This window comes from Sceloporus occidentalis, unplaced genomic scaffold (genome assembly GCF_023333645.1).
Source record: "Sceloporus occidentalis isolate IW3139 unplaced genomic scaffold, rSceOcc1.0.p SCAF_15, whole genome shotgun sequence".
In the NCBI taxonomy this organism is placed as follows: Eukaryota; Metazoa; Chordata; class Lepidosauria; order Squamata; family Phrynosomatidae; genus Sceloporus; species Sceloporus occidentalis.
In genome coordinates, this window is record NW_028316995.1 from 2,386,180 (window position 1) to 2,458,268 (window position 72,089).

At 40.5% G+C, this 72,089-nt stretch overlaps 1 pseudogene; it reads right to left on the reverse strand.

Annotated features, from left to right (window-relative positions):
- Nucleotides 1-41,660: 41,660 nt before the first annotated feature.
- LOC149303136 (U2 spliceosomal RNA) lies at nt 41,661-41,841 on the reverse strand (annotated as a pseudogene).
- Nucleotides 41,842-72,089: the final 30,248 nt, after the last annotated feature.

A 72,089-nucleotide genomic window follows, 5' to 3' on the forward strand; every position in this document is an offset into this window, starting at 1 on the left:
GAAATAAATGGGGGCGTAATGAAAATTAGAGACTGCTCATACAATAGTTCAAGAATGTTGAGCCTTTATGGACAGCAGTGGGGGGTAATCTTAGGAAATTTGAAGATTAATTTAATCCACCCGTGGAATTGTGGGATATCATAAGCAAATACTGAATACGAAAAGCTAACTGGTTCCAAGCAACTGCTTTCTTTCATGATCTTTCATCTGTAATATAAAGGTTGTTGTTGGAAATCCTTCATTGGACCAATACGGGGGCCATGATATGGGATGACTTTACAATTATAATCTTTTGTTTTTATAGCCCCAACAATCTACACAGTGCTAAGACTTTTGGTTTGGAGGAACATTGGAATAATTTTGATGAGAACTACTCTGTGACACTGTGGTACTGAGGATTATTGGATTGAAGAGATTACTTTCATCAAAGCCAGTTTTATTGTCAAAATACAATGGGTGTAGCCACAATACTACAACTATGACATAAAGCTTTCATCATATGCCGACACATAATGGAAAACAAAAGTCAATGAGAAAGTTCTTCTTGGCTACATGTCAGTAACCAACAGCCAATGAAAAAGCAGATGCGATTGCTAAGACAGTAGTGTGCTGCTCATTCTTTCAATAATATATTATAAAATATATTATAAAAGGTTTGACTTATGGGATGTGGTTGTTCTGATGTCACAAGAATGGGGTTCCTGAAAGGTTAAATGTTAAATTTTGGGAAGGGCTAGGGAGGTCTGTAAAGTCTTTTCACTCGTTCCTCACATCCCTTATTTTAAAAGACCCTGTGGGTTTTTAGCAGTTAAGATGGAAATGCTAGGGAATTGGTTGTCTTCATACAACTTCATGAGAAATCCTTTCTTTTAAATTATTATTATTTAATGGAAAGTTTAGGATTTTGATAGCTAGGAATGATAATGTTAGTATAAGTGTTTTTTACTAAGCAGAATAAGCAGGGGTCGTGGTGTCAGTGCCACATAATGTACGGCAAGGACTAGGGCTCTGGAATCACCTGCACAATGTAAAAAGACCAGCAAGAAATGTTTCCAGGGCAGAACAGGTTGCCCTAATATGATGATGGCACTTGTGATGGGAGTAAAGGGATGAAAGTGTATAAAAAATAGATTGGGAGAACTCAGCTCAGGACACATACTGTGAACAGAACAGAAGAAAAGACCATGCATGGAGTTCTGTCTTCAGTTGGGAGGTTAATGTGATAACAGATCACTTTTTCTCCTAGTTGATCTTTAGAAATAACAGGCATTTATATAGTCAATGTTGGGTGCTATATATTATGTTTCTTTTCCAGTCTACAGCAGATAGTGAATGTGGGATCATGGCTGTTTCCAGCATAAATATGGCCGTATTTCCATAATTTTATTCAAGAAATGACCTACCAACGACCAAGAGTACAATGGGGAAGAAAATTCCAAAGAGGCAGGAGTCTTAGAGTGCTAACTGCTTACTGCATTCCTTGGTTGGCAGTAACCTTAGACATATGTATGGGTTATGAGTATTGTCCTAATGCAGGGGTGTCCAAACTGCGGCCCTCCAGCTGCTGCAGGGCTACATCTCCCATACTCCTCAGCCAGCCCCTTAGCTGAAAGAGCATTGTGGGAGATGTAGTCCTGCAGTAGCTGGAGGGCCGCAGTTTGGACACCCCTGTCCTAATGTATTAAAAATGTACTGGGCCCATACAGACAGCCGCTACCTTAAAATTCACTCTATATTTTTTTTTCAGTATGTTGGCTAGTCTAGATTTTATTTGTTAAACTCTCCTGTACCCCGACTCATACAAGACTATTAGAGGTGTGGACCTTCTCTTTAACCTAGACCATGTGCACTATTTAAGGTCATTCTTTACTCTTTAATCAATAGAGTGCTAGCAGATTTTGCAATGCTATAAAACTGATAACCTGGGACAGTTATGCTTTTGCCTAGTGATATATGAAATTTAAACCCAGTACTGGAAGTAAATATTGCCAGTTTTATAGTAGGTTATAGTGAAGTCACTCAGGTATGACCTCATTGTATCCATTAAAGTTTATTTGTGTTGTCTGGTTTTATCTAGTAAAGCACAAGAAAAAATTGCATCATCTGCACTTAAATAACTGTCTATACTAAATCATGTGTCAATAGGAATAAATACAAACAGGAATACATCTGGGTAGAATTTGACAGCGGTTCTGCCCATTTTTCCTGATGTAGGGACCCAATCCTTAATCAGTCCCTGGTCTTCTCTGAGATTCAGGTTAGCTAAATGCCTACCCCATGCATGTTTAAAATACAATAAAAGGAAGAACACATTTGACCAACGGCTTCGAACATTTGCATAGAAAAACATTACAAAGTATTTGGCTATTAAGTTCCCTATTATGTTAAGAAAATAATATTGACACATTAATGACACCTTTGTTTGCATTTAATTTAATATCTGCCTCTGGCAGGCTGAAAACAAAATAAAACTTACATATGATTCATAGGATCTTTGGACTTTTCACTAAAGAGCTTCAAGTATAGTTTGGATTCCCCTGCATAAAGCATACTGAAATCAGCCAGATTTCTTGAAAGCATGCATTATACAGGGAACGCTCAGACGTTCTGCGGAGAAAGTTGCCGGCCTTCCATAATGCATAGTGAAGTGAGTGAGATGAAACCACAACTCTCCTGCAAAGTCCTACCAACTCCTCCTTTAGTCCCCTGGTTTCTTTCTGTCATTGTCTATCAATGTTTATGTCAACAGCAGGGCTGTATTTCTACAGAATTCATTAATTACAACCCCCTGCCAGCCTAATCTGTTTTTAATCTCTTTCTATTGTAAAAATAGACTAAATATACCAAAATAAGCACAAATGAAGCAGCAATATAAATATTCTAAGCTATTTTGCAAAGTCACATAAAAACACTGGTTATTCGCACAGTGGAAACCTATTTGCACTTTGTAATTAGCGAAGGATAATAGGTCACTTCCATAGCAAGTTGCCCTAGGCCCACGCCGTGCCTGTTTGCAGGAACTATTTATTTACTGTAACACCTGAAGAAGGGAGATGAGTAGCTTCTGAAACATGGTTGCTCTTGTCGGATTTCACACTTCTGCTCACTAACAAAAAAGTTCTAACGCATCTCTAAAGACACGCTACTTACTATTGCTTCCTAGGTGTAGCTCGGCTGACAGAGATCCAGTCTCCCTGGGGCCAAAATGCATGCAGGCAGTGATGCCCACCTGGAATAAAAATGATAGCACAACCATATTCCGTTACTAGTGTTATATTTTATTCACATAACGTCAACAGATTCCACAACACTTTAAAAATGGAGGCCATTCACATGTTAATGATAAATTCAAGCAATGAAGGACCCTGCTCACTTGAGCTTACAGTCTAAAAAGGCTACATGGTATGGAAAATACAGGGATATATAGAATGTTAATATGTAATTTGAAGTGTGTTGCACTGTTTAGTAGGTTAATGTATTCATGCATTATCTGGTTAATCATTTAGTGACAAATAGGTGACCAACTCCTTGGTCATCAACACACTGCTTATGCTGCTGGCACTAAGCGAGTTACGTTAAAGTTCACTTTAATTTCCAAGCCATGTTGTATGTGGGTGTTCAGCTATTTTTTTCCCTGAAGGTTCCAATTAGTATTCTTTAGAGTTATAACCCTGTTGAATGGAGCGACCACTGAACCCATGACATCGAAGCCAACATTCATTTGTTGCCAGATCTGCAAACCGTTCATTTGAATGAAGCTAAAACTTCCTTTCAACATTTGGAATTAGATTCAAAGCATACAGAAGAAGGGCACTCCAAAAGAACACTCAGAAAAAAAGACAATACCACCACCTCATATAGATTCCAGCTGGCCTACTAGCAGGGGGGACAAATTCACTTCGGGACGGCTTTTGAGATTTTAATGATTCAGAGCACGGTGGGGGGTCACTTGTCCATCACAAATGCGAATGCACCAAAGCTCGTGAGATTTACCTATTTTTTTTTGGAGAGCAGATATGCCAACCACACTACTGTTGGGGTTATAGGTATGGGACAACCTGTCTTGTTAGTTCAAACAAAAGGCTTTTGGAAAATTTTCTTGTAAATTCTCATGAAAACAAACCCTCTATCTACACGACAATAGCTGTAGTGTCTGAAAGGGTGTGGGATCCAAAACCTACTTAGAAACTAGACAACATCCCTCAAAGGCCATGTATAGCATTGGTTCGGTTTTAATTGGAGTTTGTGACTGACAACTCACATTTTAAGAAATGTCTACAAATTGGAACTTTTCCTTGCGCCTCCATGTATGATTTCTTAGAGTTTGTTTTAAAATGATATAAACAAGTCAATATGAATACTTTTTTTCCAATAAAGTATCATATTAGTGCTAATTTTGGTAAGATTGTTCTGTGCCTGCCCGTGGAATACAGATTATTCTGTCTGTTTATACTTTTTTGTTGGCAGAGCCGTTTCTGGAATGAAGTAAAATGTTACAAAAAGGGTAACATTCAATGTACCCGCATGTTTATCAAGACAGATGGTAACATGGCATGAACTTTGTTTTGAAATCCAGATATTCTCTGTACACACTTTGCTACACCTTTGCAAAGAATTTGCAACAGAAGATATTTTTGGTGAGAAACAAATGTACTGTTGAAATCTCTAGGGGCCGATTTAGTCAAACTAAAACCAGCTAGGCCTGTTCTGAAGACCCAGAAGAAATATATTTCTAAAATCTGCTCTCTTGAAAGTTTCGGCTTCATTTTTTTGGTCTTTGGAAGGGGAAGTGAAAAATTAGATTTGTTGGCTAAAAAAAAAAAAACAATCGCTTTCACTTTGTCTTGTAGGAAAGAATGTACAGTTTGGGTGGGTAGAGTGTGGTCCGCAAACCTTTCTATTTTAGGTGATGGTATATTGTTTTTGTCAAATGGTTGAGTCAAATGACAACTCTAAGTGGAAGGGCCACCGAGTGCTTCCTGCAAATGCCTGAACATAAACCCCTAGCTCACAGCGGCAGAGGATTTACAAGGCAGTGGGCAATACAATCTGGTGCTCTGTATTCTGACCATTGTTTATTTATTTATTTAGATTTCATTTTTTTCTCGCTGATGCCATAATATATCTAATGGAGTACACAACAACACCTTTCCCCAGTGGTGTCCGAAAGGTGTCGTCGTGTACGCTATGGAGCTACTAGAATATATACTGAAATCATTCTTTCCCAGTGTCCCCTGCTATAGACCCTTTGCTCGAGGTCTTTGCTCGATTGTCTTACTGTTGGTTAAGCAGAGTACCCTATTGTCCCACAGAGCACCTAGAGAGCTCTTCTGTTTTAACAAATAAGTCATTAGCAGAACTTGGATTTACTTGTTCTGTATCCATTCTCCATTCAAAGACATCCGGGGAAGCTTCTGAATAGACTACCTTTAATTTGTAAATCTCTTGTTTAGCCTTTGAGGGATTAGGAGTATTAATCACATAAAATCTAAAAAAATATCATGCTAAATTTAGGGTAAATCAATGTTTATTAAGCATTTTTTTAAGAAATCCAACAAAAAGGGGGGGGGTACAGAAATATGGAAGGGGGGGGGACACGGATGAGGGCACAGTCCAAGTCCAGCACAACATATGCAGTAAGAAGGAAAAAAAATAAAATAAAATAAAAAAAAAATATATATATATATATATATATATACATATATGTGCAGCATGAAGGGTATACATTCGGAGAACAACACATCTGGGTCAGCAGTATGACAACGGAAACATGATGGACCAATCAAAGTTGGTAACCAGAGAAGTGACACCGTCGTGGCCCGTGACACAACAGGATGTAGAATGTGTAAAAGGCTCCGAGTGGAGCGGGGCCGACGAGTCTGGTAAACTATAGAGGCGGGGACAGCCAGGGGCCAGCCCCACCTGGGAGGCGAAAAGCGACTGACATCGGAGGGAAGTCGGGGCTTGGGTACAGCACAGTGGATGAGGCACCTCAAGCAACCGGGAGGAGGTACCCACGCGGTATCGTGACGGACCGGAAAGAGGACAGTAAGACAAAGGATCCAGGAAGGGGAAAGGCAGACAGGAAGCCGAGGGAAGAAACGAAAGGAGCGAGAAGGAAGAGGAGGAAAGAAAAAAAAAAAAAAGGGGGGGGGCAAGGTGGGACTACAGAGCAGGTGTGGCCGCCAAGTGAGGGCGGACCTCAGGGCTCGATAGGTATTGCACCCAATGATACCAGAGACGAAGATGTTTTTCAGACCTGTCATCTACCGAGCACATCAGTTCCTCAAGGATACGTCTCCGTTCCACCCGCAGGATCCACTCCCGAATCGAGGGCGGAGTAGGGTCACCCCAATGCAGGGGAATTATAGATTTGGCCGCCACCAGGAGATGACGGAGTATCGTAGACTTGTACCAAGAGACAGGATAGGGCATATGCAGCAATAGGAGAAACTCGGGGGTGAACGGCAGCTGTCTGTCAGTAAGAGCTTGGGCAGTGGAATGGACTGTAGTCCAAAAAGAGAGCATCCGAGGGCAAGACCACCATAAGTGAAGGATCGAACACGGGGAAGCCCCGCATCTCCAGCATTCATCCCGTATATCGGGATTGTATCGGGCTAACGTGGACGGAGGACGGTACCAGCCGGCCAAGAGCTTATAGGACATCTCCTGGTCCCTGTTATTGATGGAGCACTGGTGAGAGGATCGATATCTTATGCCATTGCCCCTCCGTAAGGGACAGATTCAGGGAACTCTCCCATCTCCCTACATGGGGCGGAGTAGCCGGGTAAACAGCGGGTAGAAGAAGTCCATAAAGCAAAGACACACCGTGCGCCGGAGGCTCGTCTCGCACACAAAGATTCTCGAAAACAGTGAGGTCCCGGAAGATCTCATGCTTGCGGACCAGAGTCCGAAAGAAGTTGCCCAGCTGGGCATAGTGGAACCGGTCAAGAGGGGCCGGCGGATCAGCAGCCACCAGGTCCCCCAGCGGCTTCAAGCCACGGGAGGACAGGAAGGCCCGAATCCCGGACACCCCCCTAGCCGCCACCACAGGGAAGAGGTCCACTCCCAACCCCGGGGGGAAGGCAGGGTTGTCACGAATCAGTGTAAGGGGGAAGGAATGGTGGAGACGGTGGTAGCGCGGAGCAAGGAGTGCCACACCCAGAGCGTCGCAGAGACAAAAGGGTGAGAAGCAGCAACACGACGGGCACAGGCAGTGGTGAGCCAGGGCAAAGAACTCGTCGGAACAGAAAGCGAAGCACTCTCAGCCCCCACCCAGAGCTTATGCCGCACCCCACATGACCATTCAAGGACACGCAGAAGGTGACAGGCCCGATAGTATGTGCGGGGGCAGGGCAGAGCCAGGCCACCCCTGTCCTTCGGTAGGACGAGCACACTATGTTTAATCCGCGGGGAGCCATGACCCCAAACGAAGCGAAGGAAGAGAGTGCGAAGTGTGGAGAAAAAGGAAGGTGGTACGCGAATGGGAAGGGTCTGAAACAAATAGAGAAGCCGGGGCATAGCATTCATTTTGATTGAGTTAATCCGTCCCACCCAGGAGATAGTGAGCCGAGACCATCGAGCAAGGTCAGTGCGCAACGCAGAAAGAATAGGCAGGAAGTTTATAGGGAAAAGTTGGGAGAAGTCCGCAGACAGCCAAACACCGAGATAACGCAGTTTCGCATCACACCAACGGAACGGGAATGCGGCCGCGAGCGAAACGCTCTCCGGCTCGGGAACATCTACCCCCAGAATTTCAGATTTTGCCATATTGATTTTGAAATTAGAGAGGGAACCATAGAGATCCAGTTCCTTCAAGATGGATGGCAGAGACAACCGGGGCCGCGAGATGGAAAAAAGAAGGTCGTCGGCATAGCCCAGGATCTTATGATGAGTGTTGCCAACCGGTATGCCAGTGATGTCAGGATTCAGCCGGATGGCTTGTAGAAGAGGCTCGAGGGTGAGCACAAACAGTAACGGAGACAGGGGGCAGCCCTGCCGGGTGCCATTACGAATGGGAAAAGAGTCCGACAGGAGCCCATTTATCCGGAGCCGTGCCGAAGGAGCAGAGTACAGCGAGCGGACCCAAGAGAGGTAGCCTGCCCCAAAGCCCATGTGCTCGAGAGTGGTCAACAGAAAGGTCCAATCCACGCGATCGAACGCCTTCTCGGCGTCCGTGGAGAGGAAGGCCGAGGGTATGGAAGAGGACCTTGCCAAATGCCTCGCGGCCAGGGACAAAGCCCGATTGGTCCGGGTGTACCAAGGCGGGAAGAAAAGGCTTCAATCTGTTCGCCAAGATTTTAGCGAACAGCTTGACATCCGCGTTAAGCAGGGAGATTGGGCGGTAGCTGCCACAATGTTCCGGATCCTTGCCCTCCTTTGGGATAAGAGTAATGGATGCCAAAATGGAGTGCGGATGTATCTGGCCGCCATCCAGAATAGAATTAAAGGCATCCACAAAATGCTGGCCAAGCTGTTCGCGGAAACGGGAATAATATTTCAGGGGGAATCCGTCAGGACCGGGACATCTCCCAGACCGAGAGGATTTGATAGCAAGGGAAAAGTCTGCGAGAGAGATAGGAGCATCCAGGCCTGCCGCAGCCTCAGTCGGTAGACGCCGAGTCAGGGTGCGCGAGAGGTAGTTGCGGATGCGCGGGACCCGAGAGGGTGAATCCCCCCTAGGAGTTGGGAGGTTATAGAGGTCAGTAAAATATTTGAGGAAGCCGGCCGAGATGTCCGAGTGGAGGAGACGCACCACCCCATCTGAGGAACGAATCTTGGGGATATAGGTGAGGCGGCGGGAGTGCTGAAGAGCCCGCGCCAGAAATTTACCCGACTTATCCCCGTGCTCATGAAAAAGCGCCCTGTTCCGTAAATAGGATCTATGGTATCTGGCGTTCAAAAGAGAGGCCAGCTCCTTCCGAAGCAACAATAAACGTTGCAGGTGCTCCCCCGACAGAGATTCCTTATGGGCGCAGAGAGACGAGGCCGACAGGCCTTCCGCCTTTTTACGGTGTGAGCAGAGACTGATAAGGCGCCCCCTCAAAACACATTTATGGGCCTCCCATACAGTGAGGCGGGGGGTGTCATCCGCGAGATTCTCGCGGAAATATTGGGAGATCGCGTCGGCCGTGTCCGCGCAGACACCGGCATCTGCCAGGAGGGACTCGTTGAAGCGCCAAGTGCGCTCGGAAGAATGAAGGAGAGGAGAGCCAATGGAAACAGTCAGAGGGGCGTGATCAGACCACGTGGTCAAGCCTATGCGGGCTCTGCGTAACAGGGCGACATAACGGTACGGGAGGAAGAAATAGTCGATTCGGGAGTAGGAGCCATGCGGCGCAGAGAAGAACGTGTAGTCCCGGTCAGCCGGGTGGAGGGCCCTCCAGCAATCAACGAGACGATACTGGGAGAGGAGGGAGAGGATCTTGCGCAATACATGTGTAGGGGACCGGGAGGAGCCAATGGAGGTGTCAAAAGACGGGTGGAGGGCGATATTGAAATCGCCGCCCAGCACCAGGACACCGTCACTAAAGTCGTGGAGACGACCAAGGGCGGTCCGCAGGGCAACATGTTGGCCCCGGTTGGGCAGGTAGAGGTTAGCGAAGGTATAAGTCTGGGTAGCAATGAGACACTTAAGAAACAGGAAGTGGCCACCGGGGTCCGCCAACACGGCCAGCTCCTGGAAAGGTACAGATTTTGATAACAGGATGGCGACACCCTTCGTTTTGGAGCCCGAGGTATTGCTAAAGAAGCCTGTGGGGTAATAATGGTTGGACAGACGGGGCGCAGAACCCTCTCGAAAGTGTGTCTCCTGAATAAAGGCCACATTCGGGCTCTCCCGGGCGGGGGGAGGCATAGTGGGCACGGGAGGCAAAGGGAAGGAGGGGAGAGGGAGAGAAGAAAAGAAAAGAAAAAAAAAAAAAAAGAAGGGGGGGAGAGGGGGAGAAGAGGAGGAACAGACACAAAGACGGAAGGGGGAAGGGAGTAGAAGAAAGAAGGACAAGAGGGAGAGGGGAAGGAGGGGAGACAGGGAAGAACGTGGAGGGAAAAAAGGCACTAAGTGCGCCGGGAAGGGTGAAAAAAAAAACCAGACCTCGCTACACCGCGGCGAGCGAGGGATCACCCAGCCCCTACAAAAGAGGGAGCAAAGTGACAGGGCCGACGCAGCCCCAAGGGAAAAAATGGCACAAGGAGTTAGTAATACGTAACAATAACTACAGCGAGGGCATCCGCCATCGCCCAGTGGCTGTGAGAGCAACAGGAGAACACGTGAAGGTGCAACTGGAATGGCTAGTAGAGGGTCTAGACAATGTACTAGAGGAGTTATGGGTGTGTGTGGAGAGAGAAATCGTGCTGCGTCAACGGTACGCGGCCAAGTGGCATAGATAACTATAAAAAAAAAAAAAAAAAAAAAGAGAACAGCCAGATAGGCAGTACAATACAGATCAAATACATTGAAATAACAGTAGCATCATAAGGCACAATAAAGTGGTAAACAAGCCGCCACACCGGACGAAGGTACCGGCATAATCATGAGTGATGAGCAGTACAGTAAAACCGAAATACGGGGAATACCCCAGAACTATCGCAAGCGGGCTGAGGAAGCGGTACAATACAGATCAAATGCATTGGAATAGCAGAACCATAAGGCATGAACAGGCGGTTAATAAGTAACTACAGTAGGTCAGAGCGCTGACAAACCCATGAGGGAGGAGCAGCGCAGCATAATAGAACCCCGGGAAAAAATAAAATGGACCGGAGGAGAACCCCAGAGGGGCCGCAACCGGGCTAGAGCGAGGGCAGGTGCGCAGCCCGAAGGCAAGCGCATCCCCCAGCCAAGAGTCAGTGGGGTGTGGTGTGTGTCAGGAAAGTCAGTACAGGTAAGCGTGTCTGGGTGTGTCAGTGTATGTGAGTGTGTCAGCGTATGTGAGTGTGGCCAGGGAGCGGGTGCACAGAGGCAGGTCAGCAGCCACCAGCACAAAGACGGTGTGGACAAGAGGGACCTGTGGTGTGAGTACCGCAACCCGGCATGTTCGGAGAGCAAAAAACGCAAGCAGACCGTGAGAAGGGCATATGCACACAAAAAAAAAAAAAAAAGTTCTAAAAATGAATCTGGTGCAGGCGACATGCCGTAGCATGCCCTTGACGGGACAGCCCCTTAAAAAACACAAATACTAAATACTAAAGTAAATAGTGCAAAATGAACAAATCCAACAGGCAGTATTAATATACACAATTGCACAGTGTGAGTTTACAGGCAGAAATATCTGACTCTTAAATGAAATCTAATCATAGGCTGCCTGAACTGTTATCACACCACCTCGATCATTGTCAGCAGCCAGATAAGTAGCGCGTATGGAGTTCACAAACTACTACAGCATTGCATAGCTGTACAGAATACATGTTTGCCATAAAAATGTATTTCTTTAAATGGTTATTAAGACTATCCTTGTTGGATGCAGTTCCTAAAGCAAAGTGTATCCAGTCACATGATATCACATTTCTCAAAATGTCAACGGAGTAGAGCAAATTGCATATTGGTGGATCATGAAGTAAGTAACGGAAAGGATACCGTGGCACGCACATGTGTAATAACAAAATAAAATAAAACTGAAAAGAAGAAAAAACAACAAAAAAAAAATAAAAAAAAAAAAAACAACCCCAAGGGCGTGTGGAGCCGGATACACGAATGTAGGCGCTCGTGTCCGGACGTATCAGAGCATGGAAATGTTTTCCAGTGAGATTATAGAAGGGACGGAACCTGCTCCGTCACCCGTCCTATATGCAAAGGAGGTATGTGGTATACCGTGAAGACGTCCACAGTGCGATTTGGACCAGTGTCCAGCGTAGGCTCCGCGAGGGGCCAATCGCCGCCGACAGAATTACGGCGCAAGTAAAAAAGAAAGAAAAAAAGAAAAAAATAAAAAATAAAAAAATAAAAAAATAAGGTCATAACAAATAAACTAATAAAAAGGCCATCAAACCGAAAACACAGCAACCGGCCAACCCCCGGCACACACACAAGCGCACAGGGGGGGGCACACATCAATAAGGATATCGAAAACTCCGCGCAGCAGCGAAAACAGGTCCTCTATTCTTCGGCATCCCGAGGCTGCGGTGGCGGGCGCTGAGAGGGAGCAGCCGCTGCGCGGTCAGGAAGCCGACGGGGGCGTTCAGAGCGCCTGGGCTGACGGGACGGCACTGGCCTGGAAGGTTCCGCATCAGGGTCGAGGCCCAGAAGGGACCAGTCCGGTATGGTGAGGTCCGAAAGTCCCAGGGCGGATAAGACCGCAGGAAGGTCACGGTAGTAGCGCACATGATGGGAGGTAGCGCCATGCCTGATAGTAAGCATAAAGGGGTGACCCCAGCGATACGGGATGCGCAGCCTGCTCAGCTCTGATGTGAGAGGGCGTAGAATCCGCCGCGCCTGGAGAGTGAGATCCGAGAGATCCTGGTAGAAGGTGATAGTGCTGCCCTGATAGGGCCAGGAGCTGACCTCACGCGCCCTTGCCATAATGGCTTCTTTCAGAGAGAAATCCACGAAGTGGCAGATGATATCTCGGGGCGGGCTTGCTGCGTTACCTCGGGGCCTTAGGGCCCGATGCGCTCTGTCCACCTCCCTCGATGAATCCACTCGGCGGCCCATGAGGTCAGTGAGGAGGGCCGTGAGCAGGTCAGGTAGGCCCTCCGCAGATTCGCCCTCAGGCACTCCGCGTATGCGGATGTTGTGGCGGCGACCCCTGTTCTCGAGGTCCTCGAGGCGACGTCGGAGGGAGATCAAGAGCCGGTGATGGTGGTCAGTAGTACGCTGGGTAAGTAGAGTGGCCTGATGTTCAGAGGTCGTAGTATCCTCCAGGGTTGTCACCCGACGCTCCAACATGGAGAGGTCGGTGCGTAAGGCCGCAACTTCGTCGCGGACGACCTGCCGCAGCTCCACGATAAGGTTCGAGAAGTCTGTTCTCCACGGCGCAGAGGAAAAAATTTGTAGGGCCTCAGGCGTGGGAGGAGGGCGAGGTAGCGGAGGAGCAGGCAGAGGATCGTCAGCCGAAGACATACTGGCAGGGGAACCTGCCTCGTGGTCCTCAGAGGCCTGTGAGGCCAGATCTGCCAGAGTGTGGAAATAGTCTCGCAGGGAGGCAGAGACCGGCCGAGACCGACCACCCAGGGTGGAGGGGTCCGAGGTAGGCTTCTTAGTGCGACCCATGACAGCACGTGTAGTCGTTCTCTGTAAAAAACCGGCGAGCGATGGCGGAGCTAGTCAGTTAAGCAGCCATCTTCCCTGAAGGTCGGGCACGCCCCCCTCATGCTAAATTTAAATATCCAAATAGATGCATAATTATACTTTTTTTTTCAGTATTCATAGAAGCATTTCATTCTTCATCTGTAATTTATGTACTGTATTTTATTCTGTAACCTCATCTTGACTGAAATCATACATTTCATAGTAATAAACATCATGTTAATATCTATAAAATATAGATATCTAAAATATAGATATTATAGATATCACTAATATATGTTAGTTCTCATGAAAAAGTAGACAGGTTTCCTTTAGTAGCAGGCATTGTTCTTATGATGTTTTTCAGTACTTTGGGTGCCTTGGAACAGCCACCACTCATAACTCTGCTTCATTTCTGATTTTACGCAAAGCTGCGTCCTGTCTAATCCAGGGTTTTGAATGTTGCTAAAAGTGGAAACTAACTTTATTTCAGGGAATGAGATTGTTTACAAGGACAGAAGTGAAATGTTGAAAGATGTTTACATTTAAACATGCTTATACAGAAAAATGTAGATGATGGGAAATGGTAATGACGTGTTATGTAAGTATATCAGTATACAACATGTCATTTCACGGGGTGGCAATTACTTTTATCAAGATGTTCATATGACCCTTACATTAGCTGGGTGGATTCACATGGTCTCCAGGCTGGGGAGTGTTTTCAGCTCTCAGAATTGGTCTTCAGGTGCAGGTGGACGTGGGTCTGGATTCTGGGTTAAACTCACTCAATCTAAGAGATTCCCTGTCCTAACGAATGGTGTGGACATCTTAAAAAGGTGCAACATTAACAAATTCCAGTTAAGATGAATAAGAGGCTTTCTAAGGCCGTTCATTTTCAATTCTGCTGCAATTTTGGGAATCTTTTCGTCCATCGTTTTTATAACGTTTTCCATAACAAAGTTCTACAGATTACAGCTTTCTAATTGACTCATGGGCTCTCATCTCACACTAGTTTCCTAATTACTAAAGTAATATCAGTTTACAGTTGACAATGCCAAGGAACGGGGGCTGGAGACTGAACCTGGTCCCGGCATGACGTTTCCCTTCCTGGAAATATTTAAGGACAGGCTTTACATTCCTATATTTATTCATTTTTTTGGAACGGTGGGAAAAATTGAATGCAAAGCTGGAATGAGAAAAATCAAGTTTACCCGCTGTGAATAGAGAGCCTCGGAGAAGATGTGATCTACTGTTATAAACAACTGAAAGGTTGTTGAAACAGAAATGGAAACTGACCTTTTGAGTTGCCAGACAAAGACAGTGGGGCTGCAGAACACTTTTGTTGGTCTCAATAGGATGTAAAAGCTGAAGAGATATGTATGCGAGTTGGAACCTGAGAGGCATACTAAGCATGAATTGTAAATAGAACATTTGTCAGCATTCAGGGCTTAGAACAATGTGTGTTCCCCAAGAGAACATTGTAATTCAGTAGCCTCTCTACCGGTGATCCGTGTGCATACCAGCACTTAAATGGTTAAAAATAACACAAAGGGGATGCCCAACACATGGCCTTGCATGTGATATACTCACCTTTAGTGTTTTGCCTTTGATTTCAATGAGAGTACTTTCCTGCTGCTGATTGTCTTCTGAAAGTGGCCAATCAGTGACAGAAATAGTAATGGAGGGAGAGGGCAGCCTCTGCTGCAGGGCTGAATCTTCTGCGTCAAGTAAGTGATTTATGGGTTTTTTTTGGAAGAATGTATATTAAACCAGAGGGTTAGGGTTACTCTCAGAGTACTTTAATATGTATCCTTCTATAGTAGGGGTGTCAGGGACATTAGACTGTCCCTTTAAAGCAGGTGTGGTGTTTTTTTGTAATTTTTTTACATTTCGGATTTCTTTACAGATTTATGTATGTATTATAAATGGGAGCAGCCATCGTAACGGTGACTGAAGTGTCCCTCTAACTTCACGCCCCCGTTTGTTCAGTTTTTTGCTGTTGTTCATTAGTTTATGTAACCTTTGTAAGGGTGGTATGAGAAGAAGGGAGACTGGGACGGGAAACTCATTAGATATGCTAGTTTGCCACGTTTTGCCACAATTAGTGGATCCCCAAGTCTGAAATAGTCCATTATCTTTAAACAAAAAGTACAAGCTAAAAGTAAGTAATAATAAATACATTTTACTTATGCTAAGAGCAACAGTTCCCTTTTTTAATTGGTAAAGTAAGTTCATTATTTTTTTCTTGTTTTTATCTCTTATAGAATAGCAGTTTTTTGTAATTATGCATCTATTTTGTCAGTACACGGGTCAATCCGCCAGGTGTATTCTGCCTTCCATCATTTTTTTTTTCTTACACAACCATCAGCTTAATTCAGTTGTCAAACATGTACATTACCTTAAGTGCAATGAAAAACGTGCGGGGATTCATCCTGGCTGCAATCCAGCACACTATTATTAGTAGGGGCTGTTACCATGCCAACGTGACAAACAAATACGCAGGCCGTGCATGGCCCATTCCTGAGATGTAAGACATTTTTTATCATTAGAATAAATATTTGTAAATCTTAGAAGTATTCAGTCACGGGATTCTTTCTGGCTGTCAGCTCACAGGAGCAAACCATCTAAAACATGACATTGTGCTGGATACTGGAAACAGAGTTATCTCGAGGAGATAACAACATCAAGCAGCTGCTTCTGCTCACACCTATTGGGTTCAACATCAGTAACTGCTTCACAAACCAACGTGGACAAGCATTCGGTGTTACAGTGTTTCACGTACATTAATGGGGTTCTACATGATTTATTAGGGTTGCCAATGTTCATAATAGTGATAGCACCGGAACTGATTTTAAGGTCATCAGTAAAAAATCTGGTGCCTACGAGGTAGTGTTACATGTGATGTAAAAGTTAGTGCACCACTTTTCAGATTGTTGCTTCTCACCCGCCGGGATCTCAGGTTTTTCTCCCCAAAAGCATACCTCTTAACATTTCTGGTGTTCCAACAGGGTCACTTATGTTGGGGGTGTGGCAAGAGGCAGGGAGGGTGGGGTTGACCCTTAAAGCAGGTTGGTCCTGGTAGTGTTTGGCCAAGAAGCCCTTGGGACCTAGCGTAGCTTATTGGCCAGACGAGGTGAGTTCGGTGTGATTCATTATTTTTGTATGGGGGACGTTTTGTGTAGGGTGTCTGTTCAGTGCTACTTAGGTTGTACAGCTAATATCAGCTTCCCTCCAGCTTCTTTTTTCTCATCACAGCCGGCAGGTGTCTTGTTCTTGCCAGTTAGGATAATAAGCAGAGGAGAAAGAACTCGGGTGGTACGGAAGTCGAGCTGGGTCTCAATCTTTCCTTGAACCTCTAATGTGTTGAGGTGGGTCATCAGTGGACGTGCCCATTGAGATTTAAGGCTGCCTGATGGTTAGCAGTCGGTTGGACGGCGTTTGAAAGTATGTTGGAGAACTTTGATAAACACTGTGGCCTGTTTAAATCCAGATACCTTTTTCTGTGTTTATTAGCACTATTACAAATAGGGGCAGTGAAAATTAACGTATAGTTGGCCAGGCCCGGACTGGAACAAAATATAGGCCCGGGCATTTAAGCCAGAGCAGCCCATTTTTATTTATTTATTGTTAATGCCCACCCTTCATGTACCATCTTTGCATTTACTTACTCATTCACACAAATCATTAACACATTCATTAATGCAGTCTCACAAATCATTCAAGCAATTCATCCACACATGAATTCATTAATTGTCATACGCATTCACACAATTCATCCACACATTTATTCATTCATTAATTCTCATACGTATTCACACTACCCCTTCTCCCTATCTTATCTGCCCCTTCTATGTTCCCCCTTTTCACTATGTACCCCCTTCCCCACTTCTCAATATGTATCCCCTCTCCCCATTTCTCAGTATCTAACCCCCCTCTGCCCCTTCTCACTGCACCCCCCTCCCTCACCCTACTTGCCTTGTTGCCGGAGCAAGCAGCAACTGCGACCGGGCCTGCGGCAGGGCCGGATTGATTTAGGGGCTGATGGAGCTGCAGCTCCAGGCCCCTACCTTAAAATAGGCCCAGTCAGAACTGGGCCTATGCGGCCTCTACAGTCGCATTAACGCAGGGCCCCTTAAGCCTGCCGCAACTGCGACCGGGTCCGCCACTCTAAGGGGCCGGGAAGCCCCCACCAGGGCCAGCCTTAGGGGTCTGCGGCCGCACAGGGCTTAAATTAAAACATCTGGGGTTTTTTTTTACTTTATTTAACATCCTCCATGTTAAATAAAGTTAACAAAAACTTTATTTAACATGGAGGATGTTAAATAAAGTAAAAAAAAAAAAAAACCCGATGTTTTAACTTAAACCCTGTGCGGCTGCACACCCGTAAGGGTGGACCTGCTGGGGGCTTCCCGACCCCTTAGAGTGGCGGACCCGCAGGTGCCCCTTATGCCCTGCGTTAATGCGGCCGTAGAGGCCGCATAGGCCCAGTCAGTCCGGTCCTGGGGCTATTTTAAGGTAGGAGCCTGGAGCTGCACCTCCATCAGCCCCTAAATCAATCCGGCCCTGCCGCGGCCCGGCCCACCGGGCAAATGCCCGGTGTGCCCGATGGCCAGTCCGGGCCTGTAGTTGGCCACCAAGCCCAATGGTGAATCGATTAGAAACTGCCACCAACTAAGTTTTTGGCACACACGCCATCATAAACCAGTTCACCTCATTTAATGTCAATTAGGTCTCCTTTCAAGACCTGCTATTTTGAAAACTCAGTTTTTAGTCAATAAACATGAAATTTGATTATTCTTGCCAAATGTATCTGCTGTCAGTCTATGTATACATGCATATTGCACGAAACCCCTGTAGTATTTGTAAGTAAGTGCTTTTGTAATGAGGATCTTCAATTCTCAGAGAAAAATAAAGTTTTAATACAAAATTGTAGGAAGAAAATTCTATTATCAGATTCATATTTTTAGCGATTTACCATGCAACATTCTGACATTTACCAGAAACCCCAGTTAATAATAACAGTAGTTAGGGTGGCCAGTAAACACAGATTCTAAATAACAGTTAAATTTAGGTCTAAATTTCTAGATTAAAAAAAAAGCTCTATTTTATACCACAAAGTTTGAACGTCCATTTAATATGAATATTGTCGTATGTCTAACCATTGCACATTGATAACAACTTGGAAAAACTAACTATAACAAAGCAGATGAGATTAACCTAATATGCATTGCGCAATTAGTTAAAGACTAGATTATTGACATTACATCCCCAGATTTCATCCTTGGGAGTTATAATAATCTTACCCATCCACCCATACGATTAGTGAGACCTCCATGGTCCTGCTTCATCACCAATGATGAGTTGCTCAAAGCAGCCAATCAGCGACAGGAATGGTTCCCATCGTAAACCAGGATTATACTACATGGGAGCAGCAGAAGATGTCCTCGTCAGATCCCATGTCCGGCAAGCCAAGTATTTTAGGAGCAGAGAAAGAGGCAAATTCTTGTGGGAGAATTCAGCAGAATCCCCCCATGCATTGGCAAGAGGGAACAGATGGACATTTAAAGGGACCACTCAGCTATCATACCCATTGAAGTCCATATGATGGCTGGAGCATCTCTTTAAGTATATTTACAGTTCTGGTTTTCAAAATATATATTTAAAGCCCCTGACATAGGCAGCAATAGCTCCAGGATCCTGACTAGCTGGATAAGCTGGCGTTCATCTTGCGTTGAGGTCAAAGTTTTATTCATTGAAACTTTCACAAACAGCCGCATGACCACTGAGGATTAGCATGACCTGGGGTCATTGTTCTGAATCACATTAGATTATCCTAGGATCAGGCCATAATGATGTCTTAATTTAGTTCGGAAATCTGATCAAAACCACAATGGGGTTTTTACTAGTATTTCAAGTGAAGTGGTTTACAGTATTCTAGCCAGTTCACCAAGTTGTAATAAAATATATAAATAAAATATGAAATGTGTACACGGGTAAAAAAAAAACTTAAACATTCATTTCCATTTTATATTTTGGATAAAGCCAAGCAAAATGTTCGGTTATATGTATAGGTGATAAACTGCTTTGAGTCAGGAAGACATTCAAACAAGTTTGTTAGTTTTGGGAACGCACACGATTTAATACAAGAAGGTTGCCTGTACTGGGTTCTAGTTATGCATGTTGACAATAGAAGAGCAAGGGTAGTGTTGTAGGCGCTTAGAATGGGAGAGATGAAACAATAGTGTGTTTTATTTTACAATTTAATAAACCAAGTAGGGCAAAAAAAAGGCTCCCGTACACCCAGTGGTGTATTTACCTTGAGCGCTAACCTCTGCAGAGCGTCGGGATTTAATACCATATCTTCTGTGTCTTATAGGCATGCAAATGTCTTTTAATGGATCTTCCATTGTGTAAAAAGGGTCATTGGTGAGATCAGAGATCTCCTTTGTACCCGGCCCATTGAGCAGCAGCAGAGTGGAGGGACAGATCGCCCAAACAGGTAGCCACTGTTATTGCCACCCTAGTCTGTTCTTAAAGGGACATTGCAGTGAAGAATGTACATGAAAGTACTTTACATTATTATGAATTGTAAGAAACCAAAAATAGGCTTACTGCTGAAAGCATCTTCCAAAAGCCAAGGAGCTAGGGGGACACAGTCCAAATTCATAGTGGGGATTATGTTACTCTCTGTAGGGAACAAGGATATCATATGCATCATATGCCTGCTATATTTGATTTATACCCCTGCATATTGCCCTGTAAATATATATGTAAAGCACTAAACCATTCGCTGAATCTACTTCCAGATTTAGATATAAAAGAGGGAATTCTGTAGCAAGGTGTTCCAAACACAGATTTATGGTGGGTCGTAATTTCTTACAGGTGACAGACATCAGTAAGTCATTTTGGTATAGGCTTTCAGGGATTACATCTATAGCACTGGAATTAAAATAAAAAGGCTTTTATTTCCAACTCTGGAGTTCCTATAACCTCATTCTAAACACATGAGTGATGTTGAAAGTCATGAGTTCGAGTTAAATCCAATTGGATATTTCCTTCAAAATAAACTTAAAAGGAAAAAATGTTACTATGTAACTGAGAATGTTGTAAGCCAACGCAAACATTTGCCACAGAAATATACTATGTAGCAAGAGAAACCAGCGAAAACTGGTAAGGAGACGGCTATGATTATTTATCTTATTTCCTTAAAGGGGAAAGTGTTTTTTGTCCTCGGCATTGACAAAAAAACTGATTTTATGTCATTAAATTCCAATAAACTTAATTTGTCTGCAGACCTAGGAGCTGCCATCATCGTGATATTTTAGATGACTCTCCCTGTTCAAATACAACACTGAGATGATTCTTTATGGTAGTGCTAATGAAGTCTGTTCCTCCATAGACTTTTATTAGTCAGAGTGTCTCTCTGGGTGATTAAGACTGAGCTATTCTATTGTTTACCACAGACAGTATGATAAGGAGTCAGTGTTTGTCTATTAGATTAGGCTAAGATACAGAAGAACTAGAACACATGCAAATGGATAATATGCAGCTGTCTATAAACAATATAATATGGAAAAACTAGAACTGTTTCAAAAAAAGAAAACAGCACAATATGTTTGAAAAGGTATTTTTAACCTGATAATAATAATAATAATAATAATAATAATAATAAAAGCATTTAGTGGAAACTCCCCTTTAAAGGCACATGTAGCACACATATTTTAATGCTACATTTACATTCAAGAAAACATTCACAAATATGTATAATGTCTCTAATGTCTCTGTTGTCTCTAAAGAGAAAATATAAACTTTGGCCATATTTCACCTGGGCTACACAGACTAGAACTTCATATATCTGTGCTTGAACACAAGGGGTTTAACCAATTTCAATCATTTTGACTGAGCTGTGTGTACTCAAGACATTCAAAAATGTTGGGCACTAAGAGGCCGTCAATGCTTGGGGTTCAGCACTTCACTCCAACTCCATAGTCTAGTTTTCAACTTGACCCACTTTTGAGGTTTAGGAGCCATAAAGGAACACCCACACTTTGGCTGGAGACTTTGGAGGAGACCAAACTTCTCAATATATTATGTAGTGAAGTTCTCCTGCAAGGAGGGCTTGACTGCCTGGAATAATATAGTTAAATATGTGACATTTCTTTGAGATTTTAGGAGATATCCTGTACCGTGTGTCTCTGCCTTCTTGCCCAAGTAAAAGTCTCTATAACTAAAATCCATTGATAGCAGTCTGGCCCACCCGATTAGCCCTTCATTTAATATACTCTCCATGCAATCAGCAGGGTCACCTGTAATATATGTAAAAAATTCATTATAGACTATAAACTTCACAAGATTAATAAAAGAAAAATAATTATTATATAACTATATATTTGCAGTTGTATATATATTTTCAAATATTTTAATCGCACAAAAAAGGATTTAATGCATGGTTGTTATGGAGTTATATTTTTATTATTATAGCCATGAATTGATTTACTGTCTAGATGCATATTTTCTGAATATATTTTTCTGTTTGGATGGATAAAAAATTATAATTCTAAGCCATTCTACAGCATAACATTTTCCGCTGAAATCGCACAGATATCACATACAAGAAGGATGATGTTAAAAGGGGAAAATATGTGTTTCCATTATAGTGCTGTATAGAGTAATGTAGGTCGGCAGTGACAAAAACCTGGTTTTATCTCTATTTGGTTCAATAAATTGACTTTATCTACAGACCTGGAGGCGGCCATTGTTGCCAGTTGTGATATTTTGGGTGACTCTCCCTCCTGAAACGCCTCACTGAGCTTTTACCGGTTACTCCTTTCAATAGTCAGAACGACTGACTTGGTTATTAAGACTGAGCCATTCTGGTGTTTACCACAGGCAGTATAGTAAGGCATCAAGCTATCTGTCTAGTAGATTGAGTTAAGATAACAGAGCTAAAACATATACAAATGACAATAGATTGTAAGCTCGTCCGAGGGGGGCCCTTCTCATCTGTTGTCTTTGTAAGTCAATTTGTTATGTTACATACTACTAATTATGTCCTGTCTACCCATTGTACAGCGCTACGGAATTTGATGGCGCTATATAAAACAATAAATAATAATAATAATAATTCCTAATACGCGCCTGTCTGTAAAAACTAGAATTGGTTCAGAAAAGAAAACACCACAGTATTTTTGAAACCCTATTTCTCATCTAGTAATAAATATTAGGTGGGAGATACTCTTTCATACGCTGGTAATTCTTTCTGTTGCATATCCCACGGGTTTATCAGTCCCAAATATTCATAATAGATAATTTTACTTATGTAAGATGGGGCGGCTGATGGCCCCCTGCCAGTCTTGGCCCTAAGAGTGGAAAAAGAAATGAGTGGGGCTGTATTAGAAAAACACGATAATACTCCACCTACGTATATTCCCTGAAATCCCTCCTTTCAGAAACCTAAGAAAATCATCATTTACCATATGGGAGCCATCCGCTGAAAACACTTATCAAATTACTGTTAGCGTCTGCTTTGCAGTATAAATTTTTATGCTCTATGAAGCCTTGCATGGGTTGTACCCATTTTCATAGGGACCTGATCTGTTTGACATAAAAACGCTAGCAGGTGTTTTCTATTAGACCCTTGCGTCCATGTAAATTTCTTCTGATGAGCTTTGATCTAATATGATCAGCATCCGGTTGCATAATCTGGATAATTATCACATGTGACATATTTAAATATAGATCATTGTGCAATGTATCTTTTTTGGCTTTGATAAATCGTAGATTTTTTTTTTTAAGACTTTTTAGCCAGGATTTTAAAATGAAAATACTAAAAAGTATAGAAAAAAAGTGATCAGCACCACTAAGGCCTTCTACTTCCACAGGCAGAAGATATTTACATATAACATGGTTGCGTACCATTAAAAATAACACCCATTAATATTATAAGTAGAAGATATAAATGATTATGTTGTGTAGGAAGCCATAGACATGTCCATCTAGTTGGACGTGAAGAAGCCCTGAAATTCTTGTTATCCCGGGTTGCAGGAATTACTGTATCCAGAACACGTAGACATCTGTAGGCATGTTTGCTTCAATTCAGAACCTTCCTTTGTGCTCCTCTTTTCTCAGAGCAACGTTATCCTTTTTATGTTGGGATTTTCATGCACAGAGAGACTTCGTTTTAACACCTACACACCACACAAACGGTTCACTTTATTCACAACTTTTTTTTTTTGTGCGTATTTTCTTTCTTCTTCTTGTGCACCGATTCTGTGAAATGTTCTACTTGAGTACAGAACATTCATTGCCTACATAATTAAAGTTCTATGGCGCGCTCTACATTTCAAAAGCGATACTTGACAAAAGCAAAAAAAAAAAAGTGGTCACACAGAGTAAAGTCTTTGTTAGAAGTTTCACGTTTCAGGAGAGGATATGTAATTATACCGCTGGATACAGCGTTTTCAGTGCAATCAAAGAAGCCTTGGGAATTAAAAGTTTTACATAGGCCATTAGAAATCTAACGTATATAAAGGCCTAAACCACCATGTTTATTCTCAAGAGGAAAAGTTGGCTCTTTCTAGATAACACCAGATAACATGCATTGGTATTTGGGTTTTTTTTTATATGAGTTTAATATAAATTATCCAAAAAGCACCAGAGAACATCTAGAGATAGGTTGTGAATTCTCTCTCTAACCATAGTAGTTAAAATCCATCCAACGATTAAACCACTGGAGATCCGGCAATCTTTTCGCAAAGGGTTAAATATTCTTTACAGGAATAGCCTGTTTGTCACAAGGTATCACAAACAGAACTATTTGCTTTTTCCTCAGACCAATATAGATTAGACCAATGATGTCTAAGTTTCTGAGAACATACCAAATGTTTAATGTCGCCACATACCGTACACGGAAATAAAATAAATATTTTAAATAAATAGATGCTGTCATCTCACATGAGTTTGCTGGCACAAGATTGTTTTTTGTCAACATGCCATTGTAGGACGGAGTTTAACCCCTCTATAGCTATTTCCTAATTAGTAAGGGAAAACGCTACGACTATACGCCTTGGTCTTCATGATTTTACACAGGTATCCAAACCAGATACATTCTGCAAATAAGTGCAAAGAAAACTAGCATTTTTTATATCATGTATATGTGTGAGTCTTTAGTTGTTGGTGATACGTTCTATTGAGCCAACCTAGAAAAAAACAAGATCTCTGAGGTCTCTTCTTCAGGTAGCATGATCTTAGAATCAAGAGAAAGTCGACGATTCTCTAGAAGGTGGATTCTTTTCCCTGATGTGTTTCATGTTTTAAGTGATTTGAAAAGAAAGAAAACTCTCACAAAAGACTAAACCATCCTAATAGTCCCAAAACAGCCATTAGCCCTCCGTGAGATATATGGTTATTACATCCATTACAATACAAAATTACATAGCTGAGAATATAGGATATGCTGTATGATCAGTGATGTCATGAAAACAACCATATCATATTGCACTGGTTAACTGAAGGACTGAAGGACACTAAGTACAAGCATATCCAGTTTCCAGTTGCAGTACGATTCAACAAATACAAGCATATTAGATTACAGACTGATGCAGATTTACAGGTGTAGATTGGAAAGACGTGAGTAACACCATTTTAAACCACGATCGCAAGAGAGAATTAAACATTCTGTCATTACAATGTCAAAAACCCAGGTGGAGGAAAAGATTCATTTCCTTACTAATACAGTCTTCGAACATAATAGTTGGACACATTGGTCACATGCATGAAAAATATAAAATTTAGCTTTATTTTGTTTGCTTTTCTTAACTTTTTTTTCCCCCTAACCAGACCCTGGTTTTGCAAAATGTTTCATCACATTCTAATTTTGTAAGTAGGTCACATTGAGGGGGACTTTATTTAAGAAAATAAGCATTGATGTCATGAGTAGTTTCCTCTTTTTGTTTTTATCTAATACTTGGTTTTATTAGAGATATGAATTGTAACTGGTCTCTTAACACTTGCTTCAGTCTGACCTTATCAGTGGTAAAATGACGTAGCCCATTCCAAAATTCAAAGAATAAAAAAAAAAAACTCTAAATACGATACAATGAAACAAATTCTAAAAAAGGTTACAACACAACTCGTATGTTTGTGTGCGTACACAATGATCTAACATTGCAAAACATGGACTTTAGCGTAAGACCCCCACGAGTAAGAGGTCTGAGCACAGGGGGAGCAGCTAACTGAGAAAAAAACGTGGTTGGTAACAAGGTCTTCTGACTCACTGCGTTACAATGTCACCAAGTCTTTTGCCAAAGAATACAACATACGTGTTTGTTACTTTGCATAATCACTGGAAACACAATACCGAGAAAAATCTTTTTTTTTTTTGTGGAGTAGGCAACTAAAGTCCGTAACAGCTGCAGGAAGACCTGGTTCTAAGGACTTCTCATATACAAGTCAGATACAAGATACCCATCTCTCTCATTTCTATTGATATCATTGTTTATGTATCACAAGAAAAACAACTTTGACTCTTTAAGTTGTAGCAATGCTCTGTGTCAAGGAAAGGGTAACTTAAGATGAATGCAATGCAAGAGATAGAAGATGAAGATGCAGAAGAAGGTGCAGAAGCAGAAGTGGTCCACAGAAGGGGAGGTGGCCGGCAAATTTCAGACAAAAATTCTGAGATTTTTGCTTCGTTTTCGTCTGATTTGTGGGAGGTCTGGCCTCATTTTTGGGGCTTCGTACAAACCGGTGAATCCGAATGCACAAGTCTACTACTAACCTATAACTCAATCTGATAATCAACGCTAAACAGCATTTGAAGGACAGAAAAAAGGAGGTGTGATATTTTTTTACAGTCTGTTAGGCGTTGTGAGGGAAGATGGTAAGCTCTTGCAGCAATCGGAATACTTACCAAATATAAACTCTGATGGCGTGAATAATATCACAGGAATCTTGTGCCTAATGCTGAAAGTCCTACACATTGTTACCATATCAGTGCTAAGTAGCAGACATGTAAGCCAAATCCTAAAATGATCTTGTCAGAGTTCTCTGCCAGATCTACTACGATTAATGACTTTTATGTTCCTTCCTTTCCACTTTACGCTATGGATAGGTTCCTTGTCCTCACATATCTGCTAAATATGTCTTTTGATTATCCTCTAGTCCAAGCTGCCTCCTGAACTATCTGGTTTCTAGACAAGGTCTGAACAGCAGATCTGCCAGGCCCTATTTCTTACATTACAACGCTTAAAGATAAGCCAGGTCAAGTGGAGCAGAGCATGTGGCATTCTGATTAAATACATTGACCAACATGTTCCATGATACACATGCTCTGTTTTTAAAAATGATTATTTTTTTTTAAATGTGTAGGGGAGGGGGACTTGCAGGTCACCCTGGGGATCAGAGGTGATTTTATAAGTTGGAACTTAGTTTAAGCTTGCATCTTCAACTTGCAGGCATTTTTTGAACTTTCATCCTGCAGCCGAGTTTGTTTTAGTGAGTTTTCGACTTTTTTTGGACTTTTGCTTGCCTTTCTATGACTTGAAATAGGTTTGTCCGTGAAGTTGACTACAGCTTCCCCCAATTTAGTCAAGTAGCCCTCAATAACACATCTGAACAGTCGACTCAAACTTTAATGAACAGACCTCAATGATGCACCATTTCAAAATGTATAACTATGCTAACAGAATCCATCCTAGCCATGGGCCCAGCCATTCTGAAGAGCATGGCCCAACCATTTGTTACTCACGCTCTGAGATAACGAATGAGTAATGTTTAGCCTCACTCCAAATGGAAGGGACGCTCCAAGGAGCGGAATACGAGGCTCTGATTAATTGTTTGGAATTGTTTTATTGCACATCATGTTCTTTCACATAGATTACAAATGATTCCCTTGTATCAGTTTTCAAATCCAGCAGCTGGTGGATGTACTTCCATCCTAGTTTTTAGCCACAGCTATTTTTCTGTTCCTGATTGTTCCCAGGCATAAGTTATTAAATATGCTCGCTCATGTACAGCAAAGGGATGACTCATGTTCTTCATAGCACAAAGGACACGAGCAATAAACAAACAAATCCATTCGTCTAGTCACTAAGGTGTGTGCAATTTAAATAGTGATCTGTTAGGATTAGCGCTACACCAACACGTTAAAGCATTTAATCCGACACTTTGTTTCTCAGCACATCTCTATAGCACATCTGTCCTTTTCTCCACTTAGCAAGTGGAAAAGTTATTTTGTGCTTTACGGGAATCGGAGAAACGGGATGTTCTTTTTACTGCCAAAATAAATCAGGCACTTTATTTTCTTAATTCTCTCAAACCGACATCAAAGTAGGCTGTCCTGTGTGCTGTGGGACGTTTATATTAATGCATAGAATGCAAAAAATTAATTATTGGTCTCCCATTTTGTCATTTTTTTTATTGAGGGTTTTCATATTTGTGGATTTGTAGGTAAGAAGAAGAACGTTTCAAAAGAGATACTTAGAAATGCGCAAAATGAGAAACCAATGAGAAAGAATGGATAAGGTGCATTGTCATCGTTATCATGGGTTTTAGATTTTAAAGGATGTATCTAAAAAGAGTAAATTTGGTGCAAAGTGGTCAAAATGGTGCAGTCTTCAAGGTTACCAACAGAAAGATTGCTTCATTTTTTCCTTTTTCCACCAGGAGTCCTCTTTACACATAACTCCATACAAGATAGGCACATAAAATAGTTCAGCTGTTTAAAGTATTCTCATTCACAAACATGATGCAAACCACTATTGGTTTAAGATGGCCAGTAAGCTCTATGTCTGTCCAGTGCATACATGGAAGGGTGACCTGGGGAGGGCTGCCAAGTAGACTTGGGCACCAGGGGTCTCTTCGTGTTTGTCTTCGTGCTCATCTTCGGCAAAAAAAAAAACTTTGTATTCCGCGAATATTCGCCTGGTCCTGTCTTCTCTTCGGGCGAATATTCGCGGACATTATTCGTGTTCGGGTTTTCTTCGTTTTCCCCGGTTAAGGGGTTAATACGGGGTTAAAGCCGCTCTGGCGCCAGGAGTTTAAATGTCCGTATGAGCAACTCTATTGGTCGTCAGCAGGGGGCTCGTCTGCCATTGGTTGATGGCAGACGAGCCCCCTGCTGGCGACCAATAGGGTCGCTCGTACAGACTGTTAAACTCCTGGTGCCGTAATTGTTCGGCAGATCCCGCTGGTCTCCCTGTTCTATCATTTATTAACTGATAGAACAGGGAGACCAGTGGGATGTGCCGGGTAAGTTGCAGCATTGGGCTTTTAAAAGTCTGTACGAGCGACTCTGTTGGTCGCTTGTACAGACTTTTAGGGTGCTGGTGCTGTAACTTACCCGGCACATCCCACTGGTCTCCCTGTTCTATCAGTTAAATGTCCGTACGAGCGACCAATAAAGTCGTTCGTACGGACATTTAACTGATAGAACAGGGAGACCAGTGGGATGTGCCGGGTAAGTTGCAGCATTGGGGTTTTAAAAGTCTGCACGAGCCACTCTGTTGGTCGCTCGTGCAGACTTTTAAAACCCCAATGCTGCAACTTACCCGGCACATCCCACTGGTCTCCCTCCCTGTTCAATTAATTAAATGTCCGTACGAGCGAACAATAAAGTCGCTCGTATGGACATGTAACTAATTGAACAGGGAGGGAGACCAGTGGCATCTGCAGGGTAAGTTGCAGCATTGGGGTTTTAAAACCCCAATGCTGCAACTTACCCGGCAGATCCCACTGGTCTCCCTCCCTGTTCAATTAGTTAGTCTGTGCCGGGTTAAATGTCCGTACGAGCGACCAATAAAGTTGCTCGTATGGACATTTAACTAATTGAACAGGAAGGGAGACCAGTGGCATCTGCAGGGTAAGTTGCAGCATTGGGGTTTTAAAAGTCTGCACGAGCCACTCTGTTGGTCGCTCGTGCAGACTTTTAAAACCCCAATGCTGCAACTTACCCGGCACATCCCACTGGTCTCCCTCCCTGTTCAATTAATTAAATGTCCGTACGAGCGAACAATAAAGTCGCTCGTATGGACATGTAACTAATTGAACAGGGAGGGAGACCAGTGGCATCTGCAGGGTAAGTTGCAGCATTGGGGTTTTAAAACCCCAATGCTGCAACTTACCCGGCAGATCCCACTGGTCTCCCTCCCTGTTCAATTAGTTAGTCTGTGCCGGGTTAAATGTCCGTACGAGCGACCAATAAAGTTGCTCGTATGGACATTTAACTAATTGAACAGGAAGGGAGACCAGTGGCATCTGCAGGGTAAGTTGCAGCATTGGGGTTTTAAAAGTCTGCACGAGCCACTCTGTTGGTCGCTCGTGCAGACTTTTAAAACCCCAATGCTGCAACTTACCCTGCCGATGCCACTGGTCTCCCTCCGTGTTCAATTAGTTAAAGACCAGTGGCATCTGCAGGGCAAGTTGCAACATTGGGGTTTTAAAACCTCAATGCTGCAACTTACCCTGCCGATGCCACTGGTCTCCCTCCCTGTTCAATTAGTTAAATGTTAAAGGGTTAAGGGGCCATGCAAGTGAGCCTATTGGTCGCTTGCACGGCCCTTTAACCTATGGATTTCCGCTCCCGTTAACCCCTTCGATGCTGTGTTAGATAACGCAGCATCGAAGGGGTTAATGGGAGCGGAAATCCATAGGTTCGCTGTCAGGGGTTACAAAGACCGTGCGAGTGAGCCTATTGGTCACCTGCAGGGTCTTCCTCTGGCATCAACCAATTGGTTGATGCCAGAGGAGGTCCCTGTAGGCGACCAATAGGCTCATTCGCACTGCCCTGTAACCCGTGACGGCGAACCTGCGGATTTCCACTTCCGGGAACTGCCGCGAAGACAAGGTAAGTTAGAAGGGGGGGGGGAATGGTAGACGAAGACGAAGACAATCACGAAGATCTTCGTGGTGTGTGTCTTCGTCTTCGCCTACGTTTTACCGCCGCCGTCTTATCTTCGGCGTGTCTTCGGAACGAACACGAAAACGCACTCTTCGTGTTCGTTTCCATGTTCGCCCGAAGACGAATGCACAAGTCTACTGCCAAGGGGTGCAAGTGCCCTGGGCTGCCTTTTTTTGAACTTTGAACTCGGGCAAAGGCCTGAGTAAGGTTATTCAAGCCCCTTTAACTTTGAACTTTGTAAGGAGAGATGTCTCTACTTGAAAATAAATTACTAAAAATGAGATTTTATTGTCTTACAAAATAAAACAGAAATGAAACCAATTAGTGGTCACTAAACATAATTCAAAAGAACCGGATACCATAAAGACTCATAGTCCAGAGATCACCTAAAAAACAGCAATCCTCATTCGCTACTCCTAACAATTATATTTTATCCCATGCTAAGAGCACAGTCACTAATCTTCCCATGGGCTCACGAGTCTATACATAAAAAAAAAAGAATATCCAGTGACTGTGATGTCCGTATGATGGAGGGGTATGGAAAAGGCAGGGAGGTTAGAGCTTAGCTTTGTACGATGACATTGTATCCAGTCTGCTCCATGCGAGCTGGTATATTGTGTCTGATGGTGAGGAGCCACCTATTCTGCTTCTGCTGCCACAAGTAAGACCAGACTGGCAGAAAACTGCCTTCTCCCTGCACCTCAACATCTCTCTGTAGAAGCGTTCAGAGTATCCAACTAGCAACTGGCTTGGACCTTTAAATTATGGTAAAGCTGATCACATACCGGCCACTTAGCAACCCAACACAGAGGGAACCAGGAAATAAGGACACTCGTAGAAAATCAGGTAAGTTTTCCAGTACAGTGCTTTACCTGACCCGTAACACCTATCTACTAAACCAACATTACTAGGTACCCTACTGACTACATAACTGTACCACCAATGTAAAAAAAGAAAAAAAATGGACGTTCCCCTTTAATCAGAGCAAGAAAAAAAGATCAGGGGTGAGGTAACTCCTACTAAAGGAGGCAAATGCACGACAAAGAAGGTTAATAGGAAAAGTAAGACATAAAAATGTAATAAAATTAAAAGGATCATATTTTGTTTTCACAGCATAGAGCGGATGTAACTGGTTTCCTGTTTTTCAAGTGCTATCATTTTTTTGATTGCAAGTGTGGTTCTATAAGCTTATGTTCCAATGTCAATACACAGTGCACTATATGCAATGTTTTCATTTCTCTACCCCTTCTTATCTCAAATATTTCAACCGAGAACAGTTTAATCTCTTGGGCACATTCCAGAAGATGAATATCAAGAGGGATGACTCTTCAGTTCCAGTTGTGAGGCTCAATTAATGCTTTGAGTGCTTGAGATTTTCAAATCACAATGAGCGACAATTCATAAACTGTCTTTGATCTCTTTTAAATAGTGGAACAAGGAAATTAAAAGAAGTTGATGATATTAATGTAGACGTCTGAAAAGGTAATGAGAAAGCCCCATGGACATGCAATGTTAGCAAACCACAGGGCTAGTTAATAACAATGCATGAAGTGCTTTTGATGCATAGATATGTGGCCAAGGATCTACAGAAGACCTACAGTCCCATGGATTAAACAAAGATAGTTGCTTAATGTCATCTATGTTTTTCGTCATGTAGTCAGATACAGAGCACTGCTAGGTAGGTAATGGCATGCTGTTATATATTCCATCATATATCAATATATTGGTATATATATACCATTACCCTTCATATTTTAAATATGTGCATTGACAAAAAACAAGTCCTGTTTAAATCATCTGGTAAGAAAATTGAGTATAACAGTACCCACATGCTAAATCATTTAATCTGGCTAGCACTTGATTCCAAGTGTGCCCTTCACCTTCCTTGCCAAGTCCACAACCCCTTGGCTGAGCAGTGTGCCCAACACAGCTATCCGTACCCCCTAACAATCTCCAGTCCACTTTCGGTAACTTACTCAGAGTTTCACATTACAATTAGCTCCATTCTCATACAAAACTCCTCAAGTGTAGAATAACTGTCCAAAAAAATCTTGTGAAAACCTCAATAAGTACCGTATTTGCTCGATTATAGCAAATGCTCTGAAAAATACTAATTGTAATGTGAAACCTCGTCTTATAATCGGGGTCGTCTTATAATCAGACCTTAAATAGGTCTGACTATGAGACGACTAAGATCCAGGTCCCCCGCAGCTGCAGGGGACCTGGATCCTCCTGTCCCCCCCAGCCCGCCCCACTTACCGGTACTTCTGAGTCCCCGGTGTGTAGCTGGGGCAGCGTGTAGATGTCTACGCGATTCGCGTCGGGGAAGGTCTGGGCGATGGACGCAGACAACCCCCGCTGCTAGCCACGCCTCCTTCCGGCTGCAGCGTAAGTGCGTGGGATCTACACGCTGCCCCGGCTACATGACAGGGAAGTCAGAAGCACCGGTAAGTTGGGGGGGGGCAGGGGAGTGTTAAATGGGGGACATAAGGCATTTCTGGAGGCAGAGTGCTCTGTGAAATGCCTTTTAACCCTCTATACGACCACTCTGCCTGCTAAATGCCTTAAACCTCTAAATGCCACTCTTCCCCATAATATGCCTTTTAACCCTCTAAATGCCAGAGTGGCATATAGGGGTATAAGGCATTTCTGGAGGCAGAGTGGCACATAGGGGGTCAAAAGGCATATCATGGGGCACAGTGGCATATAGGGTTAAAAGGCATATCATGGGGCACAGTGGCATTTAGAGGGTTAAAAGGCATATCATGGGGCACAGTGGCATATAGGGGGTATAAGCCATTTCTGGGGCAGATGTGCATAACTGGGGGGCAGGTTGGAAAATAGAAGGAAATAAAACCAAAATATTTTTCTCAATCATAGCTTTTATTTAAAAAAAATAGTTTATATGAATTAACATTTACTGGTAAAAAATTTTTCCTATATGGTCGTCTTATATTCAGACTTTTTCTTTTTTTTTTTCCTAAATTAATATTCAGATTTGGGGGGTCGTCTTATAATCGAGCAAATACGGTATGTTCCAACATTGCTGCTCAAAGCAGACTCAGTTTAGGACATGAAGCTGATACATTATTATAGGCCTAGGCCATCTATCTGAAGATCTTAGACTAATAAAGGGTCAGTTTCCAACCAAAAGCCTTCAAATTATCAAGCTCAACATATTTTGACGGATGACGGATGTGTGGTTGACCAATAATAAGTACAGTGGCAAGAAGAAGTAAGTGAACCCTTTGGCATTACCAACATAAGAACATCAACCCAATTATGAAGTATGGTGGAGGAACAGTCATGATTTAGTGCTGCTTTGCTCTCTTAGGGCCTGGACAGGTTGCCATCATCAAGACGACAATGAATTCCCAAGTCAGGGTATCATACAGAACAATGTCAGGGTGGCTGTCCCCCAGCTGAGGCTCAGTAGAAGTTGTGTAATGCAGCTAGACAATGACCCTAAACATCAAAGTAAATCTACTTCAAAAAAAGAAAGTCAACCTTTTGGAGTGAAACAGACAGAGCCCAGATCTTAACCCATTAGAGATGCTGCGGAATGCCCTAAAGAGTCATTCACACTAGACATCCTAGAAATATGGCTGAGCTTAAGCAGTTTTTTTTATGGAAAGATGGTCTAAAATTCCTCCTGAATGTTGTACAGGTCTGATCCACAGCTACCGGAAGGACTTGTTTGAGGTTATTGCTGCCAAAGGAGGTTCGACCAGTTATTAAATTCAAAGGTTGTTTGTGAATGTTTAATGCGTTTAATAAAGACATGAAAGATTACGATTGTTTTTGTGTTGTGTTTGCCTATACTTGTGATTTAGATGTAGATCAGATCACGTTTTATACATAAAGCAGAAAACCAAGTAATTCCAAAGGGTAAATTTACGTTTTCTTGCCATTGTATATACCTATGGAATATTTTTTCAAAATGCTATTCCCATCACCGTCAGCCAAGGCGTGAGAACTACATGAACAAAATAGAAAACACTTATTTCTCACCCTTGTAATCATGATCCAGATGTTTTGACAGCAGAATTTAGCTGCTGTTGTGAGTTATTTCATGTGTTATGTGTAACTTAGTACTAGTATTAGGTTAAACATATCCCCAGTACTTAAACTGGGTGGAGGGGGTAAGAATTCCGAAAGAAATACATTAAACAGAGCTGTGTAAATGCTCCATCACTCAACTGCAGCTCTCATATATTTAGCTAAAAATGACTTCCTTGACGTACTGTATTTTAATTCCAGTGTTTCCCCTTGAGGGTGACTGACAGGGATGTTGAGTTCCTTATAGTAATTTACCATACAGCTATTCCACGGGGGTTTGCAGCCAAACACAGAATGTTTAACACTCCCTTCCTAAAAGCTTTAGAACACTATGTACTCAGGGCTCCATATCATCATTTGGCCTCTTTCCAAGGGATACAAGCCTGTTCTTGAACCTAGGTCAAGTAGCTCAGTTACACGTGTAGACATCAATTATCTTAATCATCAAACTTATGCTTTTAAATCAAGGTTATTTATCCATACCATTTTTTTTCCCCATTTGTGTTTTTCTTACAACTTAACTGAAATGCTTTGGATACCTATGGCATACTGCGGCCATTGACTAGAGTAGCATCGTATTCCGTTAGCATTCCTGTTTCAAAATGATATGTGTGATTTCCGTAATAATGTGTTAGTGTTGGCTAAGACATATATATGCGTATTCTCAGTGTCCTGAAAAGTTTCTGAAACCAAACTAAGAAATTAATTCAATAGCCGTATATATTGCATGGTATATCTGATGGTCATGAAGCTCATGGTACACCTTGGTAGCCAAGACCTGGGGTTTTAAAAAAAATTGTAGGCAGAGAGTGATATGACAGTGGGATAAATTATTAGTAAAAAACAAAAAAGTGCATGGAGCTCCACTTTACTGGAGAGCTTCCTATGTATTCATATATAAGGACTGGTAGATATGGTTTTGTATTTGACCAATTACCTACCAAAAAAAAAATACCCACAGTGTGGGTTGAATGATACTTAAGTGGATCCATCAACTACAACAATAATGGTTAAAGTATAAAGAAAAATGTTAAAATGGATATTTGTGAGTGTCGCAATTTTTCCATAAACAGTATCTAAAAATATTCTAGTGTACCAGACTCTGGATTGTTTGGGGGTTTTTTTTTTTTAGACGAAAACAGAATAATCAGCTTTAGATTCTGATCTTTGGGGATTGGAGATTTTTAAAACAGAGCGGATCTATTGTGTATGTTTTACCAAAGGCCTAGTGGCTTTGTAGTTCATAAGCAGTTTATAAGCAGAACAGTGATGTTGTTTTATAGCGGTTTATTGTAAGAGGTTGTTGGAAACACAACTTTACATGCAGGGACAAATGTCACAGAAGATTAGCTTTCTCTTTCACTAAGTGGATCTGCTTGAATTAGAACGTTATGGAAAATGTCACCTTTGTACCCGTACAGGCACTCTTTTCATTCAGGTGACTGATGGCAATTTAACATGGGTATCTGTACAAATGCAAAGTGATTGATAAACACATTATATCATTACCGCTAGGGAATAGCCTTGGTTTCCCAGCAGAACCAGCTGAAACACAATTTCCTGGCTATTAGATTCAGTATGTGAAAGCACACGGCTCATAGCACCCAGGACACTTGGTTAATGCAACAGGTGTACGAGTTTCCGCTCATAAGACCTTTTGATTAGTATTTATTGCATAAATGTCTTGTGCTCCTTCTTTGGTAATTCAATGTATCACGCTTCATTTATGTATTATTGATCAAAATCAGGACTTATAAAAGAGTAATAGTGGAAGTATTGTAACCAAAGGCCTTTAGTTGAAGTTCATTTTTATTGAGTCAGCAAAGAAAAAGATGTAACATTATATAAGCTTTTGGAACCTCTGAGATCTCTTCTTCAAAACTAAAGGTAGACAAAATACCAGGGGAAGTGTGCCATTTAAAGAAGGTTACTCCAGTCATCATAATATTTAAATCCACTGAGACATGTTTTTATTATTTATTTTCATGGTAAGTCATTAATCAATTTGCTTCAGACGCTTCTTCCATACACAAAAAACAAAAGCTGTCTGTGCTTCTCACCCTAATAAAGCTGGCAACAAATATATAAACATAATATAAATGAGAGGTTTGGTTATATGAATCGGCCAAAGCATAATTAAGCTCACCCGCCACGTCAAGGAGAACCTACTCTCACCTCCTACATAGTGGGCACACAAAGCAGTTTTATACTGCTACCAAAACCTTATTAATGTGTTGGGGGAGGTGCAATTTTCCTCCATATATTAAGATACAAGACTCGCTGAGTTGTAAGTACATCACCCAGTATAATGCAGCCATAGGTGTCTCCAAGTATTAGGGGGCCCAAAGACTTGTTACCTGGTATGGGAACCCGACACAGGTGGGAGACAGCATTTTGTGTTATTTTGGTTAATCTCCAGTGGGAATGCTCTAGTTTGACCCAGAGTCTCTGAGTGAAGCACTGCTTCCCCAGGTCTCTGAGTCTCTTTCTTTTTTGTCTTGGAAGGGTGTTTGGTGATGTTAACCCCCCACACACTTCCCCTCCTACCTGCCCCCCACTTAAGACTGTCTGGGGCTAGCTGGGCCCCTATGTGCATCTTGTCCTGCCCCACTCATGACTAGGGCCACCCCTTGCAAAGCCGTTCCCCAAAGAGAGGGAGAGCTCCAGGTAGCATATCCTAGGAAGTTCCCAGGTACAAAATCTCACTCTTTCTTAATTTATAACTTAAAACTATAGAGGTATCTGTCCCTGAGATATTTTTAAGTGTCTTGTTAACTCATGCCCTTTAATGACACCAAATGCCTCGACTTTCAGCACATAACACAAACAACATCATCATTTGAGGCCTCGTATTAAATTGGTACCCTGGTTTGTGACCCCAGCTATGGTTTGCTCCTCTCTTCATATATAATATGTAAAGATTTGTTTACGTCTTTATAGCAAACAGAGCCAGACAGGATCCTGCGTCCAGTTGTTATTGGCCTACAACTTCCTCGCAAACCTCAGACGGGAGACGAGAGAGGCTTAAAAGACCATCAACAGCTGGGGAGGTTCAGCTGCCAAGCCCCATATAGTATAGCATTAAAATCCCCCTCCCCAGTGCTTTAGATATGGTAAACATACACAGTGTGCGATGCACAGAAGGAAACTTGATCATTAGTTGCAGCTGGAGACTAGAAATAGTTCCAGGCAGTTTTCTTTACATTGACACATGTTGTTTGAGATTTTTTTGAACAAGAGACTTCTACGCTAGAATGTATTTAATGTCTATAGTGAAAGTCATCATTACTCCTACTAACGTCTCCCACAGAGCTGCTCTGGCATCTCCAACCACGACCATAACCACAGGTATGAAAATAAACATCTTTCCATTCTAGTAAAATCATGTGCTGAGCCCGTAGCCTTTCAGAGGCAGAATTTTGATAATTGTCTGCAAAGCTAACGGAGAGAAAAAAAACACATTTATATTAAAAAAAAATAAGTAACAGATAATTCAACCCATTCCAAAAAACACATGTAGCGAACATTCTATGTGATTATTAGTATGTATCGAACCTTCAGCCTGCGATGGGCTGAGATGTTGCACACAGTAAAGCTATGTTTTACAGTATACAGCCGAGGGTTAAAACTGCCTGGCTGGGCAAATTTAAATGTAAAGCAAAACAAACAGCACCATCAGTAAGGAATTCAGTCGCAGCTGAAAAAATAACTTCTTAGCCAACTATACCCATGTGTGAGAGTGTTGGTACTCTAAAAAAATCTTTTGAAGAAATACAGTTCTGGATTAAAGGCACAGTGACATATAATAAACATAAGCGTATAACTATCCTTCCCAACTTGGGCCGTAATGGCTGTGCTTTTGTATTTAAAATCCAAGCAGCCCGGCTCGTCTATCAATGGGATCTTTGAAAGAGAAGTACTATAGGCCTTCTTGCAGTAGCTAATACTGAAAGTTTAAAAGCTAAGTTTTCAGTTCTTGCTTTCAGGACCAGAATGTGCCCAATGTAATGTCCAGAAAATGCTGCTTCTGTGTTCCCTCTCACAAGGTTGTATTTTCTACGAAACAAAATAAGGGACTGTCCCGAAGCTTTACAGCTGTCTGGCTTACTATCTATGTCATGCCTAGACTTCGTATCTTCTGTACCTTTTGGTTACCTCTTCATTTTATCTTAGTTCTATTTAAATACATAGGTAATGGAACTGGTCCCTCTATATGGGCAGGTTAGGCACCTAGAGTTGCGAAGAGCTGTCTAAGAACTATTTAACAGAGAAAATAGGTCAAGGTGGTTGCATGGTGCGAGATGGTAGAGGGTATATCTAATGGAGGAAGCAAAATCATTCTTTGCCATGAGCAGATACTTTGGTTGGGAGCTAACAAGCAAATGGATTTTTTTCCAAGTCTACAACCAGTAGAGTCTGTGGCAAATTGAGGGCTCAATCCTTAAACACCAATACCTACCTATAACCGTTGCCTCCGGATGCAACACACTAATTACTGCATCCCCTTTTATAAACATTAGAAGAATATTCCTGTTTGCACTCCATGATAACCTTTGTGGTTGTTTTTCTACACCGTGATGAGAGATTAAGGGACAACAAAAAATGCTGATCACCAAACTCGGGGATACAGAAGAAACTGACACAATTCCCATAGAAACCCAAGGGATACACCGAGAACAGAAAAATGAGATGACTCTCCTGTAAAAATACTTTATTCACCGAAGGGAGAGAGTCGTTGTTTGAACTCACTTCACTATTCATCATGAAGGACCAACACCAGCAATTTTCTCCATTAGGAAGGGCTGAGCCCTGTAAAATGCATTGTTCAATGTATAAGGAGACTTTCCAGAAATCTTACTGATTTCACTATATAGTATACAGGGCCAGCCAAGCTCTTCAGCTGAGACTCACGAGGGTTGGGCCTTCATAATGTCACCACAACAAACCACGGCCATCCTGTCAACTCTTCCTTAGTGAATAAACCCTTCAGTATCTCCTGTAATGTTCTGTAGTTTACCAAGATAACTAGATACCTAATCTCTGAAATAAAAAAGAACACTCCAGACTTATCTGTAATGTTTAATTGGCTTGAGCCATTAACAATTTCAATAATATTACATTAAAGCTATTCAAATGATGAATGAACAAAATAACATTCTTAAAAAAAAAAAGACTCATTATGAGTCATAAAAGTGTCAGCCAAAAGCATTTTAAATGTTCCCAAGATTTCCATGATTAATTATTGCCTGATACATTTCGATCTCTACCTAATTAGTAGTGTTAAGGTAACATTATATCTAAAAAGACAGCAAATGGTTCAATTAGCGCGTAAAGCCTCCTCAGAGCTGAAACGTTCCCATCACGCTATAATTTGATTTAGTACATAGTTTTATTACATATGTGAGGAAAAATGCGGCCAGAATCTACATCATTTACATCTAAAATGGCTAAATATGGTCAGAAAAAGCGAGAGCAGATGAATCTCATTTTTCTTCCGTTTTACTGTAAATCTCTCGTCTGACTATATATTCTCCTTTTTCCATATAATGACAAGAGTTGTGAAATCAAAAAGCTTGTAATAGTTTGTATCTGGAATAAAACATTTTCCCTATAGTGGAGATAAAATTTCTTTCCTGATAAAACACAACTGACTTGCCGTGGGTCAGCAAAGGCATGTGTCTTATTTCTATAAGATCCGGGCATTCAGGCTCGCCGGTGTACTACTGCTGCATGAGTTGGTTAAGGAGATTAGGTATCTCCTTTGTAACCTGCCCTAATACCCAATGGAGGACTGTGCCTAGCCAGCACATAGTGAACGTACCCAGTGCTGTATGCTGGGGTGGAAGCTGGGGCACTGCCCTGGGTCAGGCATTGGCAGCACCCAGTCAGGATATGCCACTGGCCATGGCTGCTTGGTTGCCACAAGCCGAGAGAGACTTGTGTCATCAACATTTTCCTGATTCAGGGTTTAAGTCATAGCTGTAACAGAAGAATCACTAAAAAAAACCTAAAATGGCCTTGTAGAAGGGTAACGGGTGTAAAATGGGTGGTTTGTGAGTCAAAATGATTGAAGATATGTTTATAGTCAAGAATAGCACTTCTCATATAACACAGATCGGAACATTGGAAGTAATTTCCAGTGATGGACATTCTATTCAGTGCTGTCCAACCTTCTAGTACTTTCATAGAGGCTTGGGGATATAGAAAGATCTTGTTGACCATACACCATAGCATGGAAAGGCAAAAGAATTGGAATGTTTTTTGGGTTACCCTTCATACCATGTGATGAAACAAATCAAACACCCCTTATTATTTTAAAATAGGTAAAAATAAATAAATAAATAAGTAGAAGGATAGTTTTAGGTTTTACCACTTGTCAAAATGTATGTTTCTGTGAAATGAGAAACATAACCTTTTGCTACTGGCGCAGCTGTAAGTGACTGATTTGCATGTTCCAACAAAGAAAAATGTTGATACAAGGTTAACGAATTTGCCTTTAGAAACCATCATGTGGATTAAAAATAGCAGATAAGAACAAACACAATGATGATATGACAATGTTCTCGGATCGAGATTGAATGATACAATTTTACAAACATTGTTTCTAACTAGACAGGAAGCCCCAAAATCCTTTATAAAGTAAAAAATACTTAGTAGTAGTATTAGTAACTTAAATTCTCACAAATTGTCTTGCTCTTAATAATCTCTTAATCTCTATATGTTATACCGTGAAGATGTAAGAATTTGCATACCTTTCACACAGCCATATGTCTGCTGTTGTCTCTATTACAACATACGATATGAGAATCAGCACAGACGTAAGGGCATTAAATAAATATTGATATTGCTATTTTATCTTTACTGACCCCTTATCAAAAACAAACAAAAAACATTCCTGGCAATTGAAAAAAAGCCAATTGTTCAAAATTTACTGACTTCAGAAAGTTTAGATGAAAAGGATTGATTTTTTTTTTATTATTATTTTTGGAAGCCCGAGGTGCGTGCTCCTTTGGGTGCCGCATTCTGTGCACAAGGCAGCAGAAGCCAGACTACGATACCGAGTTCCCTCACGGAGAACTCGGACAAATTCCAACCCCCCCCATGGGAAGGTCGGATCTTGAGTCTCACCCCGAAGAGTGAGACTCCTTGCTGGTTTTGTGAAGAGAGGAAGGGGCCAGAAGGCTCCCAATCCTCCTCCAGCAAAGTCCAGGCTTCACTGCCTCTTAAAAAGAAAACAGTGTCCAAAACGTGGTACAAAAACGTGTGCCATAGAATTGTGAGGGCCAAGCCGTGAATTTGAAAACCGTGAATTCAAAGGGGGGCAAATTAATTGGCACTCGTGAAAACGAAGTGAATGTATAAATTAAAGAAAAATAATTTAGGGACAGGCCATTGCTGGCCTGCCGGATTCAAAAATAAAGACTTAACCCCAGGACCAGAAGGTACCTGGGGAAAAGGTAGTGCTGGTAGGCCGCCAGTGAGAACGTGCACTCACCGTGTGCAGTGACGTGCAATACCACACACGGTGACTCCAGCATTTCTGCCAGGGCAATTCCACCTTGGGCTCCATTTGCTATCCCGAACCCTAAGGCCAGAGGATCAGCATAGTCCCCCCCTTCCCAAAGAGGAACTACACTTGATCTTAGCCAAAAGGCCGAGAAGCGAAGAACCACTCATTAATGATGAAAAGGATTGATGCTGCACTCGCAGTGTACGCTATATGGACAAAAGTATTGGGACACACCTCTTAATGAGTTCAGGTGTTTCAATCAGACCCATTGCCACAGATGTATGAAATCCAGCACCTATCCACGCAGTCTGCATTTACAAACATTTGTGAAAAAAATTGGTTGTTCTGAAGAGCTTGGTGAATTTACGGGTGAATTCACTGTAATAGGATGCCACCTTTGCAATAAGTCAGTTCAGGAAATTTCACCCTTTCCAGATATTTCACTGACGACTGTAAGTGGTATTATTGGAAAGTGTTTAGGAACAGTAGCAACTCAGCCACAAAGCGGAAGACCACGTAAAGTTTAAAAGCTGGTCACCAAGTGCTGAGGCGCATGTTGCATATAAGTCACCAAAGCTTTGCTGATTCCATACCTAAAGAGTTCCAAGCTTCCACTGGCATTAATATCAGCACAAAAACTGTGGGGTGGGAGCTTCATGGAATGGGTTTCCATGGCCAAGCAGCTGCATGCAAGCTTAACACAATCAAGTACATTTCCAAGAGTCGGATTGAGTGGTGTAAGGCATGGTGCCACTGGACTCTGGAGCAGTGGAAACGTGTTCTGGGTTTGGCGGATGCCAGGTCCATACAGGCATGGTTGAATGGGTTTGGTGTAGAATAACTTGACCAGCCGCACAGAGCCCTGACCTCAACCCTATCGAACACCTTTGGGACGAACTGGAGCGGAGATTGCAAGCCAGACCTTCTCGCCCAACATCAGTGCCTGACCTCACAAATGCTCTACTGGATCAACGGGGGCAAATTCCCACTCCAAAATCTTGTTCCCAGAAGAGTGGAAGCTGTTATAGCTGTTATAAAGTGGGGACCAACTGCATGTTAATGACTGTGTATTTAGAATGTACTTAGAGCGTGCTTGCTACTGGTCTTGAGGACTTGAAGTTGGGGGGGAACAGATGTAGGTTGTGTGATATTAAGATGGTAGATTGTGTTCTTCTCTGAAGAGGTAGAGTGTTCTTTAAAGAGTTGCAGCATTGTTAAGGGCTCTGTAAAATAATTAAATTTTGAGGGTAAGCACGATAATGTATTCTGAATGTCCCTGGTATTACCAACTGGCTCATTGACCTTATTGACGCTGTGCCTAACTGGGTCAGGCCTAGGGGAAATACGCCTCTGGACATGGGGAGCCAGCGGAGGGACAAAACTATGATGCTACTTGTAATTCAGAAGGTCACGTGCACCTATTAAACTAATGATCAGGCACTATGGAACCTTTTAGTTTTTCAGGAATGTTGATCGTTTACCAACCCCTGAGGTCCAACATCAAAGAACACTGGTGTGGAGAAGCATACATTTCATCATTTCACTCTGAGAGCTTCTCAAGTAAATCAGCTCTTTTAGCAGAGTTTGGCCTAAAAGCAAATATCAAGGCATCACTAAACTATTTTTTTTAGTTTTTAAGGCTTTCATAATGGTATCCTTTATAAAGTGATAGCGATTAAACATATGGAGGGCCAGTTTAACTCTAACACATTAAATTACTGGGTAGCTTCCCATTCTAGAGCTCAACTGCAGCACTCGTAGCACACTCTACAGAAACTGGGTTTAGAATACGGTAGATCCTCCTAAATTAAAGAGGGATTTCAAACATTTTTAGTATCAGAATATTTTAAAAAAACCTATTTCTATTGTGCTGTTCACTTTAAAAAAAAATTCTAGTTTATGCATAATATAGTGTTTTCAGGCATGTGCATATTAGCTGTTTCTATGCACATGATATCTAGTTCTGTTAGCTTAGCCCAATCTACTAGACAAACACTGACTCCGTATCATACTGCCGATGGTAAACAATACAATGGCTCAGTCTTAATTACTAAGAATTACCAAACAAAACTAGTTTTTTGTCAATGTTAACCTAAATTATTGTATACAGCACTGGATTTTATGTAGTAGTTAAAAGTATTGTTTCCATAAGACTTACACTTTAAGCTGTTTGGGGTAGTTTTGTAAAAATAATAGACGCCCCCTGTCTTGTATTGTTCTGCACAATAAATAGTTGGGTCCCTCTTGGCTATTAGTGGTTTTACCCCTAAGGTGCTTTTTATAGTTAAATGTCCTGTGGCCAAAGAGACGGCTTAATAAATATTCACTGGTTCACTTACTGTAATTCTAATTTCTCTCGGTAACTAAGCAGTGAACCATTTCTCTATGCACTCTCAACATTCACATAATATTCCGCTCTACACAACGTTACTTAATTCCATTCAACATGGAAAAATAAGAACATGGTTGATAAAATCAGCCTGTCCATGGGTCCTTAGAGAAAAGAAATGTTTTAAACCCATTATAAAGAATATATCTCCTTGGCATACGTTTCTCTTGTCATTTGGATGGATTTGGGGGTAATTAATATCATAATTAGTAGGTGCAGAAACTGAACAATAGAAGAGAAACCAAAGAATAATTTGCCTTCCATTATCTAAGCTGATGAAGGTTTAAGGTGATTGCATGTAAATAGCTCAAATTAAGGGGAATTATTTAAAACAAAAAACTTAGGTCTAATTTTCTTTTTAATGATGTGTGGGTTCCCGGCCAACAAACCTATTTAATATTATTTTCTGTTCTTATACATATGATTAAAGACAGCCAAATAGGGTTGTTTTATCAGTGATCCTGCTTTTTAGCAGACAGTATCAGGGGTGACTCAGCTGATGTTATGATAAGTCAGACATGTGACAGTAACTTTATATTTTTGTAACACTGCTTATGAAGAATATGAATAAACACAGACCTATATTACCGGTATTCATCACAGTGTCCCTCTCACATGAAAAATCGGGGTAGAAAAGAGGGACAGAGGGATTTGGAACTCATAGAGGGAAGGGATCCTAAATGGATGATTGTAGGGCCTCTGCCACTAGGACTAATTCAAGCTATACTTATATATTTGCACCAGCAGAGGGGTGGCCAGGAGCTAATAACCTATATGGACAGAAGGGGTCAGAGCCATATGAAGATGTCTGGAGGAGAAACAGTGAGGGATAAAAGGCTATCTGTGTCGGTGGCGGCACTGACTTCCTAGTCAGGAACCCTAGATGCAATTCTTGTAGTTCAAGTTGACTAATGACTTAATATACTTGGCCAGAGATAAGCAGTGGGAAGTCTCCATGAATGGAACATTTATAAATACAGCATACAATTGGAAGAGACTACCTTCAAGTCCTAGTCAGATCTACGTGAGCCAACACAGCCCTTTGAAGCTGGTTCCTTAGCATTAGCTCTTGTCCCTCTGGCAGGCAAGTCAAAGCCTGTATGTAAACTCCAAGTCACATATTAGCTTCCTTTAATTAAGTTTGGAATCTACTGACATCCCAAACTTATACATTGTTATTATTTGAGAGAACAGACCCAAAGCAAGCCCAATACCAAATTACTAGTAGTTTAATTAGGGATTACCAATGTAGTCAGCAGTGGGAATACACAATCATGTACAATTTAATAATCTAAACAGAGGATCCCAAGTAATTGAAACAGGACACTCTTTAATAGGATAGGCAGCCCTTGGGGAAATTGCTTCACGATGTCTACAATTAAATAGGAAAGAAAGACTAAACAAAGAGTATTGCTCATACATCCTTATTTAACCTCTTTGCCACCTAAATGAGTGATTAATTCATGTGAAACAAACTGCATTGACGTCATACATTAAATGTCCCTTGGTAATATAAAGTTACATATTAAAGATAAAGATAATGCTAATTTATCACGGTTACATTGTCACAAGGAACTCAAAGGGATAGTTTTATTTTCTTTATATGATTAACATTCTCTCGCTGCCCTTACCTTTCCAATGGGTGAAAATATATCATTCCAGATAAACAGCTGAATAATACAAATAAATGTATTGTAATAATTACACTTCCAAGTCTTTAAGTCAAATAACTCCATCCATTTGTGCCTGTAAATGAAACATAACTATATAATGGTTTTATAAACCCATCTTATGTGAATACCATGAAAGCATCCATTCAGGATTTATATAATTATTCCTCCCCATTAGGCTATTGCTCTCCTTTGGCATGGTTGCTGTCTACCTTTGGTGGCAACTGATTTGATTTGGCAGGTTTGTAAAGTTGGGAAGAGGAGGAGAACATAACACCCAACAATATGGCATTGATATGCTAGTTCTGCCGTGTTTTTGCCACAGATTTTGATTTCCGTAAAGTAAAATAGTCCTTAATATTCATAACAAATATCTACAAATATGGTGTTTTTTGGTACCATTAAATAATTACTTCTTTCCTTAGTGACAACTCATTCATTCACTTATCAGGAGAAAGTGTAAAATTTTTTCCATTTTTTTTCCATTTTATCAAAGTTACCCACTCAAGAGCAAAATGTACATTATCTCAACCGTACCTAAAAGGTTAATAAATATATTGCAAAAACTATAATGTAAATACTACGTCTGTTTTTTCTTCTAATCAGTTCCTCCAAACATTTGTGTTCTTTGGGAAATACAACATTTCCTTAATGCCTAGAACATTTCGGCATGAAATGTCAACTTTTGCCATCACTAATAGCAAAATGCTGGCTCAGCATATATTTAGAAACATCCAGCTATGTTTAAAGTTACACATGGAAACCTTTGGGTTGATTATTTCGTCCATTGACGTTTTCCCATTACGTCTCCGGTGTTGTAGAACATTATCAGTGCTGCATCTCCAGAGTATGTACCTAATCATGACCACATTTGCAGCTGATTTACTAAATGTAAACTAGAAACAGGAAAATAACTTGATCGCATGTCATTGAAAACTGTCACAAAAGGCCTTATTTAAAGGAAAATTCACTATATTTTTCTGCTTATTTTGTGTTAATTTTAAGCATAGAATCAGGAGATAAGAAACATTCAACCCATCCTGTCTGTAAAGACTCAGACCTTAATCAGTTCTTGATCTTGTCTTAGATCCAGGATAGCTTTTTGTCTATCCCAGCCATGTTTTAGAGGCTGTTCCACTTATCTACCACTCATTCAGTAAAATAAAACTTTCTTACATTACATCTAAGCTTGTGACCCTCAAGTTTTAGATTAGAACCTCTTGTTCTGCTAAGACTGCTCTCTACTCCCATCCCTATAGCCAGCATGCTGATGGGGTTATCTTCCGAACCCAACCACCAGGAGAGGCCAAGTTCAACGAAGCTGAATTTAAGCAGCAGTGAATGACGGAACAATGTTTCCAAGGGAAACCGTGGTGAAGTACAGAAAATGTCTAGGATTAAAATGTGGATGTCCTAAGCAGGAAATAAAATCAAAAAGAGGATTTTTGTGGGTTTAGTGGATTAGATGGGACATTGGTTTTCCTCTGTTGTCAAGATCCACGTTTCTATGTTTACGCATCTCAGAGGTATTGGGCCGCATCAAAGACTACAATTTGCAGCGGTATGGCAAAGCAATTACCCCGGACACACCAGGCCAAAGAATTTTTGGAAAGATGGATTCTCAGCTGAAACCTGATGACGGTGGGAGAGAGAACTGTGAGAAGGAAAACATTTGGGGAAAGGATTTTATTAAATGTAAAATATTTTCCTTATGAAAAATAACCCATGTGTATATTTCTGTCGTTCTACAACTAATTTTATTCAAATTTTTTTTTTATTACTCGCATTGTTTAAAAAAAAAAAAGTGTGAATACATACATTTAATATGGGCTTTTAAAGGAACATTTTCATTAAAAGTTAGTTTTTTGATTAAACACATAAAAATCCTGGTGTATGTGTAGGTTTTGGGGCAAGTTCCTGTGTATATTGGCAAAGTGTTTTTGCTTAAGTTGCTCTTTTCTATTGTTTCTATTCCATACATACGCACATATATACAATTAGGAGAGTAATTCTGCATTATCGGATTTACTTTAAACGCAGATGTATCTGATGCTTTAGGGGCTTTGAAATAAATTTTGCTATGTAACTCAACCTACAAAAATATTTTATGGTATTACTAAAGCATAGAAGGTTGCTGATGACTCTTGAGATCACATGGTGGTCACAATGGCCATTAGTAGCAGGCCATTAATGACAAGAACATTCTTCATTTTTATCAATTTACTATATTTAAATGTTTTCTAAAGCCAAAGATTCTAGAAAAATAAATACCAAACAATATAATACTAATATAGGTAATACCATTGGCCTATGCATTGGCAAAGGGAGCAGGCACAATGGGACATATTCATAAAAGCAACATTCTAAATGATGAACTTTTGTTACCATGGAGACTGCTCCACACATTATCCTTCTGATTCACTGTTTATGACATGTTCTCTTTCGATGCAAACATTACGTTACTTCTTAAAGCCTACTTAAGGAGCGTGCAAACATTTTGAGCATTTATTTTAAACATTTTGAGACATACTTTTTATCCTTATTTCCCACTGTTAAAAGCCATTTTCATGAGCAAAAGTGGCAGCTGTAGACCATCAAGATTAGTTAGGCTGTAGACAGCTGTCTCTTTACCTTTAATACTAATATATATATATATTTATTTTTTTTCTACTGACCCACTAGGTAGCTCTCTAGATGTCGTTGAACAGTAATTATTAATAATTCATAGCAATATTGTATATTTGCCCATAATAATAATAATACTAAGATAAAGAAGAAAGACATTCTTTCCTGATTCTTTTCTAATATTGATGATGTAAATTTGGGTACACTTTAAGATAAGTGGAAAGGGATATAATGAAAGGATGAAAAAATAAAAACACTATATAATTGTTTTATGTGCCATGGATTTTATTTTTGGGTTCCTACTTCAAAGGGTACATAGAAAAGACATCTAGCACAAGCCAGTAGGTGAGATAAACCAGATGCCACCAATTTGGTGTAGACACCATTTTTATATAACTGTTGCTGCCTCAATGATTGTCACCAAGACTGACCTCCCCTCCCCAGCAAACTGATCTTAGCACATGTCCTAAGTCAACTGTATCACCAGATCCCTAGAGATCAAATACTCTGGAAGGAAGTTTAGCTGTTCCAGGAGGTTTTTTTGATTAGGTGTGACTTGGTCTGCAGAGGTCTTCTGATCTTCCTTAAAATTATTGCAACCTAGTGTGGAGCAGACATGTTGTCAGAAGTGAAGTGTGATCATGGACCTATAGAATAGAAGGTTTCCTCTTATCTACACAATGGAATGCTATTCTTGGCCACAGCCATATAAAAAGGAGCAAACTTTTGGTGTGAAAGCTACCATAAACTACAATTCTCATCAGGCAGCCTGTGAAGTTCTATTTCTGAAACAGACATAGTTACATTACATTTTGGTGAAAGTTAACAGTAACAAATTAACAATGACATACTGCTCCAGAAGGAGAAGAAGGCCTTGTTCTAGTGAGCTTATAATATCTTTATTAACTGTTTAAATAGTTAATGAAAACATTAGTGACCGTTACATAAATCAAGCAACTAGTAGACCTTGTTTTTAACCTCGACCCTATTTACATACAGTATATATAACATTTAGACAATTCATGAATTTATATTACTTATACCTTTTAGTTTTTTCCGTGTCATTGTTTTAAGGATATTTACATGTTAACTTCATGGAAACTGAGATCAGTGGTTCATTGCGGCACAACTAGCATTATATCCTTCTGTCCTTATTCTATTCATTCTCCTCGCCCAGCCACTCAGCAACTTGACTCCTGACCTATAGAGCCCTAAAAAACTCTGCATCCACCTACATTTCTACCCTCTTATCCAAATACACCCCTAACCACCCTCTTTGTTCCTCTCATGACCTGCGTCTCTCTTCTACTGTCATTACTTTTTCCAAGTAGACCCCTTCTCTGGAGTTCCCATCCCCATTCCATCAGACTTTCTTCAAAAAGTTCTCTGAAAACCCATCTTTTTCGAGAAGCGTAAAACCTTTCTTCCTAACACTCTCAGCCAGCATCCTAATCAAGCCATCTGAATGAGCAACAACCTCTGGAACCCATCAACTAATCCAAGCCGTCTTCTCCTACTGTTTCGCTTCCTCCTCAGCCACTGACTAGATTATAAACTCACAGGAGCAGGACCCTCTTCTCCTTTTGTACCAGTTTGTTATGGTGTGTGATTTTAAATTATTTTATTGACACTATTGTGTATATATATATATATATATATATATATATATAGTATTTATTAGGGAAATGTACAAAGGCTTACGTACTCCCTGTCTGCTAAAACAGTGAGTATGAGTAGTCAGTTACAAATTCCCTAATGGTGGATTTCAAAGCAATCAGGAATGATGGGAAATGGAGAACGTTCCCATGAAATGACTTCAGATATGCTGGCTCAGCTGGAACATATAAAATATACAATATTAAAGAATAAACACAGGTGCATGGCTGCGTTTCCTGCCTTTTTTTAAGGTTTTATATTATACGCTGTTCATCCATGGATGGAAAACATAAATGTTTCAATTATTACAATTATTACCCTTCGTTTATTAAGTGTAACATAGTCCACAGCACTGTACATTGGATGGTTACAAGTACAAACACACACTTACAGCTACAACAAATTTACTTTTGAGTTTATAGTCTGTCGTTTAATGAAACCCTTGATAGACCAAAATCATTTGATATGATATTATTCAATAATAGTTAATAAATAAAAGATTTAATAATTTAATACATTTTCAATCTAATAAAAGATAGATAGATAGATAGATAGATAGATAGATAGATAGATAGATAGGACCATGTCAGCTAAACAGGGAACCAGTTAAGTATGATAATAACATTAACGTAATATTACTTCAATGCATCAAAGAGAATCATACTCACTGTACTTTCTAGGACACGGTTAGAAGATGACTGATCAATGGTTTTGTGCCAAACCACATTCCTAGTTATGTAGAAAAAGTATTTTCATATCTTTATATTAATAGCACATGGTAAAAGTTGCATAACATCGCCATGTATTTTATTAGGGCCAACTGAAAGGATATGACATGTTTATTTTTTTTTAAATCTAATGAAAGTAAAAAATTTGGCTCATAACATAGTAAGGTCTTCTCTGAATACATAAAAAGGCATGTTAATGAATAAGGACAATGATGATGGTTTATAATTGTTTTATCACGTCATCATATTCTGCAGCGCTGTACAAAAGGTAAAAAAAGAACAATTTGACTTAAAGAAACAACAGGTGAGGAGGGTCCTGCTCAAACAAGCTTACAATCTACAGTAGATAACGAAGAAATAAATGATGACAATGATAGTAGCAGGCAGGTGATGTAATAGTTTCATTTAAAACATTAACATTTTTTTGCACATAAACTGGTTAATTATTTGTTTATAAGAACATAGTATCCTTTTGAAATCTATACATATTGACATCTTATAATGGGTCGAATTGCACCTTGAAAAGATGGTACATTCTTGCAACTGAACCATATTATTATTATTATTATTTTTATTATTATTATTATTATTATTATTATTATTATTCATCACATATAAACTTTAGAATGCATGGAACATGCGTCATCCAGCTGTGGCTGGCTAAGGATCGTGCATAATGTAGTTCAAAAAGAACTGGAACTGGGATCAATTTTGGCCGGCCGTTGGCTAACAAATCTGAGCATTGGAGTCAAGATCTCTAACGTATCATAGCTGAAGTGTACATGTCATCAGAGATGAATAAGGATGCCATTGGGACACTAGATATAGCTAAACAAATAACATAATTACAATTATTCATCAAATTCTAAGATCTGAGACAGGAATGGGGCCACCATCAAGGAGGTACAGCTAGTACAGGTGTACGGGGCTCTGCTTCCCTGATCTGTCACGAGCCCCCTCATTGGGCCTTATCTACAGGACTGGGTCCTCGCAAGCTTTGGGGCCCAGGTGGCCCTTTTCTAGACTTTGGAGCCAGGTGACCCCATTTCAGCATGGAGCAGGGTAGTAGGAGGAACATTTGTAGGACAAAAGGACCTGCGCTGACTACAGTGTCAAGAGGGACACCTCCGGTGGAAAGAGGCAAAATAATGTTAGTCCTGTCTCCGGTGGCGAGCATACACCCGGTATATTGACCCTTACGAACTTGACCTGTTACAGAAACAAAACACTCTCTGTCTTGTTTTATCCACCAGTTGATCTAGATTGATAGAGAAAGTCCCTTGGATCTGCACGCTGAGGCACTATCTGGCTGCCTGTTCCAATATTCTTCTATAAACGCTGCATCATGTGCTTATTAATTATATTAGCAGAAGGAAACGCTCTTCTGGGCCAAATTTATGTGGTCGTTAGGCGCAGGATATTTAGTGACCAGAATCCATTGTTCTTACGAAGAACGCATAACCACAAAAGTTATGGTGGACAAATATTACACTTTAATGTTTATTTTTTTGTAGCAGAAACACAGATTTACTGAATAAAAAACATATCAGTTAAAAAAAATTCAATATCTACTCTACTAGGTGAAAGCTTTGGTGGAATACTGAATCAGGTCACCTTCCAATGCAAATGGGGCCATAGGGTTACCCTACACTAAGAACATGTAGTGATTTAACGTCAATGGGGAGAACTGTCAGACCACAAGGAAGGCAGAGAGTGCATCTCTGGAGCTGCAGCTTCTACTAAAAACTATGTCTTTTTTTAACCTCACAAAGTACTTTAATTTGCACTCTTCTCTGGTAATGCTGCCAGGGACATTAAACTGACCCTTTAAATGACAATTAAATGGTCTGTTTTCATAATTCCTTTGCGGAGGTGGGGGGTTGCGCAACATATTCTCCTTGATGCTCCCAAAAAAAAAAAGTTTTAGAAACTTAAACAAACAAACCATTTCTTGAACAAAAATCAGCTGTGTCAGTTTCCACAATGACACTTATCTCAGCTGCCAATATTTATACACTTCCTGAGGGCTGCCCTGTTATCTGTATATCTGTATTTTTACTGTCCCTGTCCTGGATGTAGCTTTCCTATTTATTTTTAAATCCTCATCCGACTCAAAGGAAAGTGAATGGCTTGTTATCTCCCAGAGGAAGCCGGCCATGTGACATGAATGTATTAGTCATTGTAGGCAAGAAATGGAGCAAATACGCAGTTATTAAAGCTATTTCCTTTTCCTGTTTAGCTCTCACAATAAGACAGTCTTCTTATTTTCTTGCCCGTGCCTGCTGGGCTCGCTGTACCCGCCAACGCTCTTATTTGGCCTTCACTCACCTACACATCACACTTTGCGTTTCACTTTGAAGAAAGGTTCGTAGCGGCAGATGTTTTGGATCAATATAAATGAGTGTTCCCAGGACAACATTAGCAAGTGTGTGCATTTACAATGTCTCTATACACATACTTAGCCCTGTGTACTGGGTTAACGCACCTAATTAGCCAAAACTTAAATAAATGCCTTTCTAAATAGAACATCTATGTTTTTAAATGAATTTTGTGCACCGAATAAATTTATATATATGTATATATATATGTAATAAAAAGAAGGTTTGTATTTATTAAACATGTATTACATATATTGAATGCACAAAGCATTGTGCAAAGTTCGATCTCTGGAGTGTCAGCTCCTCTGCCTGTCTGTTTCAGTTAGAACTTGGCGTTTATGCTTTTCCCTTTTGTACAGAACTGCGGAATCTGCGAGTGTTTCATAAAACAGTTTAACTCTGACTTTTCTATCTAACCAGCTTTGAGGTCCTTAATAAAGTGCAGATTTTTTGGTCAGCAAAGCTAATTGTTTCGGGGTTCCAAGGATCGGTGAAGGACGCCATATTTGCTTTACTGTCTGTTTCGGTGAAATCCTAGCAGTTAGTCTATAAGGTGGGAGCAGATGTCCACAAGCTGAGCTCACAATTCATTCTCTGGGATCAGGATTGAGCTCAGCACTTCCCTGTCATGCTTACCGTTTAACATTTCAGGTGCCTGAAGCGGGACACCTTCACATGATTAGAGGCAGGGAAGGAGGCATAGTTAGAGGAGGGGCACAATTACATGTCTAGCCTCCTTATGATGCATTGAAGTAAAATAGTGGAATATGACATCATGTTGCAGTGCTCTGCTTTAATACATCGATCACTAGGTGGCCATGGAGGAGCTGCAATTGAGGTCTATGCTGTAAAAAACACAGACCTCAATCGATTTTACAGCTTGAGAGCTTGAGGAGACATTCTTTGATCTCCCTAACTATCCCACACCCACCTCAGCCCCCAAAAGAAGGCCACTGGGGCAGCTCAGCATGACAGAGAGACAACGTCAAAAAATCAAGACTGTTCTGCTTGATTTGATTTGGGAAGCACAGACTAGGGTGAGCAACTTTGGGTACACCAGCTATTGTAGAATACATCTCCTTAGTGCTTTGCCAAATCTGTAGGCACCTATGGCCTTTTGGTTGACCGATCACAATGAGACTTGTATGTTCGTTTACAGCAGAGGTTGCTGTCTTTGCAGAGATATTATGTCAAGTGCTACCAAGTACACAGCATTCTGACACCAACCTACCCAACCCAACAGGACCCAAATCCTACCAAGTACCAGGATTATGACACCACATGCCTTCTTCATAACTCTTTCCTTTGGATGGTGTTCTTAGTCTCACAGTAGTTCATTACTTGGCTATCCAAAGAGATAATCACCAATGGTTCCCAGATAGTGATATGGGGTAAGAAAATGCAATTATCCATATTGTTTTTCAGAAACTTCATAACACAGTTTGCATACTGGCCTCTCATCTGATTACAGAGATGAAAGGTTCCATCTTTAACACTCGGTTCTAATTACACATGCTTTGGAGAAAGGACAACATGCACACCCCTTGCTTACAAAGCAACATTTTGTGTTAAAGCAGAAAACAGTTAGGGAAAAAATATCAGTTTCACTGTTCCTGTCACAGCTTTCCTGTTGCACTGGGCGGATTCCATATCCTCTGCCAGAATGAAAAGCCAAGAAAATGTATTATCGTGGTTATGCTCTATAAACAGCTCCATTTCACATGCCACAAAAAAAACTAAACATACGGAAAGGGACGAAACAAATTGCTAAATGTTTCAGCAGATTATTTAAAGAAGAATGATCCTTAATGACTCTGCAGTTTTTAACGGAGATTTTCACAGCTGCCAGGGAAAAAAAATGTGGATGACGAGCAACAATCCAGCTGTTACTGAGCAACAGTTCCTATTTGTCTCATCCACCTATTTATTACTAGATTGGTAAGACACATGCGTAATTTTCCTGTTTTTTTTAATTAAAAATATTTATATCTCTATATATATATTTATATCCCATGCTGGCTAACATAAACACTCTCTGGGATTGACTCCGGCAAACACGTGATTACTGGACCTTAGGTACAGCCTTTGATCCCCATGTGGCAGAGTTGAGTTTGGCTCTACCCATTATCTACACTTTTCTACCAACAATGGTCCATTGAGGGCAGCTCCATCTTATGCACTGCTTGGCTGCTGGCTAAATACCTACCTGATATGCCACTCTTCAGTTCCCGTGCCATCACCAGCCCTGATTTGGGTTATCACACTAAGTATGGCTCTCCTTGCCTCCCAAATTGGCTCTACCCTCTCCTTCCTCTCTTACATAGCAAGAGGGTGAGGACTCTGAGTCAACCCTTATAAATCATCTGGGAAGTTCCAGGTTTATGGCTAAACCCATCTATAATGCACAAATACGTTTACTAATTGGCTGCAAATGTCTGCATTATTCCTTAAAGTAGCACCAACAGTGTATACAGCACTTTACAAAGTATAAGTTAAAACATTTTTTAGAAGAAAGACAAACCAATCCTAAATTAGAGATGACCCTGTGCGATAAATGCTAGAAGGCAGTCAGAGGTGAAGGCGGCTCAGAAACAGAAATAATTAAAGAAAAATTAGCTTTTGTCTCTTAAAAAATATTCGTCATGATGACCCTTTAATGGTAGGATTGTCCAACGGGATACAGTCGCGACCAATGCATAGAAAAAGGATTATGAGAGCTACTGCCGCTCGTCATGGATATATGCTCTGCTTCTGATACGTTGTGTCTTCTTGTAAGATGTGTGAGCCGGTCGGTTACCATGCAAACTTTGCGTGGTGGTTGCCTCTGAGAGACCAGTCTCCAGTGTTTATAAAAGGTGAATGATGGCGTGCTTATCAGCCAGGCATGATTCATTTGGAAGGGGAGGAGGTACTGAAAAGCACTTGAGTGAGGTCATGACTAGGGTAAAGAAGGACATATATAAATAAAGGTTCTGTAGCGCAAACAATGTTTGTAAAGTACCTACAGCTCTTCCCCAGACCAGCACACACGATGCAATATGAAGTCCAGAAGGGAAATTATTGCTAGTTTCTAAGCCCAACTCGCCTTTATGTGTAAGCGTGCACGCGTGTTTTATAGTGGTGGCAGGAGAGGGACGGAGACATTTCAACAGGTTCTGGTTAATTCAAAAGCAGTCAGTGGTCAGCTGAGAATCCCAAAGACTTATTCCCGAGATAAAAGTCATCATGTGATTTGTGTTAGTAGGATGTCAATGATTTATATCATATTTACGGGTTGTAAAATCCCCTTGCTACATTAAGCCTCTACCACTTCGGCTGGGAGGCTGTTCTACTTCTCTACCATCCCCCACTTTTAGATATAGTGGAACAAAAGGTTAGGGGCTCTGGCTGAGCTATGTTATGACACTCAGCCAGCCATGCTGAGGGTTGTGAGAGTCATAATCCCCACCATCTGGAGGTTTGTTTATTATATTCCTATTGACACTAGTGGCTTAGTAATAGCACATAGAGAGATTACTGTTCTGGGCTGCCCAGGTGGTAAACAGCTTGTATATCATAAGCGCTTAACCCATGACCTTTCTGTGCAGCCCCCAGCATATAATCTATTAATTACACATGCAGTTTATAAAAATGCCTTTTTTAATAACATTTAAAAATGGCAGTCCATATTGTGCATCTTTCTAGAGGTCCCACATGATCGGTGTTTTTTAAAACACACTTTTCATTATGCATTTATTACCAGATTTCATCAAAAATATTGCCGTGTGTGGCTCTAGACTTTTTCGTTCTCTGGGCCAACTATATCTCTGTACTTGCTGGCTACTATAAGAAAGAACAGGGGTTCCCCAAACCAACTTGTGTTCATAGGCAGCTGCCTAGTGTGCCTACTATTCTATGTATATACAATGTAACATTGACATTGTTCATAGATGAAAGGTCCTGTTAAATGCATCACATAGATAATCAGTAGAATAAATACAAAAATGAAGAGAAAATATATGTTGTGTAAGAGGATTAGCCATGGAAATATTTTGGTTACACCTGAATCATTTTGGAAAGTGGTTAAGTTCTATACAAGACGATGTGGTAAAAAAAAATCACCACAAATTAAAAAGAAAGGCAGCCAAAAATTCTGAATCACACTTTGGCTCCAAAATGCCCTATTTTACAAAAGGTTTAAAACAAATTCCCATTTTTTTTATGCGACAAATTGAATTCCTTTGAAAACGCGTTTATGATAAAGCTAAAAGGACAATTTAATAAGAAAACAGGATAAAGAATAACATTATTTCTTTATTATTATTATTGGTAAAGAAAAACTTCACTCCCCTTCACTCGGGGTGTGTTGAAATTCCGTGTTGGCTTTGAATATTTTTCTCTTTTTGTGGAAGGTGGACGACTGGCTTTGTCTATATATTTTTTTCCGGATGGAGCGCATATCGCGGATATTAGTTTGCACCTGGCTAGTGGAGTGGGGCATGTATATTGTCTTTAGAGAAGAGTAAGGTTGGGATGCAATGGAAGCAGTAAGTGAATCAGGCAGCACTGGTTGGCAGAGCGCTTTCCTTCTCAGCATGTAACTCTTTTTCTTGGCAGTACGCATCTCTCTCTCTCTCTCTCTCTCTCTCTCTCTCAAAAAGCAGCTCTCTTTCCTCCACAGCATTCACTCTTTTCCTTGGCAGATCACGGGTCTCTGTTCCTCCGCAGCACCCACTCTTATGCTTGGCGGTGCACAACTCCCTCTTCCTCCACAGCGTTTGCTCTTTTCCTTGGCAACAGATAACTAGCTCTTTTTTCCGTCACAGCTCCCACTCTTTTGCTTGGCACGGTGCGTCTGTCTCTTTTCCTTAATAGGGCACAACTCTGTTGACTGGCGTTGCAGAGCTCTCCCTTCCTTTACAACGTACAACTATTGTGACTGGCCAGGCAGGCCATTCATAGCGCACAACTCTTCACTATCATGGAGCAGCTCTCCTTGCTTTTCACTCTGGACTATTCTGTTCCGCTGAGTCCTATATTACCCATCAGCTGATGTTTTCTGCATAAGCAGGGTTATTTTATATACATATATTATTATTACTATTATTATTATTATTATTATTTATACCTGGGATTCTACAATGGTATATATAAAAATAACATAGTTAAACAGATAAAGAAACAGTGGTGTATTTTGGCCTAGTCTGACTAGGCTTAAGGTGGCAGGTCCAGGGGATGGCATCTTTTCTGCAGCAAAGGACGGAGCCTATTGCTCTCTTGGGCGATCAGACACCCTGTAGCGCCACTGTTCAGCATTAAAATGTATATTACTGATCTCCCCAACCAACCCACGTTGGCACAGTCCTCCATAGTCTACTTCCGCCACGGCAAAGGATGTTGTTAAAAAGAAGAGCTTCGGCACATGATAGCGCCGAAGATAGATATGCCACTGAATAGAAGGTGGCCAATACACAGTCATACGGGGCCTCTTTAGCCAATGAGCAACGTAGATACCTGCCCCAGATCAACCATTAAAAGAGGAATACTAAAATATTATTTTATGGAAGATAATCTGGACAACAGTCTGTGGTGCCATTTAGAGCAAAGAAAGAAAACATTTGTGACCCATTTGATATTTACATAAACATAGGGAGCAGAAAGGGAGTAGCCAATGTACCGAACCTTTAATTTTGCATCATACTTATACATGGCAGACTCAGAAAGGCTTTTTTGTTGCTGAAGAAGACACTTTATGTCTGTCTGATACCTCTAGATTATGGATAGCCTGCAAAAAAAGTCCCATGGTTTCCTAAACTCCAATTCCCATTAGGCATGTTTGATATCATGGGAATCGTAGTTCTGCTCTGGTTTAGAGGTAAGAGAACACAGGCATTGTGTTTATATCAGTAAAGGAATTCTATACATCAGAATCCGAACCTTCACCCTAATATATTTTACTTTATTTTCTCCTATAAAGGCTTTTTTCTCAAAACCGCTTACTATTTCCCATAATCTATACTTTTTTTAACAATTTAAGTATATTTTATATAGAATATAAGGGCAGAAGACAGGCCTGCTCATTTGTGGAAGGCAGCCATATGGTGTGATTCAAGTTTAAAACCCCAGAACTTTAAAACAGTACCTGTTAGGAGCTCCACATCAGCAAATGTTTTAAAAATAAGATTTGTAGAGAAAGGGGTCAAAGGTCCCAAGATTGATGGGGTAAACATCACTGAAAACAACACAGTGACCCTCACCACATTTTGTTTTCTTAATTTTAAAGCTTTAGACTGTTTATAAATGCTATGTTTGAGGAAGGGAGTTTTTAACAGTACTGAGAGACTAACATTGTCATGAGACTCACAAAAAATATGTGTGAGTTAGACGGGCTTACGCATTAAAGAAAAAGAAAGCTATTCAGCCCACAAAAAAATAGCAAAGTGTGTTTTTAATTATAATCTGTGTCTGGATCTGCATCAAAACAGGGCTTGCTGGAAAGGCTCTGTGCCGAGAAGCCAAAAGTCTGTGATGTTATCCATCAACTCCTTTGCAAGGTCAGAGAGCATTTCTGGATGAAGAAAATCAGAAACAGGTTTAAACCGTTTCCTCAAAAACTGTATCTTGTTCTAGGCTTCATTCACTAAGCTGCTCCAGAGAGTTTGCAAAAACAACTTGTGTTTTGTGTACTCATCAAAAAAAAAAAAATCCACAAGACCACCTACTGCCTGAAACAGAACAGAAACCTAATAAAAACTTGGACGCAATATTTTTTGTTTAAAAAAAAAAAAAGCGCAATATGCTGGTAAATGTTATATTAAAACATTTACAGGCCGCTTGATAACAGGGGGCTTTCAAACTTCGTTACTCAAGTGTAGGGCTGTCTTTAAAGAAGGTCAAGAGGGACACCTGGTCAGGGCCCATGCACCATACAGGGGCAAAGACTTACCCAAGGCCCCATTACCATAGGAAGCACACAGTAATGCTATTCAATAACATACAGTGTTGGTTGTTTGATTTCATTTTCATTGACTTTATTCATTTCATTGTTTAGATTTCATTTTCAAGTGATCCTAAAACCCAAACAAGACAACTGCCACGCTGAACCAAGTTGAACTTACTTAAGTTCTGGTGGTAAAAGGATTCAATGTACATTGTTTATGTCTCATTTATGTAGATATTTTAGAGCTGTTGCTTCAGAGAGTACTCTCTCCATTGAGAGACTGAATATACTACATCTAACAGCTTCTTTATGCAGTCTATTATATATGGTAAGTTCTACATCAGAGTTTTCCATAAATTCCAGAATAATAAAGTTCAACAACATGCAACTCGCAACACGAATACCAAAAAGAGTTGTTATATGAAAACTTTACATAGTTAATTTAGGCTTTCAGGTCATACAGCCTCCTTTGCATTGTAATTATTTTTGTGATATTAAGCCATTCACTATAGATTCTGGTAGACCCTTTGTATATTTAATGGAAACAAATTATCACTGCAACATTAAATAATACCTTTTTATCGGACTAACATTCCATTTTAATGACAAGCTTTCGAGAGTTTCAGCCTGCTTTCTTCACATCAAAAGAAATTATTATTATTATTTATTGTTTTATATAGCGCCACCAAATTCCATAGTGCTGTACAATGGGTGGATAGGGCATAACAAGTAGTATGTAACATAACAAATTGACTTACAGAGACAACAGGTGAGGAGGGCCCTGCTCAAACGAGCTTACTTAATATATTTGATGGGAAATCCAAACATCATGTTGTTGTTTATATAATATACATGCTTCCTGCATCCAGATCTCTCACACAATGTAAAAGAAAACTTGACACAAAAATTTGTCTACATAACAGGGTGCACTCAGGGTAACACTGTATATTTACTGTAATGTTCTGAAGCACAAAGAATGTAAAGAGTGCAGAGTGTTTATGTTTTTCTCTCCTAAATCCGGTGACACAGGACAGTTAACACGCAAGTTACAGAAGGACAAAATGCATTGACAGGGTACGGGGGGATCAAAAGCAGGTTTAGGACTGATCCACTCTTAAAAAACCCAAATGTTTCCAAACTTTTGCTGAAAGTCTCCAGTATCCTGGTCTGTAAGATGGAAAGCGTTAGGCGCTCCCCGTGTCCAAATTAGCTGGATTTTCATCTATAGGGAATAAGCGTGAAAAAAACTGGAATTGGTGAGCAAACCGTGAACCTTCTGACACTTGCTGGTTGTCTTAACTAAATGTGTTGGACTAATTACACACTACAGATTGGTCAAAATTATATGCCATGTTACTATAGTCACTTAGTGAGTGAACAGAGTCAAGGGTATGCTCTAGTTTTACAGCTAGAATATATATATATATATTAAACAATACATTTCTGTTTATGGCTTCTTCAGTAAACCTGCAAAATCTTTGGGGATTTCATTTCTGAAAGCCTTGGAGTGGCATGAAATGGCCCTGGAATGTAAACACTATACAAACTGCTAGGATCCAGCCTTTCACACACTGATTTTGGGTCAAACAAATCACTTAAGACCTCTGGAGGTTACCAGTTGTTTGGTCTCCAGCTGTTGTTAGGTTTCAATTCTGCATTATAGTCTACAGATTTCAAAGAATGTAGCCATCTTATGAGTGCCTGAGAATGATGAGAGTTTTAGTCTGGTTGCAGCTATTTCAGCAATCCCTTCCCTATAAAATAAATAAACACGTACTTTCAAGTAAACCTTTTATACAATAATGTATTTAGATTGCAGGACTATATATAAAATATGGCGGCCATCAGCCAGGATAAATAGACAGACCAGGATTGACCTGTACCTTGGTCTTTACACTGTTTGGATTAAGATCAACCTCTCATTCTAGTCCCAATAAACACATACACACATCTGATCCTCCTTATCCAGGAATGCCCTCTGACCCCTCGGAGGGGTTGCTGGACAGTATCACCGACTTCTGACTTCTCAGAAAAGGAGCTTTCCAGTCATATCCTACTCTGATGCTGCTCCAGGCACCAGCAGTAATCAAAGCCACACTTTGATGCTATTTTCAGAGCAGTGAATAACATTTTCTTGCTTTCAGTTATTGATATCGGTTGGGCGTCTGCTGCTTAACAGTTTGGTCGCAAGTATGTCTAAAATACAATTCCTGACCTGTGATTTATAAAGAAAATCTTTGTTCAAGCGCTGCCATAAACAAGGCATGGTTTTCTCTTTATTCAGATGAATTTGTCATCCAATATGTGGAGGTATTTAGTGGAGATTTAAAAAAAGCTCTTAAAACTAGTACAGACTTTCACTTGGACTCTGCCAATGACTCACGTCGAGCTCTTGGATTCTTTAGTCCTCCCTATTTAGGGACTTTTTCTAGATACTTATATTCTGCATTTTTGTTACACTGATGGCTTTTTTTGATATTTAATCAGATAGACTGTTATTGCTGCCAGATGGGGCCATGTAATTCATTGCCACAAAAGATTTCTAACCCTTTGAGTGCCGGAGCGATACTACAGCTCCAATCGATGCAGAGCAGATATAACTCTTTGTGTTCCAGATGGGAATGCATTTCACTGCAACGTTACAACAAGCGGTCAATCAGTATCTGGGGTCATCCTTGACAAAGCACCTTTCGGTGGGAAACTCATTAAGCGTGTTCCTTTTGCTGCGCTATAAACGGGTTTCACCGCCTGGTATGTTTGCTGTTTTGTTTTGGATTTGTTTTACTACGGGACCTCGGACCCAAATAAATGATCTATAACAATTTTTAACGATATACTATTTGTTTGTCTCATCTGTGAAGGAGTGCCAGCGCTTTGTTACATTTTGTCTTGCTGTTGAAGTGGGGTGCTCCACATTTCAAGCTTGAGCTACAATTTAACAACTTCATGGTTGGAGCTGGCATTTCATCTATTTCATTCATCCTTTGAATGAAAAGGGACCTTTAGCTCATTTATATACAAAGCAATAGTTAGGCCTACAAGATCCAGCACAATTCATTGCTATATAGGCTTTCAAACATAGAACACATATATAACAATACTATCAAAGCCGTGTGAAAAAGAAAGTACACCCTTTGAATTCTATGGTTTCACATATCAGAAGAGCAAGTCTACAAATTAGGTAAATAAAACCTCAGATGATCAACACATGACATATTAAACAGTGTCATGATTTATTCAATTAAAACAAAGTCAAAATGGAGAAGCCATGTGTGGAAAAACTAGGTACACCCTTACTGGTTCCATGTGAATTAAGATGCTAAATAGGAGACAGGTGCTTCTAATTAAATGTCCTTGACTAATTGATCATCAGCAAGTGTGACCATGTCTATAAAAGCCAAAGTTTTAGCAGTTTTCTGGTCTGGAGCATGCAGGTGTGTGTTAACACAATGCCAAGAAGGAAAGACATCAGCAATGATCTTACAGAAGCAATTGTTGCCACCCATCAATCTGGGGAGGGTTATAAAGCCATTCCCAAACAATTTAAAGCCCATCATTCTACAGTGAGGAAGATTATTCAAAAGTGGAAAACATTCAAGACAGTTGCCGATCTTCCCAGGAGTGGACGTCCCAGCAAATTCACCCCAAGGTCAGACCGCGCAATGCTCGGAGAAATTACAACAAAACATGAGTCATATCTCAGACTCTAAAGGCCTCAGTTAGCATGTTAAATGTTAAAGTTCATGACAGTAACCACAGCGCCTCGTTTGTCAAAAACCAAACAGAGCATATCAGCACAAACACCTCATACCAACTATCAGGCATGGTGGTGGAGGGGTTATGATCTGGGCTTGTTTTGCAGCCACTGGACCTGCAAACCTTGCAGTCATTGAGTCAACCATGAACTCCTCTGTATGCCAAACTATTCTAGAGTCAAATGTGAGGCCACAACAGAATATATAAAAAAAAGAAAAGAATCAATGTGTTGCAACGGCCCAGATCAGAGTCCAGACCTCAACCCGATTTAAATGCTGTGGCAGGACCTAAAGAGAGCTGTGCATAAGCAAATGAACTGAAGCAACATTGTAAAGAAGAGTGGGCCAAAATTCCAGCACAACAATGTGAGAGATTGATTAAGTCATACAGAAAACGATTACTTCAAGTTATTGCTGCTAAAGGTGGTTATTAGCTATTGAATCATAAGGTGTACTTCGTTCCCATACATGAGTTCTTCATTTTGGCTTTATTTTGGTTGAATAAGGAACAGATGACTGTTATTATGTCCTGATATGTTAAATCATAGAATTCAAAGAGGGTGTACTTTCTTTTTCACACGACTGTGTATAACTGAATCTAGGTTCTAAATAAAGGGTAAATTAGCACAAGAGTTAAAAGAGGAGACATTCTGCTAGTACTATGGTGACTCCATGGCTTTTACCACTTTGCACCAGCATTCCACATTGTAGATAACATATGAATGTCCTCTGATGGTTTTTATTGCATTTGGTTAACATTGTGCCAACAGATACTGAGGAGCTGCTCGTCGTTGTTTACAATATAACAATTTAATCCTTTTGCTGCCCTACCACAGTTCCCCTCATGTCACCGTAGGGTTAATTCCAAACATCTGGTTACTTTTTACTCTTCCTCTCCATCACTTTTGATCACCTATAATCACTGCAACCTTCAACCTTTTATACTATTCCACATCGAATTAACCCAAAACAAAATCTAAATGTTATATGATTACATCACAATTATTTTTCAAAACAGAAACACTGTTATATAGTAATGTTTGCTGACCCATGCTTTTTTATGCATTCTTCTCCTGAACCTAATTCCTGCACAGAAGCCACCAAATCTCAGTGACTCAGTGTTGGATCATACCACCAGCCCCTAACCTTCAATCCTTTCCCAATGAAGTCTTCTAAAATGCGCACACACACTTAGATTATCTTTCACCAGATCTGAAAGTCGAATATAGTGTTAAGGTTTAGTAATTCCCGCAACTGAAAATGCAAATCTTTTGCCGAAGACTTTTGTCCAAATTGGAATGGCTGAATAATTACTGTAAGGTTTTCAATGTTCTCTTGTTTTTCCGTAAAAAAAACCCTAACCAATCATTCTGGATATCTGAATGCTATTTTGCATGCAGGAGACACATCTTCCTGCACGTGATAAACTCTCCTCCAGTCATCTCCAGCCCTGGCTCGGTAAACACCGTTGGCAAAGGTCTATTCATACCGCGTGGCAAGTGCCCGCTTTCCTTTCAATGGCAGGACTTTCCTGTCACTTATCGGGTGCTTTATTATTTTATTTTATTTTTGAAGTAGTCACAGAGTACTTTAATGTGCATCTTTTTTTAGGTGTGTGTTGGGGACATTTAAACTGTCGCTTTGAGGATGAATTAGTTAATTTTAACATAGTGACCCCTGACTTAGCTCATATGGAAAGATAATCACCTCTGCTGTCGCTAACTGACAAATGTTGGTGGTAATTTTTATTTTATACCATGAGGCTGGATTTCCCATAAGGGACACTAAGCCGTTGCCTCAAATGCCACTTTTTTCCAATTTTACATAGAGAAGCAAATCAGCATCACTTAAATTTAGACCACTTCCTTCCAAGCCCCATCCAATTTAACTGAACTAATCAAAGACTCCATGAATTAGATAGATGGATGGACAGACAGACAGACAGACAGACAGACAGATAGATAGATAGATAGATAGATAGACAGACAGATAGATAGATAGATAGATAGATAGATAGATAGATAGATAGATAGATAGATAGATAGATAGATAGATAGATAGATAGATAGATCATAGATAGATACACAGACAGACGGACACAGACAGACACTGTAGAAAGACGGACACAGGAAAGTACATGCAGTTTCCTCTGTGGTGCTGCAGCTGCCCCCATCCTTCCCCTCCCTTTTGGCTGCTTGCAGGGGAAAGGAAATCATTTCTTTCAAGTAACATTATTTATGTGACTGGAAAGTTAGTAGGGTTAGAATCAGCAGGAATTCCAAAACAGAACATTTTAAAACTGACATCACATCCTTTAACTCCGAGCGTGCCAGAGGCTAAACTTTCCAACAGCGAATAGCCTTGTTTGAACCAACACCTATTATTCTCAGTCAGCCTGTATATGGGCAATCAGAAAAAAATACGTCAGTTGCAGATCAGGGATACTTGGAGATCTACTCTGATCTAGAAAACATTTTGAAACAGTGGAGTAGTTTTAGAAATGACTAATAAACCCATAAGCTTGCACTCTGCTATAGCCCTACCAAGGGGGGCAGTTGAAGGCCGTATAATGAATTGCCACCACGTCAGGGCTGAGCAATCAAAATCCTCTAGTATTTACTAAACTCATATTACCTTCAACAAGTTTACCGAACTGTCTGGAGTAAATGTACAATGCAGAGCTTAAATCCTGAGCCAAATAATTCAGCATTGTAGATTGCAATAGATTTAGAACAACTGAGATGTTCTTCCAACCCTTCAACTCTGAGATATCCCTAGGAAAGCGATTAGTTTGCCTGCAGGGAAATCTGGTTCAGGATCCACGTCATGGTTAGAAGAATCCACTTCTTCCCAGCTGTCCCCGCTTAAATAAGGATCTATCGCAAGAGCTGGATCTGTGCCCTATTTAAAAAAAATATCTAAGTCTCTGCTAGAGATCAGAGGTGGGCCACAGTACAATACAGTTCCCGTGAGGACTTCCAAACCTTTTTGAGTAACAGAATGCTTTGCAGATATACAACTGTTGGCGCACCCTTCTAACCAACAGTTAAAATCCTTTTTCGTCGCCAGACTGGTCCTATTTATGTAACTTTGCAGCATTTTAAGAGCAGAGATAACTTCCTAACTCGGATCAGTCGAGTATTACAACCAGCGATATGGTTTAAATGGTGGGACGAGGCAAGGATAGTGTCTCTGAAACATCTGGATCATGCTATGTTAACTATGTTATCAAGTTCTTAAGGGGTAGTAGAAGTATTACTAAACACTCATCTACAGACACCAGACAAGCCAGAAGGCTTGCTTTTCCCTCAGAAATCTCATGGTGCTTTCACAACCACAAGGGATTCTGGGTAGGCACATGCAAATAAGGTTAACAATTATCACCTTTGCCTCTATATCCACTTTATACATGGATCCCTTGAAAGTAATTGCCCGCTGTACAAGACAGCCTTTAGACAAAACTCAGGAAGAGGTACAATAGCCAGATCACCACTCATGGACAGCTGTTTCGTCCTTCATGGGACTCTGGTGTCTGTAGATGAGTGTTTAATAATACTTCTACAACCCCTTAAATTTAAGTGGAAGGGTTTCCATCACCTTTTACCCACCATAACTTATGTAATGACAAGTTCTTAAGACAATAATCAGCATTCCACACAATATACGTGTGAAAATGGAATAAGTGAAAATGCATAGCATGAGACACGGAAATGAAATGTGTCAAATATCCTCTAACTCTTTTAAAATAAATCCCAGTCGTTAAAGAAAGTGGTGTTAGAAATCTGTGTATATTTTGAAAAATTACGATTACCTCCCCTATATTAAACCGTAAACTGTAAAGCACTGAGTCCATCTATTAGCACTATATTAATAACATGTACGTACATTTTTAGCTACAAGTACGTGGAATATGAACACAAGGCTAATATACTCTATTACACATGCCTCTTGTGTAATATAAAAACTGTCCTTCCCCCTTAGAAAAGCACTGAATATTCCCAGCTACTTTTCTGTTGTTTTCCTAAACAAATATAGAATCTAACAACAGAAACATAAAATGTGAATGCACAGAGGAGCCATTTCCCTATTCACTAAGCCTTTTTTCAAACCTTACTTTATCCTCTTATTGCCAGGATGGCCTTATACTTCTATCCCATATATTATTATCATTATTTTATTATTGGGGGTTTTTTTGTTCTTTGTTTTATATAGCTCCATCATATTCCATAGCGCCGTACAATGGGTAGATAGGACATAACAAGTAGTATATAGCATAACAATTTGACTTACAGAAACAACAGGTCAGTGTGGCCCCGCTCAAACAAGCTTACAATCTAGAGATCCAAAATCGCATTCATTCATTGTGCTAACATCTAATAGTTCTTGGTGGAAACAATGCACCCCTGATGTCTGGACCAGTCGAAGGGATAGTTGACGTAAAAAAGCTGAGGTCCACACCTGCAGGTTATAGCGTAATCCACAATAGTATAGTCTTGTTGTCTAGAATTAACTCTAAAATGATTTAAGTTAAACAGTGTATGACACCAAGTCCATGCTGCTTCACATTACAGAATGGATAACAGTACCCTAGGCTCAATCGACTTTTTTCGGTACGGTTTCTTTTAGCCAAAAAAACAAAACTCCATGGACAGTGAATAGCAGTCAGTGGCTTTTAAAACAATAATATAAATAAATGAAGAAAAGTGTTGTGGCAATAATTAAACAGAAGAAATGACATCACCCTTTTCCCCAGTTATATTTAAAACATGTGCTAACCATTCAGAGTTTAATGGAAGTGGAAATTCTGACTACATGGTAGCACTGTATATTGGGTAGCATGGTGAGTCCCAATGTCTTCCTTCCAACAGGCTCTTTTGGCTCTTAAGGAGAAGACTAATCCCGAAACTTATTATATATGTGTAATTCATTACAACCTGGCCAGAGACGCTCCATGTGGACTAGCGCGTGTTTCTGCGTTACTTAGTTACCAATAACCACAATACATTGTATAAAATCACTGTCACCTCTGACTCATTTGCTCTTCTGAGAATCTATAAACCGAGGGCCAGCAAACACTTTTATAACCTATTTATAATGGCATTTTTTCTTAAACTACTTTACGATCGTTCCTATATTGAAATATGAATTTAGGACAAGAACACAATCAATGATTCTTATGGAAAATAATATTAATATAATGTGTAAATGTGTTGCTTGAAGTTTAAATTGCAGGGAACTTCTGTTAGTTCCCTATAGATAGACAAATAAAAATTTCAACACCTATAATAAAGATCTTTCGGTGGAAAGCACTATAAATTATATGAGTAGAAGATTTATTAGTATCTTGTCTTGCCAAATAAAGTAATCTTTAATACGCTTTAGACTGAGGCTTCTGTTTACTAAAATATAACCAGGCTGAGAGAGGAGCCTATAATGGAATAACATCCATTTAATGTCTAGTAGGTATAATTAAGGGGACAGTATACACAGAACACCATTTAAGTTTAATTTCCTTTCATGCATGTTTCCTGCCCCTAGGTAGCATTTGCACAGTTGCTGCATCAATATGCCCCCCATGGTGGGTAGGATGGTGAGGCTCTGAATCAGCATTACCTCAATTAAAGTTACATTTTTAAATAATTGCGAATGCCTGCGTTCACTAGACAAGGCAGCTAACCTTTTCCTGAAAGTATCAATTGAAGTCACCAAAAGCTCTTTTCCTGGTGGTGCATTCCACATCTTAACTGCCCTGACTGGAAACAAATACCCCAGTGTTGTCTGTAAAGCTCTACAAATGAAAGACTCTCCAAAGAGGTCTTTGTATTGACCGTGAATACATTTGTGTAGCGTATTCACAGACCCACTTAGTGTCTTTTCTCTAAAGTAAACAAGCCAAAATGGAAAGTTTGTTGCTCATCTCTGAACCAGTTCCATAATGTCTTTTTTTGTGAGCCAGTGCACAATATTATATTGCATATTCAAGGGGGGGTCTTGCCAATGATATATAAAGGGGAAATATTACATTATCACCCCAGTACACTCATTCCCTTTTAGTACAAAAATATGCCTGCTTTTGCAACAACTGCCTTAGATTGGGCACAGTTAGGAAGCCTATTGTCAACAAGTACTTCCAATAAAAGTAGAAATGATTGTTTTTTACCTTAAATGCTTAATTTTATATTTTCCTTCTCCAGGGAGGTAACATACAAGGATTTAATTACCTTACTACTTCTTCTGTAGACAGTCCTAAAAATCAAAAATGGCTGCTCTCCGGAAGCATATTATATTTAGTTACCTTGATGATACATTTTGGCACAGCTTGACTAAACAGCCCTTAACATTTACTGAGAAAGTCAGGAATTCAAAAATGCAATTTGTGTAATGTTATTAAATCATATCTGATTTACATTGATATGTGACGGCTCTCTCCTTGGGGGTACCATTAGTAACAAAATAAGTCATATCACCACGCTAATTAAGGACCAGTCGTGTCTTCAACAAACCTGCTGATTCAATAAATGCTCTCATTTTGGCAGGACAATTCACTTTACTTGGAAACGTACTTTCCAAATAAACTCGTTGAGCATCTGTGAGGATGGAAAGGGTGTGTCAGGAGAATCATCAATAAACCTTTCCTGTTAGAACTTGAAGTAATTAAATTGGAATATAATTGAAGAGATATTTGGTAAGTGCGTAATTGAATAGTAACACTGCTAAATGATTCGCTGTTGACAATCTGTTTCTGTTTCTAGATACAGGGCACTTTAACACCTCTCAAATAATAGTTGCACAGATTACTGTATTAATATTTTATCACTTGTAAATCATGGACTATGCGTTGGAGGTGAGACGAACAATAACACCTGTTTTGTAGAAATGGACCAGGTAACCTTAATGAGGGCAGACATTCCGGATTGTGCTGATCTCTGTACTTCTTTTAAAACAGTACAGAAGGAGAAGGCGGCCCTGTACTTGTGAGCTTACAATCGATTAGGAGGTTGAGGGGTAATGAGGCAGGAAAGAGGGGGATATTGAGAAGTCAGTGAGGATTTCACCCCAAGGTGAGAAGGATGGATGGTTTGCGTTACCCTCACCATGTAGGTTGTGGGTATTGTTGTGGTAGGTAGGAGGACATATTGTATGTCTCCCTATATAGGTTGGTTTTTAGAGAGTGTTAAAAAGTATGTAGGAGAGAATCTGACAGAATAGTGAAGCGAATTACAGAGAATAGGTAGAGAACCGTTGGAAAAGGTGGTTGGAAAGAGTCAACAATTGTTTTAGTTCCTTGCCCAAGGAGTGATCTCTCCTTCTAAAAGTCCATAACCAGAAATGAGGTCAGTCTAAACTACTATAAGGATGTCATCTTATGATGTGCACAATATAGGAATGAAGGGCTACATTTTGACATTTTGAGGCATTTTTGCACAGTATACCCAAAGGGTTAGTCAAAATGAGATCATAAGTATCATAAACATATCTTTTACCACTGAGACTCTCTCAATAACATCCTTCTTCGGCTGTTTCTTTCATTATGGAGTATTGAAAATCATATGGTAAGGGTTCAATTATTTGGCTAGGTAATATGCACCTTTGCACATGTACAGAAATCTGCACTTCCTATTTACATATTTCACAGCTTCCTTCTCAGGAAGTGTGATAAGCGTGACAGGAAATAGCTTCCGCCAACAACCTTATAACTGAATGCACAAAAAATATTTAATTTTCATCTCTGCCTAGATAGGAGTTTGTGTACATATATATATATATACGTGACGTTAGCTTTTTACTGCTCTATACACTAAATCAGTAGTTTATAACTCCAGTCCTCGAACACTGCAAACAGGCCATAATTTCTCGTTCTCCGTTATCTCTTACTTATTAAGTTGCTGATTGCTGGTGATTTGTCCAGCCAGCCTTTGTAAGGATTGGTGAGGAGAAAGGAGAGAAAATCATGACATAGGTATAGCCAAGGTTCATTTCTTTTGTTGTAAACCCCCATGCACCCCCAAACATCCTAATCTAACCTACCCCCCCATGATGCCCCCCACTTTTCTTCTTTGCCAGGACAGGGAATTAATTAATATAATTAATAATAACAATGATAATGCTGGCCCTGCCACAGGCTGCTGTTGATGATCTCAGCTTCCATAAGGTAAAGTTGAAACTAAATATGTCCAAAAGACTTACACAGATCGCCAAACAAATAGCACAATCTAAGTCATTTTAATCATTGAATTTAGTTATGCTTAAAGCTGTGACTGTGACAGTTTCCCTTTAATAGGAT